This window comes from Rutidosis leptorrhynchoides, chromosome 10 (assembly GCF_046630445.1).
Source record: "Rutidosis leptorrhynchoides isolate AG116_Rl617_1_P2 chromosome 10, CSIRO_AGI_Rlap_v1, whole genome shotgun sequence".
Classification (NCBI taxonomy): Eukaryota; Viridiplantae; Streptophyta; class Magnoliopsida; order Asterales; family Asteraceae; genus Rutidosis; species Rutidosis leptorrhynchoides.
The window spans coordinates 56,812,657-56,884,745 of NC_092342.1; the positions used below are offsets into that span (position 1 = coordinate 56,812,657).

The 72,089-nt window shown below is 34.8% G+C and overlaps 1 protein-coding gene across 1 annotated transcript; it reads left to right on the top strand.

Moving 5' to 3' along the window:
- The first annotated feature begins 19,154 nt into the window (after nt 1–19,154).
- LOC139871594 (E3 ubiquitin-protein ligase UPL1-like) lies at nt 19,155–34,937 on the top strand. The gene is made up of 17 exons (XM_071859301.1): nt 19,155–19,277; nt 19,401–19,530; nt 21,074–21,169; nt 21,274–21,477; nt 21,939–28,350; nt 29,034–30,037; nt 30,113–30,403; nt 30,642–30,846; nt 30,959–31,221; nt 31,315–31,592; nt 31,722–32,787; nt 32,924–33,070; nt 33,172–33,252; nt 33,379–33,604; nt 33,707–33,846; nt 34,300–34,406; nt 34,570–34,937. The coding sequence occupies exons 2-17, from the start codon at nt 19,432–19,434 to the stop codon at nt 34,670–34,672; spliced, it is 10,722 nt and encodes a 3,573-aa protein (XP_071715402.1). The 5' UTR covers nt 19,155–19,277; nt 19,401–19,431; the 3' UTR covers nt 34,673–34,937.
- The last annotated feature ends 37,152 nt before the right edge of the window (nt 34,938–72,089 follow it).

The following is a 72,089-nucleotide window of genomic DNA, read 5'->3' on the forward strand; positions in this document are numbered from 1 at the left end:
AAAACCTATTTTCAATGCGTTCATTACCATTGAACGTAAAATCCTAGGAATTCACCTGGAATTCATTAGGTCACCTGAACTAAATCGGATGTTAACCGTAAGAACGGTGGTTGCATAGCATGGTCAAAGACAGGACCTTGTGCCAGACCGAAAAATCATAAGGGTGAGCTTTACTATTGCTCCTACCAAGGATAGTAATTGCGTCCGACACGTTATAGACCATAATTAAAAGCATGTCAGGGGACAGTGCCTTAACAGTTGCTTGTTCAACGCTTTCCTTTACAACCAGACGGTAGTTTACCGAAAGGTAATATACGGGACAAGTAAACTGGACGTGTTGCTTTCCAAATACAAGGTTAGCAAGTGGGTGACACAAAACCGCAAGTTTTGAGCTAAAATTTTCAAATCTGAAACCCACCAAACCCACAAAAATATTTTGCAAACACCGGTAAAGGGTTATTCCGGAAAACTTATCTAGGGTAAAAACTAGATTTAATTTTCAAAAGATCAAATGTTTTCATAAAGATCCAATTTCCTTAATGGATCTAAATTTTTATAGTCATGTGGGACTGTAAACCATATCGTTACTACCATTGTTTATACCGCCGTATAGAAATCACTGATGTACAAAGTGTGAAGAATAAAGAAGTGATTCTAGTATTTCAAGACAATATTGCTTGAGGACAAGCAACGCTCAAGTGTGGGAATATTTGATAATGCTAAAAACGAACATATATTTCATAGCATTATTCCTCAAGAAAGACAAGCTTTTAGTTGCAATTGTTCTATTTACAAGTGATATTCGTTTAAATAATAAAAGGTGAAGACAAAAGACAGATTCGACGAATTGAAGACACAAACGACCAAAAAGCTCAAAAGTACAAAATACAATCAAAGAGGTTCCAATTATTGATAAGAAACGTCTCGAAATTACAAGAGTACAAGATTCAAAACACAAAGTACAAAATATAAAATTGTACGCAAGGACGTTCGAAAATCCGGAACCGGGACATGAGTCAACTCTCAACGCTCGACGCAAGGGACTAAAAATTACAAGTTAACCATGTATATAAATATAATATAATATATAATTAATTATATTAATTATATATATATATATTATATTTATAAATAAATCGTCGGCAAGAAAGACTCCAAAAGGATGTGAGCTGTATTTTCAATCTCCGCGACTCGCGGAGTTTGAAGGCAAAAATGCCGCGAGTCGCGGAGCCCCAATTTCTGAAACTGCCTATAAAGCTCGCGCATTCTGATCGTAAAAATCTATCTTTTTTTCCTTCTTCTCTCAATATGTACGTAATATATATTTATAATTTATATTTTAATTTTAATTTTAAATCCTAATAATAAGGGTATGTTAGCGAATATTGTAAAGGTGTAAGTCGAAATTCTGTCCGTGTAACGCTACGCTATTTTTAATCATTGTAAGTTATGTCCAACCTTTTTAATTTAATGTCTCGTAGCTAAGTTATTATTATGCTTATTTAATCCGAAGTAATCATGATGTTGGGCTAATTACTAAAATTGGGTAATTGGGCTTTGTACCATAATTGGAGTTTGGACAAAAGAACGACACTTGTGGAAATTAGACTATGGGCTATTAATGGGCTTTATATTTGTTTAACTAAATGATAGTTTGTTAATGTTAATATAAAGATTTACAATTGGGCATCCCTATAAATTACCATATACACTCGATCGGACACGATGGGCGGGGTATTTATATGTACGAATAATCGTTCATTTAACCGGACACGGGAATGGATTAATAGCCACTAGAATAATTAAAACAGGGGTGAAATTATGTACAAGGATACTTGGTATAATTGATAACAAAATTTTAAAACCTTGGGTTACACTCAGTCGACATCCTGGTGTAATTATTAAACAAAGTATTAAAATCTTGTTACAGTTTAAGTCCACAATTAGTTGGAATATTTAACAGCGGGAATAAGGATAATTTGACGAGGATACTCGCACTTTATATTTATGACTGATGGACTGTTATGGACAAAAACCAGACGGACATATTAAATAATCCAGGACAAAGGACAATTAACCCATGGGCATAAAACTTAAATCAACACGTCAAACATCATGATTACGGAAGTTTAAATAAGCATAATTCTTTTATTTCATATTTAATTTCCTTTATTTTATATTTAATTGCACTTCTAATTATCGCATTTTTATTGTTATTGTATTTAATTGCACTTTTAATTATCGTACTTTTTAATTATCGCAAGTTTAATTTATCGCACTTTTATTATTCGCAATTTCATTATCGTTATTTACTTTACACTTTAAATTAAGTCTTGTATTTATTTATTATTTTACATTTGGTTTTAACTGCGACTAAAGTTTTAAAATCGACAAACCGGTCATTAAACGGTAAAAACCCCCTTTATAATAATAATATTACTTATATATATATATATATATATATTTGTATTTTTATAAAAGTAAATTAATATAGCGTTAAGCTTTGTTTAAAAAGATTCCCTGTGAAACGAACCGGACTTACTAAAAACTACACTACTGTACGATTAGGTACACTGCCTATAAGTGTTGTAGCAAGGTTTAAGTATATCCATTCTCTAAATAAATAAATATCTTGTGTAAAATTGTATCGTATTTAATAGTATTTCGTAGTAAAAATATAGCTATTTTATATACACCTCGCACGACATCAATAATACTTCCTAAGTATTTAATCTTGCCAATACTTAGATGCTTCGCAATGCTAAATTTGCCTAAGGATCGTTATGGCGGACTTAGAAGATTCATAATGTATAAGTATATACGCATACAGATTGTTTCGCAAAAGTACACATTTATTATGTGCACAATAATAAAAGTTGGAAATTGCAAAGGACACATCCGTGTTATGAATATTGATAATAAAGTGCTATATAAATAAAAGAAGTTGCAACTACGGACTGTGAAAAAAGTGAATAATATTAAGCTCGTACGCAACGCGGATTCTTACAGCAAACGCAATTTGTAATTGCGAAAATGCATTCAAAAACAAATTAGTCAAGGCAAAACTAAAGTTCTAATGCTTTAATATCTACAAATGAAACGCCTTCCCGCTGACTGAGCTCCTCAAGCACAGGTATGCTAATCTTCTCAACCTCCTTCTTCGCCCTCTCGAGTATTTCGCGGGCATCATCGGTGGCGCATATTTCTTTCTCCATGTCAGAAGGAAGAGGTTGCGAAAGATCGCCGAGTTTGCATAATAAATCATACCACTCGCAGCGAGTGGCAAGCTTTGCTGCTTGAGCATATGTTTGAAATTTTTCAGTGACTGGCTCGGAGTCCATCACTTTATCCGCGAATGTTGGGAGATACTTGACTAGCTGTGCGAACTCATGTTCCGCAACTTCTGCCCTTCTTTTAAGTTTGGCGTTCTCTTCCATTACCTTTTCAAGACGCGTTTCAGCCTTTCGCGCCCTTCTCTCTTGTGCATTGGCAGTTTTCACTGCTTTATCATACTCGTCTGACATCTCAGTGAAGCGCTCCATGCTGTCGACTGTCAGATAAATTGCATTGTAGCAATTATGTAGTCATTGTCTGGCAGCCTCGGGATAAGACAATTTGTGATATTGCTCCCTTGTTTCTTCAGGAACAAATTTATAAAGCCTTTGGTATAGTCTAAAGGCCCGATTTGCTGCGGCAGTTTCTTCCACATCGGCTTCTCCTTCCTCTTCCTGGTTGGACGCTTCTGTGTCAGATGGAAGAGATAAATCTTCATTCCCGGGTTCATTAAGAACATTTGTAGGGATTCTTCCTCTAATGTTGTAAAGCGGTGTAGCTTCAGCGGATGACCCTGGAAGAATAGCTATAAACAGATAAGCAAATATAGCAAGTTTATGCTAAAACAAACAATGTGTAATCAAATAAATACTGCGAAATAGCATTTGCTTACTTGCTTCTTGTTCAGAATGAGTGCGTAGACGTTTCTTGCGTGGAGTGGGAGTAGTTTCCGCAACCTTACGCTTGCCGTGGTCCTCGCCTCCAGCAATATAACATGTATTGATGATCGGTTCATCAATAAGAATAATATTGCCGTCGCTGTTCTTTAGGCGACGGGCAGGGCTAATCCTGCTTATATCAGCGGACCTCATGATAAGGTCAAGTGGAACCACTGTAAAAATAAAAGCGCATAGTGTTATGCAAAGCGAAAATATTGCGAAAAATGTAAGTGTATTATGTTAATATACTGCGATAAATTTCAGCGGCATACCATTTTTTGATTGGTCAACCAAAAGCGCATCATGGTCGCTCCACGGCCATTGAATTGACACTCTGCCAATGTACAGTGGTACATTCGAGTAAGGTCGTAGAAATATGCCAGCGTTTTTTAGTGTCTTGAGAGTGTCATTCTCAAGATCATCGAGTACAGGCCTCTCATTGAGCTCAGGGTTAAGCTCTGTACACCAAGCTTTAGGAATAGCACTGTCCAAATAGGCAGTGTCGTTGATGTAAAAGAACGAACTGCGCCAATTGCCTATTGAGTCCTTGGGTGAAGTCATTACGCCAAGTTTACTGCGGAAAGAAAACCACCCAACATCGTATAGCACTAGGCTATTGCACATACGAAAAACATTCAGCAGTAGTGGTTGGCCGGTGGCATTGCAGTACATCTCGAACAGCACAATTTTGTTAATTGCGTTAGGATGCAACTGTGCCATGGCGATATTATAGTATTCGCAGACACTGCGAAAAAAGCGGGTAAGTGGAAATCGAAGGTTGTCTTGAGAAATGGCAGCCTCGTAAACAGAAATCATCCCTTTAGGGGGAGTATCGGCTCGCTGTTCTGCCACAGGCGCGGTAGGAACAAATTGAGCAAGTGGCGGATACCATTCCTGTAGGGTTTGAAGTTTTGTTTCCGTCATATAGGAAACATAACCTCCGGGGGTATGCATAGATGAAGATGACGCCATTTGCAATAAAGAAAATAAATTGAATAATAAGAAAAGCTAAATCGGAGGTTGAATTGATGAAATTGAAGGTTCGATTGGCTAATTGCAAAGTACGATTGTGATTCGACGAATTTGGTTACAGATGAAATTGAAAGAGAAAGAGTAAAGTTTTTATGCGGATTATTGTGTTATTTATAATTGGGATTAGGGCGAGCAAGTTGAAAAGATAATCATTGCATTTAAATGGCTGAAATTACCGCAACGTGGTAAAACATGTAAACGGTAATTTTCTAGCCGTTACAGCGTGTTGATTTGACAGATTGGCGAAAGTTACCGTTGTAATTACGCGTTGAGCTTAATTAAAACAACGGTAATAAATGCGCGGTAAGAAATATTAAAGTATTGTTTGCGAACTATTTTAAGAAGCATTTCGTTATTTTTAAAGTTTATCATGATGCATTAGCTTCGCGAAAATGCATCATAATAAACTGGGGGGACTTGATCATATACATGGCATTGTATATGTATATTTTATTTGCTAAAAGCCAAAGGCAGAACTACGCGAATTATAAGGCAAAGCTATACAAAATTCGCTGAAAATAAGTGCAGCGGTTATGTTTTCGCATTAATGCAAGACCGCGGTTTAATCCGCTGAGTTTCCGCGGATAGTTAAGTAACTCGCAGACCACGGATATTTCGATTCCTATAAATAGGGAGCTTGGCCTCTCATTTATGGGTTGTTGATTCTCTGCCATTTTGCCTAAGCCTTTGTAATTTCCACTTGTGATCTTGCCCAAGGGATTTTTACACCGCGCAAAGGTGAATTAAGATAATTAACAATCAAGACCGGATCGGGGTGGTTGATCACTTGATAGTTAAAGTGAAAGACGATCATCGGGGCCCAAAATAATCATCAAACATTCAATCCTCCATTACAATCTTATTGCGCTCAATCCGTAATTAAGTAACATCATTAATTAAAGATTGATCACAATTGTTTTATGTGGATCAACTATAGCAATTTTCTTTCAATATCGTGAAAGTCTGAAGCGGCCGTACCTAAACTCGCCAACGCACTTACGTTGTCACCTATTATGGAGTGTAAGATATAAATTATAGAATAAAGAAACATACTTTCCCTTGAGCTGGACCATTTCCTCTACCACCTTTGCCTTCTTTTGACTTCAATGTCGTCTTAGACAAACTATAAATAAAGATAGATATAAATAAACATAAACATATACAAAATAAAGGAACATCTCAAAGAGGTTGATATCACCAAAAGTATAGCATATAACTTCCAGAATCATATAATTAAATTAAATACATTACAATTGTTATAGCCCTAATCGAGGCCTACCAATTTAAGGTCTGATTTTCATGATCAAGATTTGGCAATTTTATTGAGTGGAGAGAGTAGTCAGATGGTTTAAGTAACTTGAAAAGAGCTGTTGTCAATGGGTTAAGTTAAAATTTGGTTTATCGCTAATGGGTCAACTCAAAGCTACTATTAAAACGACGATTAAAATGCAAGTTTACCTATAGGCTGCCTATGAAGTACCTAACTGGCAGTAAACAACTAAAACTGAGTCAGTAAACAATACTTCTATAAAAAAAAAACACATGACACAATTTCATGTAGTACTTGTTAAAAAGGACTGTTTCATCTGAAATTTGTTAATCAAGATGAAACGATTAGTAATAGAATTATTACTTTAATACTCACAAAAAAAATGTGTTCATATGGTCACTGAAAGTTTCAAACTTGTTTTGACCCACTTACCAACTCTCCCATCATTTACTAAAAATGCATGAATTACATCATAACTGAGATTGTTAACTTTAGCAAGAGTCTTAGATGCTTCGCAGCAACTCGAGCTGTTTCCCGAAGCATTTTTTTAAGAGCATTCGTCTCAAACTATACTACTTCTCTTACATATTGCAAATACCAGTTGATATGTAGTTCTCTTATGAATTGTCTCATATATTAATAAGCTTAAGTATTTAAGTATTTGCATCAAAACAATCAAAAAAGGAAATACCTCATCAACACATATAAAGAAGAGAGGATTATACATTTATAGAGCTGCGGTACCGACGGCAATAAAAGGTTGTTGTAGGTGATCCACCAGGCGCAATTTATAGCCCGTAGTTTAGGTAAAGTGGGTAACGCGATGACAAGATTTTTGGTCTATCTTCAATACCAAAAACACCATTATTCCCAATAACAGCACAACTATTGGAGCAGTAAATAAAATTAGTTCAATGAATTCTTCAACAATCCAACTCCTAAGCAAAACCCTCATCTTCATATTCACAATCTTCATTGTTCGATCATTTCGTCTTTATAATCATCGGCTACAAAACAATTATAAATAAACGATTAACTCAATGAAACAAATAATCAGTCAATTCAAAATATCAATTTATATCCAACGAAGACTAAGCCATTAGTTATAATATAACACTTTTACCAACGAACATTACTTACAGTTGCACAAATATATATAAAGCAAAACCATCTCTAAATGAAGAATTACATTACCTTTATAAACTATTACAGAAATCATTAATATGAAAATATAAGCCACGAATTAATTGAACGAAATAACAGTTGGAGCCTCAAAACTGAAGATAATATTACGCATTATTGAGCCGAACTACCGAAAAGAGCATAAATTTAAAATAAATGAAGAAAACTTGCCTTTTAGAATAGATTGATTTGGACGTGTAACAACTTGTGATTGTAAGTGTTGACTGCTAACTCATTTAACCTGCATAAGTCGAAGTCCAGTTCAAAATCTGACCATATGTTGCAAAGATATATATGTAGTATCCAAATCTGCACACAGGGCCATACGCTTAAATGAATAATATCAGTGATTTCGTACTATAAACTAATTCGGTGTAAACTAATTCGATATAAAACTAATTCAGCTTTAAACTAAACTCAATGATCTATATCATTGTAACAAAAACCCGAGTTTAAAAATTAATCAATCTACAACCACTAATAAAACCTTTAGGATTGTAAGTTCTTATAAACTGTTGTTTGACAATCAAAAAAGGATCTATATCATTCTAACAGTTGATATGTAGTTAAAAACAGCCTCGTATATTAATAAGTTTAGGTATTTAAGTATTTGTATCAAAACAATCAAAAAAGGAAGAAAAAAAATGTTTGTTATCTAAGAAAATAGCAAACATTTGTTATGTTAGTAAATAGCAACAAAATTCTCACATAAGCAACTATGTACTTATTAATTATATAAACTATAACATAACATTAAATAAAATAAAATAAGGTAGGGAGAAGAACCTTGTCATCACACGAGATTGAAGCTTCATCTGATGTAATAGCAACTATGCAACAAAATTATCATATAAGCAACTATGCAATAGGTTGTTATCTTATAAAAACGGTTATACCTTGATAGTTTTCCAATTTTATCAAACACTAGTCGATTTGATGTAGCTTCTTCTGTGCAAAACATAAAAAAATGATTCATCTGCCCAAAACATAAAAAATGAATAAGTTATAATATGATATGCTAACAACTCATAAACCAAAAGAATACACTTACGTTCTATTGCTTAATATACTTAAATCTCACTAATTATAGTGGCAAAGGGTAGTCGTATCCACTACTGCAGTCATTGACTCACATGTCCATTAGTAACAACCTATAGAACTAATGTGTATTCAGGTTAAAATAACGACGTCTTAACAAAATTCATTACTAACAACATATATGTCAGAGTGTCTCATATCTTATTCTTGTTCATGTCCTTACTGGAGTTGATGCTACCTTCTTGTTCATTTCATTTAACAAAACAAACAGATGATAATCATGCACCATACTCGTATCGATCTAACAGCCTACTCGCCCGACCATAGGGGTAACTTAGGTGATAGTTATAGCTTTAACAAAAACAATTCTATAACTTTGAACTACAACTTTAAAAATTGAAGATGATAGAAAAAGAAAACTTACAAATGGAACTAACCACCCGTCTACAGATGTTTCAAACCGAACAAACGCCAAGAAAAAAACATGAAAAAGCCTCATTCTCACAACTTCACTGGATATTTGGATTAACGCCTCAGATACTATTTCTCATCTTGATAAAGTCTGATATTTATCTCTTGCAATAAGAAGTACTCGTATATGAACTGAAGACCCCAGCCCTCCAATATATTACGAAATAAATGCGTTGTATATTATTCAATCTCTAATGAAACCGAAAAATACAATCAATCAAAAGAGAATAAAAGCGGGTTTATAGAAACAAATCAATAACTTACGGAATCGATGGCAGATACAAAAGCGCAGACTGTTAATGGAACCCTAATATAGCACAGCCCAGCACCAGTAGTTTGACATGGTATTTTAACCTCTCTGTTCAATCAAGCCTATGACACGTCTATGAGCAGATGTACAGCTGCAACTCATGACGATATTGATGAATTATGTTTCGATAAATCACATTATAAAAAAAAAACTTAATATAGATTGGCAAATATCTCTATAGAACTGTTTGCATAAAAATCATAATCATCATCTAGGATATCCTTGGACTATTTATGTTTTATACATGAGAATTTGATTATCAGTGTCTTCAAACTATATTAAAATGTGATGAACATAAAGTTCAAGCTGAGAGTTACCAAAGTGGCTAAATAAGATGACCATGTTCATCCCCTATCCCCTTTTAGTTAAACATGTATCTTATTGTACCCCTTCAAACCTGTTAGATTGACCTATAAGATGTATCGCAACACAGAACAGTAGTTATAGTAATTATATTATGAAAACATCCACATCCTTACAATCTACACTAATATAAAGGAGCTACAGGAAACTTAACTCCATTTACACATTACAATAAAATGACTTGACGGTTGATAAGTGGACCAAAAGGGTTAACTTGCTTTCCACTCTATAAACTGCATAGAGTTGTAGTTAGGTGTTATTACTATAATACAAACCATGACAATAGCAAATTCCAGTGGCAATATATTACTGAATAATATTACTAAGGTTGATCAAATTATTTAAAGTAAAGAACAAAAAAATTTCAATGATTAATAGCCCAAATTATATCTCAGATTACTAAATGTTTTGCTGAATTTAATTTTTTGTTAATTTAGCATAATAAAAACGAAATTAAGTTATTCAGCAAACTTTAAAAAGTCAATAGATTTAAAAAGAAAAAAACAAATTTGAATCTCCATCATCGTCGACAGGTTAAGAACCATGAGTGTTTATTAATGTTTAGATTTAGAAATCATAGAAACGTTTAAAACATACCTCAACTGAGTCGTTCGGTTCTGAAATCGTCAGTGACGGAGAAAGAATTTATGAAGAAGCCTCAATCACCGGCAACATAATTCCGATCGAATCACCGGAAAATCTTCGAACAATTGTAATCACTTCGAGGGTTTTGGATTCCTGATTCATCAAATGATAATGATTCGATCTAACTGCATTTTTTCTGATCTCATCAGATCCATCGCTCCTTCGTTCATCATTCCGATCGATCGATCGCTTCCTTTAACTGCAATTGATTAACCGTCCGGCATGGAGATATTATACAAAATTTATACCAGTAGTTGCGCAAAATCGTAAGGGATAATTTGGTAGTAGCGGCGTAGTCGATTACGGTAGCCATCGGCCATATTCTCCGGCGAAAAGGCCGAGTGTGTTAGAAATTAGAAGAGAGAGGGGTGTTGATTCATGAACGGTTTTGTAGGTTTCTTAATTTAATCAATTTTGTTTTTTGTTTAATATTAGTGGACGGTTGTGTGGATTGATGAATGAGATTGGACCAATTGTCCAGGTGGCAGTATTTCTAGTGCTTTAAGGAAGGACCAGTGTGAAAAAGAAAGCTACAAGTGGACATGAGAATATGAGTTGTGTGTCAGAGTGACAACTCAGATTTATATTTCATGCTTTGTAAAATGTAGAGATGTTCAACAAAACACCTTAACATAAATTTACTTATCAAACTCCATTAAATCCTGAACACACCCACCCTAATATTTCGTTAATCAATAACTCACAAAATTAAAGCATTATAAGCAAAACAAAGTTACATAATGGAAGAACCTAATAAACGTTGACAAAGTACATATGAATGATAATGATAATTTAAAAGTGATATAGTGTCGAACATATATTAAAGCATTATAACCAAATTTTTTTTTTGTTGTTTCAAGCTCGATGAAAAATCTATACCAAATGTTTTTTTTTTGTTTTTTCTAGCTCGATGAAGTTTGTAGGCGGTAGTCATGTCTAACAGCTAAAAATTTTAAATTGATAAAAATCGATAAATCAATCAAGAATAATTTAAATAAAATCAACTAGCATACTAAAAAATGATAAAAATCAATAAAACTGTTATAAAAGTAAATAATTGGATGATAATTTTATTATTATTATAGATATTGCATAGTATATTTTTTTTGAGTAATTGTAGGTGTGTTGAGTTAGAGTTTATTGTATGTATTTTTTGGTTAACAAAAACACTCTCTCTCTCTAGATTCCAAATGCCACCAAACTCTCATTGTACATTTTTCTATAAATAAAAAACCAATTACTCATACCTTTTGTTCAACCTTTATTTTCTCCGTTTTACAGTATCTCTATCTCTATATACCTTCTACAGTCAAGAACCACTAAAGGTAGTTATAAGCCTACTGAATTATAACACGTTATCAGCACGATTATCTCAACATTTATACTAAATATGGTTGGCTCTGCCACCTAACTAATATATGGTCGGTTATACCACCTAAATGATATATGGTCGACACTGTCGCCTAATTTACATTTATGTTATCTAACATTTATTTATGTATACTAACATTTACAGTTATGTTCACTAACATTTATATTTATGTTATTTAAGTTATATATGGTCGGTTATACCACCTGAATTATATTTTCTGTAATCTAACTCTTATTAACTTCACTAACATTTATATTTATGTTAATAAGACCTCATGATTGTACGCAACACGTCATTTGACAACACGGTACTTTATGTATGCAACACGTCATTTGACAACACGGTACCATGGGTCGAGATTAATTCCGATCAATACGAATACGATGGGGTCTTTATATGTTATCTAACATTTATGATTACTTATGCAATTAATCATTATTTATTTCATGCATACTAATGTTTATTCTTAAATTTATAATCTTAAAAGTTAAAATAGAAAAAGTAGTTTGTATTTTTATTAAAAGTAAATCTTAAAAGTTAAAATAAAAAAAGTAGTTTGTATTTTTATTAAAAGTAAATCTTAAAAGTTAAAATAGAAAAAATAGTTTGTATTTTTATTAAAAGTAAATCTTAAAAGTTAAAATAAAAAAAGTAGTTTGTATTTTTATTAAAAGTAAATCTTAAAAGTTAAAATAAGAAAAATAGTTTGTATTTTTATTAAAAGTAAATCTTAAAGGTTAAAATAAGAAAAATATATTATAATAATATATATTATAACTTAATATATATTATAATAATATCATTAATAATATAATATAATATGAACCTATATTCCCTTATGATTTTATTATTTGTAATCATACCATTATTCCTTTGTTTACTACTTATGAATCTAAACTAATTCTAATTGCATGTTGTTATTTATCTACGAAAAAAAATATATTATGATTATGATTATGATTATGATTTATGTTGTTCATCTTTCTGAAAATAGAAAATGTCAAACTTATCAAAGCTTGAGTTTGATGCCTTAGACGTATCGGGAACAAACTACACATCATGGGTTATGGACGTAGAAATAAATCTTGGATCATTGGGTATTCTAGAAACTTTAAAAGAAAATAATACTTCTTCCGATCAAGATAAATTAAAATCAATTGCTTTTATTCGCAAACATATTGATACCACCTTAAAACATATGTTTCTCACTATCAAAGATCCACATGTTTTATGAGAAAGTATCAAGAGTAGATTCGATAATCAAAAGGAAATATTACTTCCAGCTGCGAGGGAAGAATGGAGAAATCTAAGGTTCCAAGATTTCAAAAAGGTAAGTGAATACAGCTCGGCCATGTTCAAGATCCGTTCAAAGCTTCAATTCTGTGGTCAAGAAATAAGTGATGCTGATATGATGGAGAAAACTTTCTCCACAATGCATTCTGCAAATATAACTGTGCAAGAAAATTTAAGATTGCAGAATTATAAAACTTTTTCCAAACTTCAAACTTATCTCTTAGTTGCAGAAGTTAATAAAGAATTACTGATGAAAAATCAAGAATCTCGTCCTACCGGTGCGCTAGCATTTCCTGAAGCTAATGCTATTAACAATAATAATAATAATAATAATAATAATAAAAGAAGAAATGCACATGGACGAGGGTGTGGAAGAGGTCGTAGCCATACTGGCCAAAACCATCATCATGGAAATTACCATAACAATAATAAAAATCATAACTATGTTCGAAACCACCCTTATGGTAATGGTCGTGGTGGTGGTCGTGGTCGTGGTGGTCGTGGTCGTGGACAAAGAAATAATAATCCACAAAATTATAAAATCCAAACACCATACAATCCCACAAATCACAATGTTGAAGAAGGCTCTTCAAAGAATGTTGAAGATTCTTGTTACCGATGTGGTAAAATTGGCCACTGGTCTAAAAACTGCCGAACAAATCAGCATTCTGTTAATCGGTATCAAGAATCCCTAAAGGAAAAAGGAAAAGAAGCAAATCTTGTGGATGACCTTGATACAAAAATCACTGAGCCAACTTGTGACTACTTTAATGAATAAATTTCTAATATCTATATATATATATATAGATATCCTATTATATGTTCTCGTTAAATAAATGGTTGTAGATTTTCAATCTACACCATATCTAGTTTACTACATATTTCCTTATTATGTGCTATCGTTTGTAACATGTTTTGAATGTAATATATTGATGAATTATATACTCATTATTTGTTTCTCATATTTTTTTTGAAGTTCATGATGTATACTGCTGGAGTAAAAAATCAGTCAAATGGTGGAGATATTTGTATTGCAGACAGTGGTGCCACTCACACCATACTCAAATCTAAAAAATATTTCACAGACTTGAAAGCAACGGAAGGAACTATACATACTATATCAGGTCCTGTGGACTTAATAAAAGGAATGGGAAAGGCAAAATTCATGTTACCAAATGGTACGAATTTTCTGATAAATAATGCCTTATTTTCTCCCATGTCAAAGAGAAATTTGTTAAGTTTCTCTGACATATACCAAAATGGATATGATTATCAGTCAGTGACAACAGAAAATGAAAAATATTTAAGTATCACTGATAAGAATTGTGTAATTGAAAAACTACCAAGACTTCATTCTGGTTTACATTATACACATATAAATGTACCTGAAGTAAATGTGGTAGTTAAAGAAAAATTATGTGATCCTGTAATGATCAGTTTGTGGCATGAGAGATTAGGTCACCCAGGATCAACAATGATGAAAAGAATAATACAAAATACACATGGACATCCATTGGCGGATCAAAGGATCCTTCATGATGCACTTATCCCATGTACATCATGCTCACTTGGAAAGTTGATAATAAGACCATCACCTCTTAAGGTTGAAAAAGAATCACCAATGTTTCTTGAAAGAATTCAAGGTGATATATGTGGACCAATTCATCCACCATGTGGACCATTTAGATATTTTATGGTTCTAATAGACGCATCTAGTAGATGGTCTCATGTTTGTCTATTATCAAGTCGAAATATGGCATTTGCAAAATTTCTTGCTCAAATTATTAAATTGAGAGCACATTTCCCTGATTATACTATTAAAAGGGTGAGACTAGATAATGCCGGTGAGTTTACGTCTCAAGCATTTAATAACTTTTGCATGTCTATTGGGATTATTGTTGAACATCCCGTTGCCCATGTGATACACAAAATGGTTTAGCTGAATCATTAATTAAACGATTGCAGCTAATAGCTAGACCATTGATAATGCGAACAAAACTCCCAGTATCTGTATGGGGCCATGCAATTTTGCATGCTGCATCATTAATTCGCATTAGACCAAGCGCAAGTCATACATATTCTCCTTTGCAACTTGCTTTTGGTCATCAGCCAAATATTTCCCACCTTAGAACATTTGGTTGTGCGGTTTATGTCCCTATCGCACCACCACAACGCACTAAAATGGGTCCTCAAAGAAGGATGGGAATATATGTTGGATATGAAACATCTTCAATAATAAGATATATTGAACCCATGACGGGTGATGTTTTTACAGCACGTTTTGCTGATTGTCACTTTAATGAAACATTATTCCCTAGATTAGGGGGAGAAATAAAAAATAAAGAAAATGATGTTTCATGGTGTGAACCTCAATTAATGTATCTTGATCCTCGCACAAAAGAATGCGAGATCGAAGTTTAAAAAATAATGCATATGCAAGAACTTGCAAATAAATTGCCTGATGCATTTACAGATACAAAAAGAGTGACTAAATCATATATACCAGCAGCAAATGCTCCAGCTCGAATTGAAATTCCAAAAACTGGCAATAATGTTATTCTTGAGTCTTTGCCACGCCAGAAACGTGGGAGACCAATTGGTTCCAAAGATAAAAATCCTCGAAAAAGAAAATCAGCTGATAATGAGGTAAAAGAAAGTGTTCAAGAAGAACTACAAATCAATACTCCTTCTGCAGAGGAGATTGATGATGTCAATACGGAATTTTCAATCAATTACGCACATTCAAAAATATTATGGAACCGAAATGAAATGAAAAATCTTGATGAGATATTTTCATATAATGTTGCATATGACATCATGAATGATGATGATGATCCAGAACCAAAATCTGTCATGGAATGTCAAAATAGACATGATTGGGATCATTGGAAAGGAGCAATACGAGCTGAATTTGAATCACTCAATAAAAGAAAAGTTTTCGGATCTATCATTCTCACACCTAAAGATGTGAAACCTGTGGGATATAGATGGGTTTTTGTGCGAAAAAGAAATGAGAAAAATGAAGTTACAAGGTATAAAGCTAGACTTGTAGCTCAAGGTTTTTCTCAAAGACCGGAAATTGATTATGAGGAAACTTATTCTCCTGTTATGGATGCAATTACTTTTAGATACTTAATCAGCCTGACAGTTTCTGAAAATTTAGAAATGCACCTCATGGATGTTGTGACTGCTTATCTTTATGGATCACTTGATAGTGATATATATATGAAGATACCTGAAGGATTTAAGGTATCAGAAGCAACCAATGCAAAACCCAAAGAAATGTACTCAATCAAGTTACAAAGGTCTTTATATGGGTTGAAACAATCGGGTCGCATGTGGTATAAACGATTAAGTGATTACTTGATAAGCAAAGGGTATACCAATAATCTTATTTGCCCATGTGTTTTCATTAAGAAAACAACATCCGGATATGTGATCATAGCTGTTTATGTTGATGATCTTAATATCATAGGTACAAATAAAGAGATCCATGAAGCCATTCAACTTCTAAAGAAAGAATTTGAAATGAAAGATCTCGGAAAAACCAAGTATTGCCTTGGTTTACAAATTGAACATATGCCTAATGGTTTACTTGTACATCAAACAACATATACTGAAAATATTTTAAAACGTTTTAATATGGACAAGGCAAAACCATTAAGTACTCCTATGGTTGTTAGATCACTTAATGTTGACACTGATCCATTTCGTCCCTGTGAAGATCATGAAGATATCCTGGGACCAGAAGTACCATATCTTAGTGCAATTGGAGCTCTTATGTATCTTACAAATTGTACAAGACCTGACATTTCTTTTGCAGTTAATTTGTTGGCAAGGTTCAGCTCAGCTCCTACCAAAAGACACTGGAATGGGATCAAACACATATTTCGATACCTTCGAGGAACTACTGATTTAGGATTATTTTATTCTAACGAATCAAAACAAGATTTGGTTGGTTATGCAGATGCAGGTTATTTATCTGATCCACATAAAGCTAAATCTCAAAATGGATATGTATTCCTAAATGGAGGTACCGCAATATCATGGCGTTCTCAAAAACAAACACTTGTTGCAACATCATCAAATCATGCCGAAGTAATTGCATTACATGAAGCCAGTCGGGAATGTTTTTGGTTGAGATCAATGACACAACTCATTACTGATTCTTGTGGACTAGAACGCAATAAAAGTTCAACAACTATCTATGAAGATAATGTAGCTTGCATAACACAGATGAAAGAAGGGTATATCAAAAGTGACCGAACAAAACACATACCCCCTAGATTCTTCTCATACACTCAAAATCTCATTAAGGACAACCAGATTGAAATGAGATATGTTCAGTCCAACAAAAACTCTGCTGACCTTTTCACCAAAGCACTTCCAACTGCTATTTTCAGAACACACGTTCATAATATTGGCATGAGGCATGTTCAGAAGATGTAACAACTCAGGCGTTGCCTACTTGAGGGGGAGTCAACTCTATGCTGCACTCTTTTTCCCTTAGCTAAAGTTTTATCCCAAAGGGTTTTCTTTAGCAAGGTTTTTAACGAGGCAGTACTAGTTATTCACTAATAAAATTATCATCCAAGGGGGAGTGTTATAAAAGTAAATAATTGGATGATAATTTTATTATTATTATAGATATTGCATAGTATATTTTTTTTGAGTAATTGTAGGTGTGTTGAGTTAGAGTTTATTGTATGTATTTTTTGGTTAACAAAAACACTCTCTCTCTAGATTCCAAATGCCACCAAACTCTCATTGTACATTTTTCTATAAATAAAAAACCAATTACTCATACCTTTTGTTCAACCTTTGTTTTCTCCGTTTTACAGTATCTCTATCTCTATATACCTTCTATAGTCAAGAACCACTAAAGGTAGTTATAAGCCTACTGAATTATAACAAAAACCCTATAATAACCGATCCACACTATATTTTTTTGGTTCCTATTCAATATGAATCAATGTATATCTTTCCACAAACTTAAATTACAACGAACATATGTGAACAAATAAATTAAATTGAATTGAATTGATTGAATTGAATTGAACTAGTGTTCGAACCCTCGCTTCACGCCGGGAGTACGGTTTTTAATGTATTTTATTGGGTTTAATTTGTAAAATTTTTTTTGGCTAACGATGATGTTGTTGAAGCGCAACTCGAGTCGAACTAAAAGGTATAACCCGTGAAAGATTTAAATGTTATTTAAAATTAACAATATATGTGCATCTCCGCATTTCGCTATGGACTTGTCGACTTTAAAAAATTTAACGGAGAATTAACGTGTATGAAAAGTACCCCAAATATTTAGCGTTTTTTAAAAAGCGCCAATTTTGCGTATAGCTAGTGACATTATGTTCATAAAATTATTTCGAGTTTAACGATGGTGACGGGAAAATTTAACTCGTTGCGAGTGCGAAGATATGACCCGTTGAATATTTAGGTGGAGTTTGTTTAAGATTTTTTATGAGAATGGTTAGTTTACACTTTACCCCCTGTTTGATGGGTGTATTTGATTTTTTTGGATAAAGTGGAGTGGTTTGTGGTTGAATTTGTAAAAAAAAAAAGCAAAAAGTTGAAAATACTCATGGGTACTGTTCGTTTCCTCTTTGTCCTTTAGAGGTAATAATAAAATAATAATAATAATAATAATAATAATAATAATAATAATAATAATAATAATAATAATAATAATAATAATAATAATAATAATAATAATAAAATAATAATAATAATAATAATAATAATAATAATAATAATAATAATAATAATAAAATAATAAAATAATAATAATAATAATAATAATAATATATAATATAATATAATATATAATATATAATATATAATATATAATATAATATATAATATAATATAATATATAATATAATATAATATATAATATAATATAATATAATATAATATAATATAATATAATATAATATAATATAATATAATATAATATAATATAATATAATATAATTAGGGTTCTTAATTATTAAGTACAATAATCGCACCAATTTTAAGTAAAGGGACTAGTTTTGTTACTTACTAGTTTTACTCACACCATACGGCATACGGACCGGAGTGCAAAAACCGCCTTCATTTTCCCCAATCCAGAGTAGAAAACAAAACAGGCTGACTAATTTTTGTTTATAAAAAGCAGCTCTCTTCTTCAATTTCAGGGTTAACCCCAAAACACACACACAAAAGAACACTTCTTTTTCATTCACACACACATATAAAACCCTAATTATTTTACTTTCATGTTTATGAATCTTTTGTTTTTCTCTGCACCACCAGGTATATATCTATATCTATATCTATATATCTATGTCTTCTTATTGTTTCTGTCGTTGATTTAATCGATTAAAAATCTTCGATTTATTTAATTATTTAATATTTAATTGTTTTTTGTTACTGCAGTTTAAAAGGAGTGTAGAGTTTGTGGAATATTATGGCCGGAACCCTAAGATCGAGCTTGCCGTCGAGGTTACGGCAGCTGTTATCCGGTGAAGGACACATCGGTCCTAATGTTAAGCTTGATTCTGAAACTGTAAGTGGCTATTGAGGTTTTGTGTGTGTATTTGGTGCTTTATAGATTTGAATTAGGGCTTAAATTGAAGTCGTTGATTAATTGATTAATGTGTAGTTACAAGTTAGGGTATTATGTGCCTTTTATTTTGTGCTTACAGCAATACAGCAATTGTAAATGTTTATGTATGCGTTTGAGTGTTAGTGAATCAATAGATTTTAGTGTTTCTAGTTTGAATTAGGGCTTAAATTGAAGTTGTTGATTAATTGTTTTGTAAAAGTTCAAGGCTTTTTGAGTAATAATATACATAATTATAAGGATTTTAGTTGTACGTAGATGTCTTGTTGGGAGGTACCGCATTTTAATGTGCTTCAAGTAAGTTTATAGCTTGTATGTGCTTTTCTTGTTTCTTTTTTATGCAATTGGATACTTGAAAGTTTAAACGGTTGTTATGTAGCATTCTTTATAATGTATGTCTTGTTCGGGGGTACCATATTGTAATGTGTCTAAAGTAAGTTTTTAGCTTGTATGTTCTTTTCTTATACCTTCTTCTGTAGTTTGATGCTTAAAAGTTTTGACCGGTTCTTTTGTACCATTCTTTGTATTGTATCTTTCTAAAGAGGGTTACTTTTGTTACACTTATGTTAATGTAATTTTATTACTTATTTTTGGTATATTCACCGTACCGTTGTGTAGCACAGTTACCAAATGGGGGCCAGAATGAAATGTAATGTGCATATAGAAAATGTTGATTTTAAGAGTGTGTTATGCAAATATTGGTATCTCAATTGACATGTGTTTTATCAGTTCAGAACTATATAATTAGAAAGTGGGAAGTGATCACTTTTTTCGTTCATTCTTTTATACATATAGGTAAAGGTAATAGGTGGATCATAATGGGGTACTTAATGAATATAAGAATATATACATATCAGGATCATGTTCAATTGTTGCAATGCTCAAATTGTATTTTTCAGTGAAGGTTTGTCAAATTGACACCTAGAGAAAGTTCAATATTTGGTGTAGACACAATGTTGGTAGAAAATATCAAAAGAATGATACATTTATTATATAATTAGGCACATGATAGAGCATATATTATAACTGAAAGGTGTGTGGCATTATAAGTCGGGTACTAGTCGGATGGGTACACAACTTTAACTAGTATATGACCTATTTTGACCTAATAAATTTGTTTTTGAATTATAAAATATAGCTTGCCTAGTCGGGGAGTAGTTGGCCTAGTAGAAGGACTTTTATAACCATGATCAATATATCTTGTGATAACGTTTTAGCCACATTATGTTCTTTTATCTGATAATGGCGTGATATAACCTATTTATGCTTGTATCACAATTGACATTACTTGAACTTTATGTAAGTTTGTTTCTAGTAAGGGTAAAGTCATGATTTATAATATAGTGAATTGGTTAAGGAAAGCTATAAATATTGGTAAAAGTTGAGTGATATAGAGAAAAAGCATGAGCCCTTGTTTTAACGCATAAAAAGTGGATCTTAGAAGAATTACTAATTTGCTTTTGTTTTTCTCTAATTTTTTTTGCAGCCCCCAAAAGTGAAGGCCTTCATTGACAAGGTGATTCAATGCCCATTACAAGACTTAGCAATTCCTCTGTCAGGCTTTCATTGGGAGTACAACAAGGTGACAAGATCATACTCTACATCTTTTTTTGACTTATATTACTATACATATAAAATATAAATATAGATAACCTAATTTACTTAACTTTTGCCTTCGTTTTTCAGGGAAATTTTCATCATTGGAGGCCGCTGTTTTTGCATTTTGATACCTACTTCAAGACATACTTGTCTAGCAGGAAGGATCTTCTTTTAGTAGATACCTTAGAAGATGATACTCCTTTTCCTAAACAATCTGTTCTCCAGATATTGCGTGTGATGCAAATCGTTTTAGAGAATTGTCACAACAAAAGTTCCTTTGATGGTTTAGAGGTATGATGAGTAATTGTTAAATTTTTTCTTGAATGATCAGTAGAAGCGGTTAATTTTACATACTATTATATGAATGCGCTGTGAGGTTATGTTTGATCATTAAAGGGTGAAATAAGGCAGGTTAGTGAAAAAGAGCTGGTCCATGGGCCAAATTTGTCAAACTACTTGAAAGATAAAACTTTTTTTAATGCATACAATCTTCTAATGTGTTTTATCCAAATTAGGTTAGATTATTATTGCAATAGTACTCTTTATCTATATATGATTAGTGCACTAATTAACTATTAGCTATTTAACTATATAATATTTGTTTGAAATGAAAATATCTGTGGGTCAACCCAACACAACCAGTTCTGTTGTGCGTAGGTATCAAAAAAGGACCTGCCTATATGTGTGACATTTACTAAACCTGCTCCTGTTGTATATACATATTAACTGAAGTTAATTTTTTTTCTTTCCAGCATTTCAAGCTCTTGCTTGCATCAACAGACCCTGAGATTCTCATTGCAACGTTGGAGACTCTTTCAGCGTTAGTGAAAATAAGTCCCTCGAAACTTCACGCAAGTGGAAAATTAGTAGGATGCGGTTCAATAAACAATTGCCTTTTGTCATTAGCACAGGGATGGGGTAGCAAAGAAGAGGGTTTGGGCTTGTATTCATGTGTTATGTTAAACGAAAGAACCCAAGATGAAGGTCTAAGCTTATTCCCACCTGATGTACAAACAGAAGCCGACAATTCTCAAAACCGTGTTGGTTCTACCCTCTATTTTGAGTTGCACGGTACAAATCCCCAAAGCACAAGTGTTATACAGATTCCTGATCTACACTTGCATACGGAGGATGATTTGACTTTGATGAAGTCATTGGTTGACCAGTATAGTGTACCTCCTGAGCATAGGTTCTCGTTGCTGACAAGAATTCGATATGCTCACGCCTTTCGATCATCTAGAATTTGCAGGATGTATAGCAAGATCTGCTTACTTTCTTTCATTGTTCTTGTTCAATCAAGTGATGCTCATGATGAACTCGTGTCTTTTTTTGCTAATGAGCCAGAATACACTAATGAGTTAATCAGACTAGTGAAATCTGAAGAGATACCTGGAACAATTCGTACTCTTGCAATGCATGCTCTTGGATCTCAACTAGCTGCATATTCATCGTCACATGAGAGGGCAAGGGTTTTAAGTGGGTCAAGCATTAGCTTTGCTGGTGGAAATCGCATGATACTTCTCAATGTTTTGCAAAGGGCAATTTCGTCTTTAAACAGCTCCAGCGACCCATCGTCTGTTGCATTTGTTGAAGCACTTCTCCAATTCTATTTACTTCATGTCATATCTACATCAAGTTCTGGGAGTGTAATACGGGGATCAGGAATGGTTCCTACTTTTTTACCCCTTTTAGAAGATTCTGATTCTTCACACATGCATCTTGTATGCTTAGCTGTGAAGACACTGCAAAAGCTCATGGACTACAGCAATTCAGCTGTAACTCTTTTTAAGGACTTGGGAGGAGTTGACCTTTTGACTAACAGACTGCAGATAGAAGTGGTCAGGGTGATTGGTTCAGATATAGGAGATGACAGCTCAATGAGCATCGGGGAGTCTTCAAACTCAAACCCTAATGTTGATCGGCTTTATTCCCAGAAACGGCTCATTAGGGTTCTGTTGAAGGCACTTGGTTCTGCTACTTATGCTCCAGCTAATTCGACCCGTCCCCAGGGGGCCCACGATGCTTCTTTGCCCACCACACTAATTATGATCTTTGAAAATATGAATAAATTTGGAGGGGACATATATTCAGCTGCTGTTACTGTTATGAGTGAAATGATACATAAAGATCCCACTTGTTATGCTTCATTAGATGAATTGGGTCTTCCTGACGCTTTTCTAGCATCGGTTAAAGCGGGGGTTCTTCCATCTTCAAAGGCTCTTACGTGTGTTCCTAATGGTATTGGTGCTATTTGTCTCAATACAAAGGGATTGGAAACAGTTAAAGAAACTTCAGCATTAAGTTTTCTGTTCGATGTTTTCACTGATAAGAAATATGTAATACCGATGAATGATGGAATAGTGCCGTTGGCGAATGCTGTTGAGGAGCTTTTACGTCATGTAGCTTCATTAAGAGGTACTGGTGTAGATTTGATTGTTAAGATTGTTAAGGAAATTGCTTCAATAGAGGACGGTAAGGGTAAAATGGGAAAAGTTGTAGATGGTAGTGCTATGGAGATGGATACTGAAGATAAAGAAAATGTAGGCCCGTGCCTAGTTGCTAGTACAGAATCAGGTTCAGAAGGAATCGGTGATGACCAGTATATTCAATTATGCATCTTTCATGTGATGGTGTTAGTTCACCGAACAATGGAGAATGCTGAAACGTGTCGAATGTTTGTTGAAAAGGAAGGAATTGAAGCTTTGTTGAAGCTTTTGTTAAGACCAAGTATAACTCAGTCATCAGAAGGGATGTCTATTGCTTTGCATAGCACCATGGTTTTCAAAAGCTTTACTCAACATCACTCAGCTCCTTTAGCACGCGCCTTTTGCTCTGCTCTTCGGGGTTATCTGCAGTCAACTAAGGGTGGGTTTGATACTCTTTCAGGCTCGTTTCTTCTAGACCCAAAAGCTACCCCAAATTCTGGGCTCTTTTCTTCACTTTTTCTTGTGGAATTCCTTTTGTTTCTTGCTGCCTCGAAAGACAATCGTTGGGTTACTGCATTGCTGCAAGAATTTGGTAATGATAGCAAGGATGTTTTGGTTTCTATTGGAGACACTCATCGTCAAATTCTATGGCAGATTGCATTACTTGAAGATGCTAAGTTTCAAACTGAGGAAGACAATGGTGGTTCTGGTTCAGGTTCTGGTTCTACTGACGAGTCCCGCCAATTGGAGCCTAGTTCATCAGAATCTGAGGATCAAAGATTAAATTCGTTTAGGCAGTTTCTTGATCCGCTAATGAGAAGAAGGATGTCAGGATGGAGTTTTGAATCACAGTTTTTTGATCTAGTTACTTTATATCGTGATCTCACTAATACATCTGGTCTTCCACAGCATCTTGGCGGTGGCGGTAGCCACCGATCACTGCCACCTGGCACATCAGAGGGTGTTAGCGGTGGTACTTCTTCAGAAACAGATAAACAAAGGTCATACTATTCATCTTGTTGTGATATGATGAGGTCACTCTCTTCACATATTACACACTTGTTTCAAGAGCTAGGCAAAGCGATGTTGCTTCCATCTAGAAGAAGAGATGACGTGGTAACGGTTACTCCCGCTTCTAAATCAGTCGCGTCCACTTTTGCTGACATCACATTGGCTCATATGAAGTTTGAAGGTGATGTAAGCGTATCTGGATCTGCTCCATCATGGTCACCCAAGTGTCGGTATTTGGGAAAGGTTATAGATTTTATCGATGGGATTCTACTAGAAAAACCTGACACCTGCAACCCTGTTTTGTTAAATTGTTTATACGGTCGTGGTGTCATTCATTTAGTTTTGACCACCTTTGAAGCTACTAGCGATCTGTTATTTACAGTCAACAGGATTCCTGCATCTCCAATGGAGACGGATGAACGAGATCCAAAAGCCGAGTCAGCAGAAATTGTGCGTTCGTGGATAGATGGGCCGTTAGCCAGCTACGGTAAACTTATGGATCATCTAGTGACATCATCTTTTATTTTGTCCCTGTTCACAAAACATTTTCTTACACAACCACTTATTACCGGTGACACCGTGTTTCCACGTGATGCTGAGGTTTTTGTCAAGGTTCTTCAATCTATGATTTTGAAAGTGGTGCTTCCCGTTTGGACTCACCCGCAGTTCACAGACTGTAGTGACGATTTCATTGCTGTTGTAATATCTATAATTCGTCATGTTTTTTCTGGTGTTGAAGTGAGAAATGTAACCGGTTCTGGATCAAGGCCCATTGGGCCACCTCCAAATGAAACGACTATATCCACAATTGTAGAAATGGGGTTTACTAGAGCTCGGGCTGAGGAGGCGTTAAGACAAGTGGGAACAAATAGTGTTGAATTAGCAATGGAGTGGCTGTTTTCACATCCAGAGGAAGTTCAAGAAGAAGATGATGAACTTGCTCGTGCACTTGCAATGTCTCTTGGTAATTCTGGAACCGATGCGAATGATGATACGGTGACAACAGAAAGTAGTGAACCAATTGAAGAGGAAACCGTGCAGTTACCACCTGTTGATGACTTGTTGTCTACGTGTAAGAAGCTTCTAGAAATGAAAAATTCTTTAACTTTTCCAGTTCGGGATCTTCTATCAATGATATGTTCTCAAGATGATGGTCGATACAGATCAGATGTTATAATGTTCATCCTTGAACAAGTGAAGCTTTGCAGTTCTGATTCTTATGGTGGAAAAGATAATATGCTATCCTCTCTCTTTCACGTTCTTGCATTGATTCTTAACGAGGATAAAGATGCACGAGACGTTGCATCCAAAAATGGCTTGGTCAAAGTTGCAGCAGATCTCTTATCAAATTGGAACTCTAGTGAACGTGATAGTGGGACATTGCTTGTTCCCAAATGGGTGACATCAGCTTTTCTTGCTGTTGATCGGCTTTCTCAGGTTGACCAAAAGTTAAATCCTGATATTTTGGAGCTGTTAAAGAAAGATGATGTCAGCGACCATAATAATTCCTTAATAATAGATGAGGAAAAGCAAACGAATTTGGGATTATCATCAAAACTTATTGATGTTGCAGACCAAAAGAGATTTATTGAAATATGTTGTGGCTTTTTGATTAAACCACTACCTGCTGAAACAGTCCATGCTATTCTACAGCTATGTTCAACACTTACAAGAACTCATTCTGTTGCTGTTAGTTTTCTAGAAGCTGGTGGTTTGCCTTCACTGCTATCTTTGCCTACAAGTAGCCTATTTGTTGGGTTCGATAACGTTGCAGCCACGATTATTCGTCATATTCTAGAAGATCCACAAACTCTCCAACAAGCAATGGAAAGTGAAATTAAGCATAGTGTTGTTGCAGGTGGCAGTAGACAAGCAAATGGAAGGCTCACACCTCGTAACTTTCTGTTGAATATGAGTTCTGTTCTTTCTCGAGATCCCGTGATCTTTATGCGGGCTGCAAAAGCAGTGTGCCAAATTGAAATGCATGGCGACAGACCGTTTATCGTCTTGCTAAAAGATCGCGAAAAAGATAAATCTAAAGACAAGGAGGAAAAAGATAAACCGCATGCTACAACTGATGGTAAGCTCAGCATAGGTAATAACACCAAACTTTCTGATGCAAATACCAAGAATGCTAAGGTTCACCGTAAGCCGCCTTCAAGTTTTACCACTGTAATCGAGCTGCTTTTGGAGTCTGTAATTACTTTTGTACCCCCGTCAGAAGAGAAGGAAGGGACGAGCTCTTCGGTAACAGATATGGAAGTTGATGTTAATTTGGGCAAGGGTAAAGGGAAAGCTATCGCATCAGCATCTGAAGAGAATGAAGAAAATGGTCAGGAATCATCTGCATTATTGGCTAAAGTTGTATTCATTTTGAAGCTGTTAAAGGAGATTCTGTTGATGTATGGTTCGTCTGTTCATGTTCTGCTACGAAAAGATGCTGAGCTTAGTGGAATATTCCATCACATTCTTTGTAATTTTCTTCCTCATTTAAGAAGCTCTAAACGTGAAAAGAAGGATGCTGACTGGAGGCACAAACTAGCAGGTCGGGCTAGCCAGTTCTTGGTGGCTTCATGTGTGCGTTCTTCAGAGGCAAGAAGGAGAATTTTTGGAGAAATCAATAACGCATTTACTGATTTTGTTGATAATTCTGAGGTTAATCGGCCACCTGGAAATGATATTCAAGCTTTTGTTGATCTACTTGGGGATGTAATGGCTGCTCGTTCGCCTACAGGCGCCTCGATTTCTGGAGAAGCTTCAGTTACCTTTATAGATGTCGGATTGGTTAAGTCGCTTACAAGAACCCTGCAAATGTTGGACTTGGATCATGCCGACTCGCTAAAGATTGTACCAGGTCTTGTAAAGGTTCTGGAATTGGTGACTAAGGAACATGTTCATGCTGCTGAGGCTAACTCTGCAAAAGCTGATAGTTTAACAAAACCTTTTGATCATGTTGACCAAGGAAGAACTGAGAATACTGGTGATGTATCTAGGTCAACCGAAACCGCATCTTTACCTAATGCAAATTCTGCACCTACCGAAGCTGGTATCGAGTCTTTTAGCACTGTACAGACGTATGGTGGATCTGAGGCTGTTACAGATGATATGGAGCATGATCAGGATATTGATGGAGGTTCTAATCCGCCTAGTGAAGATGATTATATGCACGAAACTTCTGAGGAAACACGTGGTATCGAAAACGGTCTTGGTTCAGTTGGAATAAGATTTGAAATCCAACCTGATACTCATGAGAGCCTTGATGAAGATGATGAGGATATGTCAGGTGATGGAGGAGATGATGTTGATGAAGATGATGATGGGGATGATGATGGAAATAATGATCTGGAAGAAGATGAAGTTCATCATATGCCACATCCTGACACTGATCAAGATGATCATGAAATTGAAGACGAGTTTGATGAGGATATGATCGAAGAAGAAGAAGATGAAGATGACGAGGATGATGATGGTGGAGTTATATTAAGACTGGGTGAGGGAATGAATGGGATAAATGTGTTGGATCATATAGAGGTATTTGGTAGAGACCAAAGTTTTAATAATGATACTCTTCATGTGATGCCCGTTGAAGTCTTCGGTTCCAGACGACAAGGTCGCACTACATCTATCTATAATCTTTTGGGGAGATCAGGTGACAGTTCTGCTTCGACTCAGCATCCACTTCTAATGGAGCCTTCTTCCTCGCGCGCAATTTCTTCTCGACCAACAGGTACATCTATCATACATATTATAAACCTTTTCTTTATTCAGTTAATTTTTTTAGCTATATCTCTGCTGCATTGTTGTGGTTGGCATGTTTGTATATCTGTCTCTAGATGTGGTAAAAATTGTAGCTGGAAGGTTGGTTAATAGGTCACAATCGTTTGCCCGAAAAATCCTAGTTTTTTGATATGGTTGAAAACAGGGATGGCCGGGGTGGGTTGACCCAAAGCTTCATTTGTAAGTTTTCAATTTCTTTAATGAAAGATATACTTGAGAAATATGGTTACAAACTTTATCTATTAAAAATCTTACTCTTTGAATAGTATGATTTCATTGGTTTTTTTGAATAACCATCACTAAGAGCCTATTGGTTGGGGTCCTGAAATCTTGCAAGAGGTGCCGGGGTTAAATTTTATGGTGGCTGGCTAAGGGTTTGGATACGGTTACAACTTAATCTGGTAAGGCCACGCACACATGAGGAAAGATACTTGTTCTCCCGGATAAAACCCGAATAGGGAAAACCTTATCACTTTTTGAATAAAAATCACCGTGTCAACTTTAGTCTGTATTTTCTACTATTTTGTATAACATCTTGTTTACCCGTTAAAAGCCAACTCAGATTGGCTTCTGTGTTATATATCGACTTCCTCATCTGTCATTATTGACTTCTTTGTTGTATTGTCCTCCCAGATAATTCTCGTGAGGGTCACATTGAAAGAAATTTGGAATCATCATCGTCACGATTGAATTCAATTTTCCGGTCTTTGAGAAATGGTCGTCATGGACAGCAAGGAAACAGGCTTAACATGTGGACTGATGATGCACAAAGTGGTGGATCTAATACATCAAGCATTCCTTTAGGTCTTGAAGATCTGTTGGTTTCTCATCTGAGCCCTCCAATCACCGAAAAAAACTCCGATCAAGAAAAAATGGAGGGTCAATCGAATAACGAGCTTGGTCAATCCCAAGAATCAGCTGGAATGGTACCTGAAACCACTGCTGACAACAATGGTCCTGATGTTCAAATTGCCTCGCGAGATTCTGGAAGCAATAATGCGGATGCACCCATTGGTCAACCTCTATCTGTTGATATGCAGTTTGACCAAAATGATAGTGTTTCCCGGGATGCTGAAGCTGTTAGCCAAGAAAGTAGCGAAAGTGGGGCCACATTAGGTGAAAGCCTTAGAAGCCTTGATGTTGAAATTGGAAGTGCTGATGGTCATGATGATGCGAGCGAGAGGCAAGGTGCAAGGAGAGTAAACGTACCACTCAACACTGCATCATTAACAGCGAGAGATGCATCTCTTCATAGTGTAACCGAGGTTTCAGAGAATCCTAGTCAAGAGCCAGACCAAAGTGACCCTGGTCAGGATGCTAACCGTGATGGTCCAGCCGGCACCGGTTCCGCACCAATTGACCCAGCTTTTCTGGATGCTCTTCCTGAGGAGTTACGGGCTGAGGTGCTTTCGGGTAGACAGGGCCCTCCGGCTCAGCCTGCTGCCAACACTGAACCACAAAATGATGGAGACATAGACCCCGAGTTTCTAGCTGCACTCCCCCCTGACATCCGGGCTGAAGTTCTAGCACAACAGCAGGCTCAAGGGGCCCACCGGGCACAAGAATTGGAAGGTCAACCTGTGGAAATGGATACCGTATCAATAATTGCTACGTTCCCAACTGAATTACGGGAAGAGGTATAATTCTAATATCTTATACAGTAATTCTTTTTTACTGATGTTGCATGAGTAAATTGTGTACATATATTTCAGGTTCTTTTAACATCCTCTGATGCGGTTCTTGCTAATCTTACACCTGCTCTTGTTGCGGAGGCAAATATGTTGCGGGAACGGTTTGCTCGTAGGTACAATCGGAACCTTTTTGGTATGTTTCCTAGGAGTAGGCGGGGTGAATCTTCTAGAAGAGGCGAAGGAATTGGATCTAGCATTGGTGGGATTGTTACTCGTAGGTCAAGTGGAAGTAAGCCTGTTGAAACCGATGGAGTTCCTTTGGTAGACAAAGAAGATCTCAAAGCCATGGTTCGGTTGCTTCGTATTGTCCAGGTGATAATTTGTCATATTGGATGTTATAGATGGCCATTTTGACCCGTTTACCTAGATATGGGTTGATTTGAGTAATATTTTATACTATTTAACAGCTCAAAAGGATTGAGCTATATGATTTAACTAGCATGGATATGGTTCACACACATTTTATGCCAATCCGTAATACTTCTAAAATTGCTTTATTATTAAATCCATTTGTTCACTAATAATGATGTTTTGTGTTTTATTTGTACAGCCGTTATACAAACCTCATCTCCAGAGACTGCTGTTGAATTTATGTGCTCATTTTGAAACGCGTTCATCTGTAGTGAAAATATTAATGGATCTGCTGATGCTTGACACAAGAAAACCTGAGGCTACTTTGAGTACTTCTGAACCATCATACAGACTTTATGCTTGCCAGAGCCATGTCATGTATTCTCGTCCTCAATGTTTTGATGGTGAGAATCCTAGTATTAATGTGATTGTAAATGTTATTGTCTGCATATCAATTCTGTTAGAGCTAAATTAATAATTTATTTATTCATTTATTTTTTATTTATTTTATGTTAGGTGTACCTCCATTGGTCTCACGGCGTGTTCTAGAAACTTTGACATATTTGGCTAGGAACCATACATTTGTTGCAAAACTTCTGCTCCAGTTTAGGTTTTCTCCGGTGGAGTCGGAGAGTCTTAATCAGTCTCGTGGAAAAGCCATTATGGTTATTCAAGATAACGAAACTGGAAAACAACAAGAAGATTTATTAGCCATAACAATGCTCTTAAGTCTCTTAAACCAGCCACTTTATTTGAGAAGTATTGCACATCTAGAGCAGGTAGAATTCAAAAGTATCTTCTATATTTTTATCCATCTGTCTTCAAAAAGTGGCAACTTTTCGATATTTATGCTTGCTTTTTGCGCATTTCAGCTGCTGAACTTGTTAGACGTGATCATTGATAATGCTGAAAGCAAGCAAACTCCTGATGAACGTGGGGTATCTGTTACCGAAGAATCTCCTGCTGAAATGTCCGCTTCAGATGCTAATGTTGGTAGCACCGATGGTTCGGATACCAAATTAGTCAAAGCAGATAATGCCTCTAAACCCTCATCTTCTGGCGCTAATGATGAATGCGACTCACGCACCATTTTACTGAACTTGCCACAGACAGAACTACGTCTTCTCTGTTCACTGCTTGCACGTGAAAGGTATGTAATAGTTGTTTCAGTTGACCTTTCTAATCTTGCATATATATGTCTCAGTCTTTGTATGTAAACGTTTTAATGCAAACTTACACCTATATAATGTTTTTTTCTTTAATATCTACATTCTTGTAGTTTGTCGGATAATGCATATGCTCTTGTGGCCGAAGTATTAAAGAAATTGGTGACCATCGCACCCCGTCACTGTCATTTATTCATTACAGAGCTAGCTGGCGCTATGAAGAACCTTACAACGTCAGCCATGGATGAATTGCATAGGTTTAGTGAAATCGACAAGGCACTTATTACTACCACTGCTTCAGATGGAGCAGCAATCTTAAGGGTTATACAAGCACTAAGCTTACTTGTTACCTCACTTAATCCCGAAAAAGAACAAACACTTCCCGAAAACGATCAATCAAATACCCTTGCTCTTGTTGGTGACATAAATTCCGCTTTAGAACCATTGTGGACAGAATTAAGTACGTGTATAAGCAAAATCGAGAACTATTCTGACATGTCACCTGATGTATCTGATTCGTCAAGGCCATCTGGTGCAATGCCTCCACTGCCAGCTGGCACTCAGAACATCTTACCGTACATAGAATCTTTCTTCGTTATGTGTGAGAAGTTGCACCCGGCGAATCTAGGAGGAACACAAGAGTTTGGTGCTAACGTTGATGACGCCACTACTTCTGGGCCCACAGGAAAAATTGATGAAAAACACGTAGTGTTTGTGAAGTTTTCAGAAAAGCATAGGAAATTACTCAATGCTTTTATACGACAAAACCCTGGATTGCTTGAAAAGTCGTTCTCTCTTATGCTTAAGGTCCCACGGTTTATTGATTTTGACAACAAGCGGTCTCATTTTAGATCTAAAATTAAGCATCAACATGATCATCATCATAGTCCTTTGAGGATCTCTGTAAGACGAGCATATATACTTGAAGATTCGTATAATCAATTGAGAATGAGATCCACTCAAGATTTAAAGGGTAGGTTGACCGTTCATTTCCAAGGGGAAGAAGGTATTGATGCAGGTGGACTTACAAGGGAATGGTATCAGCTTTTATCAAGGGTTATTTTTGATAAAGGAGCTCTGCTTTTTACAACTGTTGGCAACGATTCGACATTTCAGCCAAATCCGAATTCTGTTTATCAAACAGAACACCTTTCGTACTTCAAGTTTGTTGGAAGAGTGGTAAGTAGCTTCACTTTTTGTGAAGGTGGCAAAATGGATCCATTTATGAGTATATGGGCTGAGATTGCCACCTTCGCTTTGTATCCTGAGATCCAGAATTGTGTTATGTTCTAACTTGAGATTAATTGTAATATAGGTTGGGAAGGCACTATTTGATGGTCAGTTGCTTGACGTTCATTTCACAAGATCGTTTTACAAGCACATCCTTGGTGTAAAAGTGACGTACCATGATATTGAAGCGATCGACCCGGGTTATTTTAAGAACCTGAAGTGGATGCTTGAGGTATGTTCAAGTGATACCTGAATAGTTTCTGGTGAAGTTAATGTAGTTATTTTGATTACTGTTTGAGCTAATTTCATTGTCTGTTTGTAACTCTTTTGCAGAATGATATCAGTGATATTCTCGATCTAACATTTAGTATTGATGCTGATGAAGAGAAAATGATATTATGTGAACGATCAGAGGTATAGATTATATATTTCAACTCTCAGTTTTGTAACTAATTGTACTCATGATGTTTGAATGCTACATTTAAATTAAAAAAATTTAAATTAAAAAAATTTAAATTATGATTATTACAATCTATCTAGGTTACCGACTATGAACTGATTCCCGGTGGAAGAAATATTCGAGTGACAGAGGAAAACAAACATAAATACGTGGATCTAATTGCTGAACATCGGTTAACGACTGCCATACGCCCTCAAATAAACGCTTTCTTGGAAGGGTTTAATGAATTGGTTTCACGTGATTTAATATCTATCTTTCATGACAAGGAATTAGAATTGTTGATCAGTGGACTTCCAGATATCGACTGTGAGTTTTGACAACATTTTTCTCATTCTCATTGAAAGTGTTGTTATTTTTCTTTTTTCTCAAATTTAAATTTAATTAATGTGCATATATATGTAATTTCAGTGGATGACATGAAAGCGAATACAGAGTACTCCGGTTATAGTCCTGCATCTCCTGTTATCCAGTGGTTCTGGGAGGTTGCTCAAGGCTTCAGCAAAGAAGATAAAGCTCGGTTGTTGCAATTTGTTACCGGTACCTCAAAGGTAACTTGTTTTATGTCAAAATTATTTCCTCTTACATAATCTGGCATATAAATAAATATAAAATTCAGTCTTATGACCACTGTTGTAAAAACGCTTATTACTCCCGATTAATCCCTGATCACTCCTTTTAAAGAACAAACCTATTCAATTCTTCAAAACCGTTTAATTAATCTGTCAACGTCGGTAATAGGTCAAAATTGGATTTATTGGTCAAAGTCAAAATTGGTCAACATTTTAATTGAATTTAAACTTAGAATTATAGAGTTTTTGAATAAATGAACGATCATGTTTATGTTTTACAATTATGTTAAAGTTGATGTGTAAGTTATTTTTTTCTATATTTACACATTTTTGAAATTTTTATTTAAAATGTATAAAATGTCCAATCCGATTCATCCAAGTAGGGATTTTTTGCTACCTTGCTTATGACTGGTTATGTACATTTTATTGCAGGTGCCATTAGAAGGATTCAGCGCTTTGCAAGGCATCTCTGGATCTCAAAAGTTTCAGATTCACAAAGCGTACGGAAGACCCGACCATCTGCCCTCAGCTCACACATGGTAATGTTTCAGTTCCGACTGTTGACTATGTTGAATACCTCAAGTTTACATTGACCATACTTTATAAAACTTATGATAATAAATTTATATTTTATTTTATGGTAAGGACTACATCATATATTAATATTAATATAAATTTAATTTTAATTGTTTCTGGATGCAGTTTCAATCAGTTAGATTTACCAGAGTATCCTTCAAAGGAGAATCTGGAGGAGAGACTGCTGCTTGCAATTCATGAAGCTAATGAAGGCTTTGGTTTTGGTTAAAAGAAACATGAAGGTATCGAGTGTAGATAAATATTTATCATGTCGAAAACCAAACCTTGATCCGTTACAAGAAGATTTCAGCAGAGATACATGTGTTGATATACTGTACAGTTTCAGTTTGTCAAAATTGAACTTTGAAGTTTTCCTTTTTTTCTTTCTTTCTAAATTAATTTAGAAGTTGGATTCCTTTCATGCAATTGTACATTGGAACAGTTTATTGACTGTTTTACTTATTATTGCATATTAGTAATTTAAGAGATATATTTGGATCATTTCCAATTGTTTTTTCCAAATTGATTTTCATGATTATTCTCAATACCGTAGACCCATTGGAACTAAAACATGGAGATGCACTTTTTTGTTGAGAAGATAAGTTCTACAAACCTAGCGGAAAGGTCTACGCAGCCTAATCTGTCACTTAAATTTGAAAATCGTCTTGAGATTGTGCGTTTGAAAAAATTCACTGTTAGAAAAATTATACTTCCTTTGTCTCATTTAAAGTGTTCACATTACAATTTTTATACGCCTCATTTCAAGTGTCCATTTTGTATTTCAACCAATTAGAAGCGGTTACCGTGGAGAGAAACAAATATTTTGTTTTCGTGTGATCTTTTAAACTGTGACACTTATCGTAGGGAGTATAAAATTACATCTCATTTTATTATTTTAGACATAACATCAAAGATAGTTTATGTGGTTGTAACAAAAATCATTGTTATTTCTTGTATTTTTTTTTTCCCATTACTAATAGTTCATGTGGTTTGCAATCATCGTAATCATAATCAATGCTCTCTGATTTTACCACAAATGACTGGTACATGACCTGATTAACGAGGAGATTCAGCGTTCGTTAGTGAGAGTGACTATTCTTGATTAAAATGCAAATCACAAGGATTATCAGTGATGAAAAAAAAGTACAATGAGTAGTAGTGATTTTTGTTATACACCTCATGAACTATCTTTGATGTTATATTATTATTTTAACTCCTCATCATTATACATGATATAGAAATTAGAAAGGTTAGTAAAGATATGCTTAAAAGTATTTATCATTTTTATGCAGGCTATATGCTGCTCCGTATATATGTATCATAGAATCTTGTCTTTTGGGATGTATACAATGATAGTGTTGATTTAATTAATTTTGTGAACTTTGTATTAAAGTCAACTAAAAATAAGTAGGGGTCACATGTAATTGCAAGCCTATAAAGAAAATTAGATTAAAAGTGAAGGTACATTAACCATTTGAACATTATGTATTAAGTATAGCTATAGGCAACTAAAAATAACGCCACATATTTTGTATGGACATCATGAACACCATGTGATTAACCCTTCAATTATTGAACCCCAAAGACCTAAATTTTTAATGATCATTGAGTTAAAATGCTTTTTACGAAGTCAAAATCACGTGTAAAAGCAAAGTAAAATTGGTTTAATGGTATTGAAGCGACCCCTTCAATCAAGAGGATGCAACTTGTTGTTTGCACTTATGCAACATCCTCGCAAGAATTATCAAAAGATCCTCAACAACAAAACACCAGCCACAATGCATGAGTTGAAACCAAATCTCCAATAGAGAAATCGTTGTCTACCTAGAAAAGAAAGAGACCAACAAGACAAAATCACGGTCGTAAGAATAAAATCCGGCAACTAACATACCGCCACTAACCACCGCCACCAAACCAAAGCAACCCACACCCACCACCAACAAGGTGGTGAAAACCACCAGAAACATCCAGTACGCATGATGGCTGATGCACCGCCGCCCCAACCGTTGGCAGAACTAGTAACACCACCGTTAGGGTAGTTACGCCGACGAAGGTGCCGAACAATGAAAAAACTTCGACGAGATATGGAAACCGGAGAACACTCGAAAACCGTCAAGACTTGAATACCATGCCATCATAAACAACCCAACCACGAGAACAACTGTATAAAATGGTTATGATCCCCGAAACCTTTAAATCTTGCCGAAAGAGGATCGGGTTGAGTGACTATCGTTCCGCTAAAATAACTTGTAACGACCCGACTTCGATATACCAAAAACACGCCTTAAAAAAAAAAATTTCTGAATCAACACATCTGGACGGCGTCTAGTTATCTGGACGGCGTCCAGCAAAGAAGGATTAGACGGCGTCCAGAAGATCTGGACGGCGTCCAAATGAACTGCCAGGTTCTGATCTGGATGTCCAACTTACTCGAGCGGAAAACCCGCTTCCCGACACTTTTAAACGAAACCCTTTTCACAACACGTTAACATAATTAAAACTAAGAAGTTTCCACCATAAAACCAAGTTTTACAACATCGGGCCCACATCGGCCGTTTTACGAGTTTCGTACAAAAATACAAGTTCGACTACAAGAGTTTAAATTCCAAACGACACCTAGAGCATGCTGTTTGGGGTTAAACTACCCACATATTGGCCAAACTTCAAAAGCTAAACATGTCCAAAAGCGTCCCCTATCCAAACAAAGCGGGATTACTAATCCAAATGAACGCTCTTACCCTTGTCCACGCCGGAGCCTATAAAAAGATAAACAACGAGAGGGTAAGCTAAAGCTTAGTGAATGCAATAATTATACATATACATATATAATATACCTACTTGCATACACTTACACACACCGTATAATCACTAGTAATAACAATTAGCATAGCAAAATCAATAGCATATTCACTGAAATAATATATTATGCTATACAACAGCACATACACAAACTATATGGTTAACCATAAGCGCGTCATGGTGCTACCGGCTCCGTGGTTCACACCATACGCAATGCTACGACGCTACCGGCTCTGTGGTTCACGTCACTACGCATTTGAGTCATACCTTTTATAGTGCTACCTGCTCCGTGGTTCACACTTCGGTGCTACCGGATCCGTGGTTCACACCTCATTTTATAGTGCTACCGGCTCCATGGTTCACACTTTGATGCTACCGGCTCCGTGGTTCACATCACAACTCGAGTCATACTCTTTTATAGTGCTACCGGCTCCGTAGTTCACACTTTAACGACTTGTGCTATAGTGCTACCGGCTCTGTGGTTCACACTACAACACACGTACCATGATGCCACCGGCTCCGTGGTTCACATCATAGCACACTCGCACATACTATGGCACTACCGGCTCCGTGGTTCGTACCATATCACACAAATAAATACACTATATACATACATGTATAATTACTCCACTCACCTTAACGCCTTCGGTGAATGTTTTATACTTCCGCAAGCTTCAAGGCAAAGTACCTAATACAATAAGTACTCAATCAACACACAAACTAGTTGGACTTATCACCAACAATTCTCTCATGTGCATTTAATGACTTAAATGCATTAAATGCCCCATTTTCACCAAAACCGTCTATTTAAAGTCAAGACCATCACATAACACTAAAAGCTAGTGACTAAGGTCCAACAACACTAACTAATACACCATTAGGGTATTTCATACCCATCTTTCCCAACTAGGTCAATTATTACCCATTTAACCATTTTAAAGTCACACACCCATTTCGGGTCATCCACTAACCCCATTAACACCCATTTGCTTAATAACTAGGTGTGCTAGTAATTAACTAACCAATTATGACTCATAAGTCCATTTAACATTTCCAAAACCCTAGGTTAGTCATCCTTGGGTCCTCATGACCCAATCTTACCCAAGAACACCTAAAATCACCAAATATGGGTTTTGTGTTCATCACTAACCCAAACCCTAATCCTTAAACAAATTAAAATAAGGAAATCAAGATTAGATCATACCACCACAATCACAACGAAGCTAGTGATTAGATGAACAACTTTAACACACGCGCTTTGGCCCGAAATCAACTTCTTCTTCCTCGATTTGAGCTTTCTCACACAAGAATCACACACTCTCTCTAGAATTGAAGTGGAAGGAGGAGGTAGTTGAAAGTGGAGTGAATGAGGCTCCTAGAACTGATCTTGTGGCCTTAGATTCGTCCAACAAGTTAAAAGACCAAACTACCCCCATTTAATATCTAAAAGAACACAGCTGGCCCTCCAGTTCAACTGGACAGCGTCCAGGATTCTGGACGGCGTCTAGCCCTTTACAATTGGACGGCGTCCCATAGATTTGGACGGCGTCCCAAACACCTGAGAAAACAGGATCTTACATAACTTTATTTATTAAATTTATTATTATTAGTTTTTAAAGAAAAGACTATCGGATTGAAAGGCAAAATCACTTTCATTCAGTGGGAGATTAACTCTTATCAAATCGGTACTCACAAGCATTCCTCTTCACTTCTTTACTCTATTTCGTGCTCCTGCAGGTATTATAAAACACTCGAAGCTTTTCGTCGTTCATTGTTCTGGGGTGGTATTGGGTCGGGTAAAAAACTTAATTGGATTAAATGGAACCAAGCTATTTTAACTTTTGATTAGGGTGACTTAAATATTGGTTCTTTGCTTGCTAATTTTTTTGCTTTACTTGGAGAATGGGCTTGGCGTTTTAAAATGGAAACAAATTCTCTTTAGATTAAAGTTATTATTAGTCTATATGGGAGAGAAGGCGGTATTGTTGTGTCTAATTACATGTATAAAGGCTGCAACACCACAATAAGTGTTGGGGGGAGAAGGTGGATTGTTGGGGGAGAATGTGGGTTAATGTAGGATTATGCTCAATGAATATACTAATCTTAACTAATAACAATAAGTGTTTTGATGATGACATATGCACATAAATAAAGGTGATGGTAGACATCTTGACATAAATATACAAGTTCACTAATTCACACTTACTCTAGCAAAATACCAAAACCAAAAAAAGCTTAAAAGGAAAATGTAAGCTACACGATTAGGTCTACGGTAGACCGCAGGTCAGACCGTGGAGCCTTGCACCCCGATTTGTGAAATCAGGAATGCACGGTCGACCTCACAGTCAACCATGGGTCGACCGTAAAAGGTTCTATCCCAACTCTCACCATTTTTAGTTCGACCACTTCGAGGCATATATAATTTATGAAACATGTTCAAACATGCTTAGAATAGTTGCCTCTTTCATACCCAAAGGAGTTTTGGTCACTAGAACACTAATCTTGATGTAAGCTACACGGTTAGGTCTACGGTAGACCGCAGGTCAGACCATGGTAATGTGCTCCCATTTCCATTTCAGAATTTCTAACGGTTGTAACATACCATACGGTTTTGATGTTCGGATTTAACTTGCAAACACGTGAGGCATTGTTCAACATACTTAACAACATCGCGTTTCATGCCCGGCCACCAATACTCTTTCTTCAAATCAAGATACATTTTTATCGCGCCCGGGTGAATGGAATACTTTGACTTATGTGCTTCATCAAGTAGCACTCGTCGGAAATCTCCCATTCTAGGAACCCACACTCATCCTTGAAAGGATAACAAACCATGCGGACCTAAAGTAATAGACTCCGTTTGTCCCACGATTCGTTCCTCATGCTTATTGTTAACAAAAGCTTCAATTTGAATCTCACCGAGCTTTACAAGAAAATCTTAGTAACAATCATGCGTAACGGTCCTACTCGTATCGCCGGATGTTGACTCTTCCGACTTAACGCATCCGCGACCACATTCGCCTTACCCGGATGATAAAGTATTTCACAATCATAGTCTTTCACCACATCCATCCATCTACGTTGATGATAATTCAAATCTCGTTGATCAAAAAGATGTTTTAAGCTCTTGTGATCAGAATAAATCGTACACTTGACACCATACAAGTAATGGCGCCAAATTTTCAACGCATGAACAACCACCGCCAACTCAAGATCATGAGTCGGATATCTCGTTTCGTGTTCCTTTAGTTGTGGAGGGGCACACGCGATGACTTTACCTCTTTGCATTAGAACACAACCGATCCCATTTAAAGAAGCATCATAATAAACCGTCATGTCTTCCACACCTTCCGGCAACACTAAAACCGGAGCTTGACATAACTTCTCTTTCAACAATTGGAAAGCAATTTCTTGCTCGTTTTCCCAATTAAATCTCGCGTTCTTCCTCGTTACCTTTGTCAATGGAGAAGCGATTTTAGAAAAGTCTTGGATAAACCGACGGTAATAACCGGCCAATCCGAGGAAACTTCGGATTTTCGTTGGCGTAGTCGGTCGTCCCCAACTCTTCACCGTCTCAATCTTCCCCGGATCTACTTGAATACCATCCTTGTTCACAATATGACCAAGGATTTGAACTTCCCTTAGCCAAAATTCACATTTGGAGAATTTTGCATACAAATTCTCCTTCCGCAACGTCTTCAACACACCACGCAAATGATGTTCATGTTCCTTCATACTCTTTGAATAGACAAGTATGTCGTCAATGAACACAATCACTGACTTGTTCAACATAGGTTGGCACGCTCGGTTCATAAGATCCATGAATGCCGCCGGTGCATTTGTAAGACCGAAAGGCATAACTACAAACTCAAAATGCCCATAACGCGTTCGAAAGGCCGTTTTCTCAATATCTTCCTCACGGACCCGCATTTGATGATAGCCGGACCGTAAGTCAATTTTAGAAAAATGAGTCGCGCCTTGGAGTTGATCAAACAAATTGTCAATCCGAGGCAATGGATAACGATTCTTGATCGTCACTTTATTCAACTCCCGATAATCGATGCACATTTGCATACTACCATCTTTCTTCTTCACGAATAAAACCGGAGCGCCCCATGGTGAAGCACTCGGTCGAATAAAACCCTTTTCAAGCAACTCTTGGGATTGATTTAACAACTATTGCATCTCTGTTGGTGCTAAACGATAAGGAGTTTTAGCAATGGGAGTAGCCCCCGGAACCAACTCAATGCAAAATTCAACTTGTCTTTCCGCTGGAACACCCGGTAATTCATCCGGAAAAACGTCTTCAAATTCACTAACCACCGAAATTTCACGAATGGATGGTGGCTCTTCGCGAGTATCAACTACATGAGCAAGAAAAGCCATGCCACCACTAACAAGAAAACGACGTGCCCGTGCATAAGTGCATAATGGCCCAAGTCTTCTCCGTCTCTCGCCATGAATAATTAACTCTCCCCCACTTGGGGTCTTCACGCGAATAGATTTCTCATGGCATGCAATATCGGCTCTATAACGATCAAGCCAATCCATACCAACGACAATATCAAATTCACTCAAGGTTATCGGGATAAGATCAATTTTAAACGTTTCGAAACCAAACACAATATCACAATCATTACAAACATCAACCCCTAGCACCGTCTTACCATCCGCTATTTCAACTTCTATCGGATGACTTAACTTAGCTAGCGGTTTATCAAGCTTAGACACAAATCTTGGAGAAACAAACGATAAATTAGCACCGCTATCAAATTGGATCCTTTCCGGATTAGAGTTAACCATGAAAGTACCTGAAACAACTTTGAAATGTCCCGTTCTTATTGATTAAAAACGTTCCATATTAATTGATTTCGTTGCGAGGTTTTGACCTCTATATGAGACGTTTTTCAAAGACTGCATTCATTTTACACAAACCATAACCTTTATTTCATCAATAAAGGTTTAAAAAGCTTTACGTAGATTATCAAATAATGATAATCTAAAATATCCTGTTTACACGCGACCATTACATAATGGTTTACAATACAAATATGTTACAACGAAATAAGTTTCTTGAATGCAGTTTTTACACAATATCATACAAACATGGACTCCAAATCTCGTCCTTATTTAAGTATGCGACAGCGGAAGCTCTTATTAATCACCTGAGAATAAACATGCTTAAAACGTCAACAAAAATGTTGGTGAGTTATAGGTTTAACCTATATATTATCAAATCATAATAATAGACCACAAGATTTCATATTTCAATACACATCCCATACATAGAGATAAAAATCATTCATATGGTGAACACCTGGTAACCGACATTAACAAGATGCATATATATAAGAATATCCCCATCATTCCAGGACACCCTTCGGATATGATATAAATTTCGAAGTACTAAAGCATCCGGTACTTTGGATGGGGTTTGTTAGGCCCAATAGATCTATCTTTAGGATTCGCGTCAATTAGGGTGTCTGTTCCCTAATTCTTAGATTACCAGACTTAATAAAAAGGGGTATATTCGATTTCGATAATTCAACCATAGAATGTAGTTTCACGTACTTGTGTCTATTTTGTAAATCATTTATAAAACCTGCATGTATTCTCATCCCAAAAATATTAGATTTTAAAAGTGGGACTATAACTCACTTTCACAGATTTTTTTACTTCGTCGGGAAGTAAGACTTGGCCACTGGTTGATTCACGAACCTATAACAATATATACATATATATCAAAGTATGTTCAAAATATATTTACAACACTTTTAATATATTTTGATGTTTTAAGTTTATTAAGTCAGCTGTCCTCGTTAGTAACCTACAACTAGTTGTCCACAGTTAGATGTACAGAAATAAATCGATAAATATTATCTTGAATCAATCCACGACCCAGTGTATACGTATCTCAGTATTGATCACAACTCAAACTATATATATTTTGGAATCAACCTCAACCCTGTATAGCTAACTCCAACATTCACATATAGAGTGTCTATGGTTGTTCCGAAATATATATAGATGTGTCGACATGATAGGTCGAAACATTGTATACGTGTCTATGGTATCTCAAGATTACATAATATACAATACAAGTTGATTAAGTTATGGTTGGAATAGATTTGTTACCAATTTTCACGTAGCTAAAATGAGAAAAATTATCCAATCTTGTTTTACCCATAACTTCTTCATTTTAAATCCGTTTTGAGTGAATCAAATTGCTATGATTTCATATTGAACTCTATTTTATGAATCTAAACAGAAAAAGTATAGGTTTATAGTCGGAAAAATAAGTTACAAGTCGTTTTTGTAAAGGTAGTCATTTCAGTCGAAAGAACGACGTCTAGATGACCATTTTAGAAAACATACTTCCACTTTGAGTTTAACCATAATTTTTGGATATAGTTTCATGTTCATAATAAAAATCATTTTCTCAGAATAACAACTTTTAAATCAAAGTTTATCATAGTTTTTAATTAACTAACCCAAAACAGCCCGCGGTGTTACTACAACGGCGTAAATCCGGTTTTACGGTGTTTTTCGTGTTTCCAGGTTTTAAATCATTAAGTTAGCATATCATATAGATATAGAACATGTGTTTAGTTGATTTTAAAAGTCAAGTTAGAAGGATTAACTTTTGTTTGCGAACAAGTTTAGAATTAACTAAACTATGTTCTAGTGATTACAAGTTTAAACCTTCGAATAAGATAGCTTTATATGTATGAATCGAATGATGTTATGAAAATCATTACTACCTTAAGTTCCTTGGATAAACCTACTGGAAAAGAGAAAAATGGATCTAGCTTCAACGGATCCTTGGATGGCTCGAAGTTCTTGAAACAGAATCATGACACGAAAACAAGTTCAAGTAAGATCATCACTTGAAATAAGATTGTTATTGAAAGGACCCGTTCATATACATTATAAAAGATTCACAATAGTTGATTACATCGCGAGGTATTTGACCTCTATATGATACGTTTTACAAACATTGCATTCGTTTTTAAAAGACAAACTTTCTTTACATCAAAAATTGACGGCATGCATACCATTTCATATTACATCCAACTATAATTAACTTAATATTAATCTTGATGAACTCAACGACTCGAATGCAACGTCTTTCAAAGTATGTCATGAATGACTCCAGGTAATATCCTTAAAATGAGCTAATGCACAGCGGAAGATTTCTTTAATACCTGAGAATAAACATGCTTTAAAGTGTCAACCAAAAGGTTGGTGAGTTCATTAGTTTATCATAATCCATCATTTCCGTAATAGTAATAGACCACAAGATTTCAGTTTCTATAAATATCCGTACACTCGCAAGTGTATAAAAGTATTCTATAAGTTGTAGGCACCCGGTAACAAGCCTTAACTTTCATGTTTTACCCTCTGAAGTACACCAGATCAGGTGTGTTTAAAATAACCTCGAAGTACTAAAGCATCCCATAGTCAGGATGGGGTTTGTCAGACCCAATAGATCTATCTTTAGGATTCGCGCCTACTGTACATAGACAAGTAGTTTAATGTTACCAAGCTAAGGGTATATTTCTGGTTTAAACCCACATAGAATTAGTTTTAGTACTTGTGCCTATTTCGTAAAACATTTATAAATCAGCGCATGTATTCTCAGCCCAAAAATATATATAAAAAGGGAGCAAATGAAACTCACAATACTGTATTTCGTAGCAATTATGTATATGACGGCACTGAACAAGTGCAGGGTTTGTCTCGGATTCACGAACCTATATTAAGTATATATATTTATATGTTGGTCAATATCTGTCTAACAATTTAGGTCAAGTCGTAGTGTATCACAATCCTAATGCTCGAGACCGACATGCAAAAGTCAACAAAAGTCAACTTGACCCAAAATGACTTTCAAAATCTATACATGTTTATTATATAACTTATATATAGTAGTTTTATATATTTAAATATATTTATCAGATCTTATTATACTAAATAATACAAGTCATTTATTAATAAATAAAAATTTATATTAAAATTCATATATGATAAAAATATACTTTTATATATCTCAAGTAATAAAATTTATAAAATTCACTTAATATCATAAAAATATAGTGGTATGTATTATTAATGTAATTACATTACGTGTGGTAAAAATATCTTTGTACGCATATTTATTTGATAAAATAATATTGATAATAATAATAATGATAAAAATAATAAAATGACAGTTTCAATAAAAATATTAATTTTTAGTAATAAAGATAATTTTAGTAATAACATCAACTGATAACAGTTATAATAATCGTTTTAATAATAATATTAAAATTAATGATAATTCAATTGACCATATCTTTTAATCCGTTCATCGAAACCACACGATTCCTAAATGAAAAGTTATTAATTTTTTTCTTCAGCTTTTCAACGACATGCATATCATATAACTTATCTCAGTAGCATATGTATCAAATTCGTGATTTATCATAAACTATTTAACGACGAAACTAAGCATACAAACATGCATAATCATATATACTCGAGCACTAGTCAGGGATACACTATTAATATATAAAAGATAAGATATGAATGCTCACGTATTAATATTGTGATTCAATATTGCAGGAAAGTACGTAGACGCAACGAAAATGATAAACGTTAGGTTGACCTCACGAGCAATACCCTCGATCAATACCCATAACCTTCATAGCTATAACCCATAATTTCCTTAGCTATATCCCATTTGAAAACTTATTTTGAAATCGTCTGAATATAACTCCGTCGTAGTATTTTATGTATACTAATAATATCTTGAAATAGTACTAAGTAAATATATATATATATGTAATTCGATTGAGAGAGTTTAGAGAAATATATTTTCAAGTTTCTATGAAATAATGAAACCTATTGCATTCTATTTATAATAGATTTTTAAATTATTAAAGTGAATTATTAAAGTATGAATTATTAAAGTGAATTATTAAAGTATGAATTATTAAAGTGAATTATTAAAGTATGAATTATTAAAGTGAATTATTAAAGTGAATTATTAAAGTATGAATTATTAAAGTGAATTATTAAAGTATGAATTATTAAAGTTAAAGTAAAGTAAAAGTAAAGTAAAGGTAAAGTTAAAGTATAGTAAAAGTATAAAACTATGTACGTATAATACGCGTATAAAAATATATAATATTAATTTAAATCGTTATATATATTTAATAAAATAAAATATAAATATCGTTATCTTTATCATACTGGTTAAGTAATGAGTTGTCAAAAAGAATAGATTTCTTAAATCACAGTGGACCTTATAACATAGGCCCGTAATCATATCATAATGTATATGATAATTCAATCATTTGATATTATCTCTTAATTCTGTCGATAAATATATCGAAACAAATATGTTCATGTAAAGTATCATATATCTAATACTTTGTTAATGTTTTCAGTTAATATTATATATTATATATACATATCTATATACACATAATTGTTCGTGAATCGTCGAACACGGTCAAAGGGTAATTGATCACATGAATGTAGTTCCAAACTTTTTAAGATTCAACATTACAAATTCTGCTTATAGTGTCGGAAACATATAAAGGTTAAGTTTAAATTTGGTCGGAAATTTCCAGGTCGTCACAGTACCTACCCGTTAAAGAAATTTCGTCCTGAAATTTGATCGAGGTCGTCATGGCTAACTATAAAAATGTTTTCATGATGAATATGAGTTGATAAATAGAGTTTTATCATCATTGAGTAATATAGATAAAATAATTTGATTACGCGAAGAGTATAAGTGAAGTTATCGCAAGAGAGTGAAATGAGTAAACGTATATTCGTTTTAACCGATGACGTAGTTATGATTGATTTTTGGAATTCATGGGATTTAAAGAAAATCTTTGCAATAAGATTTGGTTCTTCGGCGATTAAGGAAATCAGGATCTTCTTTGATTAAATGCGATAATCTGTCTCGATTTCTCTGTCTGATATTTTACTATAATTCCACCCCCTTCGTTTCATTATTTCCACATCTCACACCTTCTAGTCTTTCTCCCCAATTCATACTTTAAAGCATTCGTTAATATGCTTCATCCAGTATTGATTCTTGATATACTCTTAACTTTCATATATGTTATTCTTCTTTTTCATCTACCACCGGAGGAAGTTATTTTCTTCTACCATTACCTTGGGGTTATTGTGTTTTTCATTCTCCCGTGTCTTTATATTGCTATACGCATTGATATACACGGTTTATAATTTCGGGGTTGTTATCGGGCTTTATATTCTCCATTATATTTCGGAGCTTCATGCTTTCGTTTTCTCTTTCCGACCTTAAGTCAAGCGGATAATGGTCCAGAATTCGTAGATATGAATTTTTGGATGAACATAGTTAATGTTCCAAGAAGAAAATCGTAATGGCACGATCTTGATTTGGCAAATTACCAGAATATCCGAAAATATAGAGCTATCAAGATGATATGTTCTTAATATGTTTGGAAATTGGGTAGAATGTAAGAGTCGTGTAAACAGTACATGATGACGGTATGTTCTGTGAATCATCACGTTCCATTAGAAACTCAGCATGATTTACTGTAATATAATCACGTTGATCAAGTGTCATTATATTATACTAACTCATGCTTCAGTTCCCAACACTACTTCAAAAACATTCCTATTTTAAATTCAAAATTTTTTTTATTTAGAATTTAGAAACTAACACAGTTTCTTTTTATGTTGTAACGCAGATATTGCGAAGAGATAAAAGATTTCAGATAAGAATAGTTGTGAAAATATCTTCAGGAATATCGAAGATATTATAATAAAAGATACGATAATATGGATGATGAAGAAGATTTGTCTGTGAAGGTTTAGAATAAGAAGTAAGTTGTTTGCTAACGATTTCAGTAGACACTGAATCATTTGGATCCTTTGAAGGCAGGTTTAGTCTTTGTGATTTGTCCACAGCCTCCTTCATGGTCTGCTCAATCCGTTTTCCAGTTTCAAACCTTCTCTTTTTCTCAGCTTTACCACCATACTATTCTTTATCATCAAACTTTTGACTGTTAAAGTCGTTTACAGTTTTTGCTGCTTCATCAGCATTTTTCCAATTTCGAAGAACTAGTTCATGGTTTGGGATGTTTTTCAGAAAATTCACATTCGAAGTATGTAAGTCTAGGAGATAGACGTTATATGTATAACTTTTGACGTAAAATTGTCGCGAAATTCAAAATACTGATTGCTAATTCCCAGTAGTTGGTGTGACAATTATTGTTACAGGATGTAGGTGAGTACATGATGGGGTTTTAATGAATAAGTATAGTGGCTTTTCGGAGAGGCTTAAGTCGAAGGTTAATGAAGTTGTTGATAAGTTTACTGCTAATGTGGCGAGACATGAAAGGTTCCCCGGTAACAATGATGAAGGGGTAATTGTTATAATAAGGTTTATTCGTATAAACAAATGAAGGTGATTTGCTGGAGCTGTGACAAAACTGTCTATTTTGGAAAGAGATTGAAAAATTATATTTGGTAATAAATATCAAAGGATCTGACATGGATACGTGTTAAACTATAACTTTGGTTTCGAGAGCTTTTCAGATGCATGACAGTGGGTAATATGTGGTTGGATCATCATCTCGCATGTCTTTAGGAATTTCGAAGTGTTTGAACACATACTGTAATTGTTAATATACATATGATGTTCTAAGATTTTGAATGATACAAATATTTTTGTGAGTTCCATGAATAGAAATGAGGTTCTAGGACAGTTTTGAAGTCAAAGTATAGTTTTGAAAGATGTAGGAATCTAAGAGTGACGATTTCGGTTATATCTTGAATCGAATTCTGAGATTTCAAAATCAGAATATGTAATTAGATTTTGAATGAGTATGGTTGTTTTGATTTTTATAAAAGAATGTATATTGTTGTGAAAGTAGGGAGTATAATGGATGATTTGCTGAATCAGATTCGAAGAATGTAACATATTAATTGTGAATTTATATATCTCTCGGGTATTACCTACCCGTTAAAAAAAATTCACAATTAATATTTTGTACAAAAGAATTTTATTACAGTCTTTATGGAAATATATATGTGTATATTTCTTTAGATGTAATATTGATTTAATTAGTTAATATTAAATTAAACTCATTTGATTTATGGTTAAGGCGAGGATAGATAATTTCTAAACTTTAGAAATTACATAATCTCCGTAGAATGTTTCCCCAATGAAGTTATGAATAAATACTTCATCGTTGTGGTATTCCTTGGTATCTACATGGCGTATGACGTCGATGCTCGTGGGACAGATTGTGAAGTTGAGGTTTGCGATGCGGTTGTTGTTGGTGGTGGTAATGGTACTGTTGATGTTGTTGATGGTGGTACTGGTTATGCTGTTGGTGCTGCTGCTGGTGTTTGTAACCTTTGCACCATATTCTCCAAAGCCACTACCCGAGCGCGAAGCTCGTTGACTTCTTCTATTACACCGGGTTAATTGTCGGTTCAGACGAGCGGATAAATAAGATCTAGAATTTGGTGTAGTATACAATCATGACGAGATACTCTGAAAATGAGAGAGAAAATGGTGTTTCGAATAGGTTCGCCGGTAAGTGCTTCAGGTTCTTCGCCAAGAGGGCAATGTGGTGGATGGAAGGGATTACCTTCTTCTTGTCTCCAGTGATTAAGGAGGCTACGAACCCATCCCCAATTCATCCAGAATAGATGATGACTAATTGGTTGATCCATTCCGGTCACACCGCTTTCGGAACTTGAGTGGGATTCCATTTCGAAATCCGAGGGACTTGAACTAATGACGAATTCCATTTCGTACGATTGAATAAAGAATTTTTCGATATGAAATGATTTTTCGGCTATCGGGTGGTATTCTAATTATATAGAGCAAAAGGTTTCGTAGATTACGGAGGAATTTACGGAATATGTCAGGCAAAGTTTACAGTAACAGATACGCTAAGATATGAATTAGCAGATACGCTAAGATATGAATTTTGTCTATACACTATTCATGCAATCAATGCAATAAGATGTGTCTAGACTAAGAATGATAAGCAGATAATTTCTGACAAAAATGATGAGCAAAACTTTTGACATGCAGACACGGTCGAAGTCCAGACTCACTAATGCATCCTAATGACTATCAGTTAGACACACTAATGCAGACCTGGTTCGCTAAGACCACTGCTCTGATACCAACTGAAAGGACCCGTTCATATACATTATAAACGATTCACAATAGTTGATTACATCGCGAGGTATTTGACCTCTATATGATACGTTTTACAAACATTGCATTCGTTTTTAAAAGACAAACTTTCTTTACATCAAAAATTGACGGCATGCATACCATTTCATATTACATCCAACTATAATTAACTTAATATTAATCTTGATGAACTCAACGACTCGAATGCAACGTCTTTCAAAGTATGTCATGAATGACTCCAGGTAATATCCTTAAAATGAGCTAATGCACAGCGGAAGATTTCTTTAATACCTGAGAATAAACATGCTTTAAAGTGTCAACCAAAAGGTTGGTGAGTTCATTAGTTTATCATAATCCATCATTTCCGTAATAGTAATAGACCACAAGATTTCAGTTTCTATAAATATCCGTACACTCGCAAGTGTATAAAAGTATTCTATAAGTTGTAGGCACCCGGTAACAAGCCTTAACGTTCATGTTTTACCCTCTGAAGTACACCAGATCAGGTGTGTTTAAAATAACCTCGAAGTACTAAAGCATCCCATAGTCAGGATGGGGTTTGTCAGACCCAATAGATCTATCTTTAGGATTCGCGCCTACTGTACATAGACAAGTAGTTTAATGTTACCAAGCTAAGGGTATATTTCTGGTTTAAACCCACATAGAATTAGTTTTAGTACTTGTGCCTATTTCGTAAAACATTTATAAATCAGCGCATGTATTCTCAGCCCAAAAATATATATAAAAAGGGAGCAAATGAAACTCACAATACTGTATTTCGTAGCAATTATGTATATGACGGCACTGAACAAGTGCAGGGTTTGTCTCGGATTCACGAACCTATATTAAGTATATATATTTATATGTTGGTCAATATCTGTCTAACAATTTAGGTCAAGTCGTAGTGTATCACAATCCTAATGCTCGAGACCGACATGCAAAAGTCAACAAAAGTCAAGTTGACCCAAAATGACTTTCAAAATCTATACATGTTTATTATATAACTTATATATAGTAGTTTTATATATTTAAATATATTTATCAGATCTTATTATACTAAATAATACAAGCCATTTATTAATAAATAAAAATTTATATTAAAATTCATATATGATAAAAATATACTTTTATATATCTCAAGTAATAAAATTTATAAAATTCACTTAATATCATAAAAATATAGTGGTATGTATTATTAATGTAATTACATTACGTGTGGTAAAAATATCTTTGTACGCATATTTATTTGATAAAATAATATTGATAATAATAATAATAATAAAAATAATAAAATGACAGTTTCAATAAAAATATTAATTTTTAGTAATAAAGATAATTTTAGTAATAACATCAACTGATAACAGTTATAATAATCGTTTTAATAATAATATTAAAATTAATGATAATTCAATTGACCATATCTTTTAATCCGTTCATCGAAACCACACGATTTCTAAATGAAAAGTTATTAATTTTTTTCTTCAGCTTTTCAACGACATGCATATCATATAACTTATCTCAGTAGCATATGTATCAAATTCGTGATTTATCATAAACTATTTAACGACGAAACTAAGCATACAAACATGCATAATCATATAGACTCGAGCACTAGTCAGGGATACACTATTAATATATAAAAGATAAGATATGAATGCTCACGTATCAATATTGTGATTCAATATTGCAGGAAAGTACGTAGACGCAACGAAAATGATAAACGTTAGGTTGACCTCACGAGCAATACCCTCGATCAATACCCATAACCTTCATAGCTATAACCCATAATTTCCTTAGCTATATCCCATTTGAAAACTTATTTTGAAATCGTCTGAATATAACTCCGTCGTAGTATTTTATGTATACTAATAATATCTTGAAATAGTACTAAGTAAATATATATATATATGTAATTCGATTGAGAGAGTTTAGAGAAATATATTTTCAAGTTTCTATGAAATAATGAAACCTATTACATTCTATTTATAATAGATTTTTGAATTATTAAAGTGAATTATTAAAGTATGAATTATTAAAGTAAATTATTAAAGTATGAATTATTAAAGTGAATTATTAAAGTATGAATTATTAAAGTGAATTATTAAAGTATGAATTATTAAAGTGAATTATTAAAGTATGAATTATTAAAGTGAATTATTAAAGTATGAATTATTAAAGTGAATTATTAAAGTATGAATTATTAAAGTTAAAGTAAAGTAAAAGTAAAGTAAAGGTAAAGTTAAAGTATAGTAAAAGTATAAAACTATGTACGTATAATACGCGTATAAAAATATATAATATTAATTTAAATCGTTATATATATTTAATAAAATAAAATATAAATATCGTTATTTTTATCATACTGGTTAAGTAATAAGTTGTCAAAAAGAATAGATTTCTTAAATCACAGTGGACCTTATAACATAGGCCCGTAATCATATCATAATGTATATGATAATTCAATCATTTGATATTATCTCTTAATTCTGTCGATAAATATATCGAAACAAATATGTTCATGTAAAGTATCATATATCTAATACTTTGTTAATGTTTTCAGTTAATATTATATATTATATATACATATCTATATACACATAATTGTTCGTGAATCGTCGAACACGGTCAAAGGGTAATTGATCACATGAATGTAGTTCCAAACTTTTTAAGATTCAACATTACAAATTCTGCTTATCGTGTCGGAAACATATAAAGGTTAAGTTTAAATTTGGTCAGAAATTTCCAGGTCGTCACAGTTATAGTTATAGAAATTGAATCAAAGTTTGAATATGATTATTACCTTGTATTAGAATGATAACCTACTGTAAGAAATAAAGATTTCTTGAGGTTGGATGATCACCTTACAAGATTGGAAGTGAGCTAGCAAACTTGAAAGTATTCTTGATTTTATGTAACTAGAACTTGTAGAATTTATGAAGAACACTTAGAACTTGAAGATGGAACTTGAGAGAGATCAATTAGATGAAGAAAATTGAAGAATGAAAGTGTTTATAGGTGTTTTTTGTCGTTGGTGTATGGATTAGATATAAAGGATATGTAATTTTGTTTTCATGTAAATAAGTCATGAATGATTACTCATATTTTTGTAATTTTATGAGATATTTCATGCTAGTTGCCAAATGATGGTTCCCACATGTGTTAGGTGACTCACATGGGCTGCTAAGAGTTGATCATTGGAGTGTATATACCAATAGTACATACATCTAAAAGCTGTGTATTATACGAGTACGAATACGGGTGCATACGAGTAGAATTGTTGATGAAACTGAACGAGGATGTAATTGTAAGCATTTTTGTTAAGTAGAAGTATTTTGATAAGTGTATTGAAGTCTTCCAAAAGTGTATAAATACATATTAAAACACTACATGTATATACATTTTAACTGAGTCGTTAAGTCATCGTTAGTCGTTACATGTAAGTGTTGTGTTGAAACCTTTAGGTTAACGATCTTGTTAAATGTTGTTAACCCAATGTTTATAATATCAAATGAGATTTTAAATTATTATATTATCATGATATTATCATGTATGAATATCTCTTAATATGATATATATACATTAAATGTCTTTACAACGATAATCGTTACATATATGTCTCGTTTAAAAATCATTAAGTTAGTAGTCTTGTTTTTACATATGTAGTTCATTGTTAATATACTTAATGATATGTTTACTTATCATAGTATCATGTTAACTATATATATATATATATATATATCCATATATATGTCATCATATAGTTTTTACAAGTTTTAACATTCGTGAATCACCGGTCAACTTGGGTGGTCAATTGTCTATATGAAACATATTTCAATTAATCAAGTCTTAACAAGTTTGATTGCTTAACATGTTGGAAAAATTTAATCATGTAAATATCAATCTCAATTAATATATATAAACATGGAAAAGTTCGGGTCACTACAGTACCTACCCGTTAAATAAATTTCGTCCCGAAATTTTAAGCTGTTGAAGGTGTTGACGAATCTTCTGGAAATAGATGCGGGTATTTCTTCTTCATCTGATCTTCACGCTCCCAGGTGAACTCGGGTCCTCTACGAGCATTCCATCGAACCTTAACAATTGGTATCTTGTTTTGCTTAAGTCTTTTAACCTCACGATCCATTATTTCGACGGGTTCTTCGATGAATTGGAGTTTTTCGTTGATTTGGATTTCATCTAACAGAATAGTGAGATCTTCTTTAGCAAAACATTTCTTCAAATTCGAGACGTGGAAAGTGTTATGTACAGCCGCGAGTTGTTGAGGTAACTCAAGTCGGTAAGCTACTGGTCCGACACGATCAATAATCTTGAATGGTCCAATATACCTTGGATTTAATTTCCCTCGTTTACCAAATCGAACAACGCCTTTCCAAGGTGCAACTTTAAGCATGACCATCTCTCCAATTTCAAATTCTATATCTTTTCTTTTAATGTCAGCGTAGCTCTTTTGTCGACTTTGGGCAGTTTTTAACCGTTGTTGAATTTGGATGATCTTCTCGGTAGTTTCTTGTATAATCTCCGGACCCGTAATCTGTCTATCCCCCACTTCACTCCAACAAATCGGAGACCTGCACTTTCTACCATAAAGTGCTTCAAACGGCGCCATCTCAATGCTTGAATGGTAGCTGTTGTTGTAGGAAAATTCTGCTAACGGTAGATGTCGATCCCAACTGTTTCCAAAATCAATAACACATGCTCGTAGCATGTCTTCAAGCGTTTGTATCGTCCTTTCGCTCTGCCCATCAGTTTGTGGATGATAGGCAGTACTCATGTCTAGACGAGTTCCTAATGCTTGCTGTAATGTCTGCCAGAATCTTGAAATAAATCTACCATCCCTATCAGAGATAATAGAGATTGGTATTCCATGTCTGGAGATGACTTCCTTCAAATACAGTCATGCTAACTTCTCCATCTTGTCATCTTCTCTTATTGGCAGGAAGTGTGCTGATTTGGTGAGACGATCAACTATTACCCAAATAGTATCAAAACCACTTGCAGTCCTTGGCAATTTAGTGATGAAATCCATGGTAATGTTTTCCCATTTCCATTCTGGGATTTCGGGTTGTTGAAGTAGACCTGATGGTTTCTGATGCTCAGCTTTGACCTTAGAACACGTCAAACACTCTCCTACGTATTTAGCAACATCGGCTTTCATACCCGGCCACCAAAAATGTTTCTTGAGATCCTTGTACATCTTCCCCGTTCCAGGATGTATTGAGTATCTGGTTTTATGAGCTTCTCTAAGTACCATTTCTCTCATATCTCCAAATTTTGGTACCCAAATCCTTTCAGCCCTATACCGGGTTCCGTCTTCCCGAATATTAAGATGCTTCTCCGATCCTTTGGGTATTTCATCCTTTAAATTTCCCTCTTTTAAAACTCCTTGTTGCGCCTCCTTTATTTGAGCAGTAAGATTATTATGAATCATTATATTCATAGATTTTACTCGAATGGGTTCTCTGTCCTTCCTGCTCAAGGCATCGGCTACCACATTTGCCTTCCCCGGGTTGTAACGAATCTCAAAGTCATAATCATTCAATAATTCAATCCACCTACGCTGCCTCATATTCAGTTGTTTCTGATTAAATATGTGTTGAAGACTTTTGTGGTCGGTATATATAATAATTTTGACCCCATATAAGTAGTGCCTCCAAGTCTTTAATGCAAAAACAACCGCGCCTAATTCCAAATCATGCGTCGTATAATTTTGTTCTTGAATCTTCAATTGTCTAGACGCATAAGCAATCACCTTCGTTCGTTGCATTAATACACAACCGAGACCTTGCTTTGATGCGTCACAATAAATCACAAAATCATCATTCCCTTCAGGCAATGACAATATAGGTGCCGTAGTTAGCTTTTTCTTCAATAACTGAAACGCTTTCTCTTGTTCATCATTCCATTAAAATTTCTTCCCTTTATGCGTTAATGCAGTCAAGGGTTTTGCTATTCTGGAAAAGTCTTGGATGAACCTTCTGTAGTAACCAGCTAGTCCTAAAAACTGGCGTATGTGTTTCGGAGTTTTCGGGGTTTCCCACTTTTCAACAGTTTCTATCTTTGCCGGATCCACCTTAATACCTTCTTTGTTCACTATGTGACCGAGGAATTGAACTTCTTCCAACCAAAATGCACACTTTGAAAACTTAGCGTACAATTCTTCCTTCCTCAATACTTCTAACACCTTTCTCAAATGTTCACCGTGTTCTTGGTCATTCTTTGAGTAAATAAGTATGTCATCAATGAAAACAATGACAAACTTGTCAAGGTATGGTCCACACACTCGGTTCATAAGGTCCATGAACACAGCTGGTGCATTAGTTAAACCAAACGGCATGACCATAAACTCGTAATGACCGTAACGTGTTCTGAAAGCAGTCTTTGGAATATCATCTTCTTTCACCCGCATTTGATGATACCCGGAACGTAAGTCAATCTTTGAATAAACAGACGAGCCTTGTAGTTGATCAAATAAGTCGTCGATTCTCGGTAGTGGGTAGCGGTTCTTGATGGTAAGTTTGTTCAACTCTCAGTAGTCGATACACAACCTGAATGTACCATCTTTCTTCTTGACAAACAAAACAGGAGCTCCCCACGGTGATGTGCTTGGTCGAATGAAACCACGCTCTAAAAGTTCTTGTAATTGGCTTTGCAGTTCTTTCATCTCGCTGGGTGCGAGTCTGTAAGGAGCACGAGCTATTGGTGCAGCTCCTGGTACAAGATCTATTTGAAATTCAACGGATCGATGTGGGGGTAATCCCGGTAATTCTTTCGGAAATACATCGGGAAATTCTTTTGCAATGGGAACATCATTGATGCTCTTTTCTTCAGTTTGTACTTTCTCAACGTGTGCTAGAACAGCATAGCAACCTTTTCTTATTAGTTTTTGTGCCTTCAAATTACTAATAATATGTAGCTTCGTGTTGCCCTTTTCTCCGTACACCATTAAGGGTTTTCCTTTTTCTCGTATAATGCGAATTGCATTTTTGTAACAAACGATCTCTGCTTTCACTTCTTTCAACCAGTCAATACCGATTATCACATCAAAACTCCCTAACTCTACTGGTATCAAATCAATCTTAAATGTTTCGCTAACCAGTTTAATTTCTCGATTCCGACATATATTATCTGCTGAAATTAATTTACCATTTGCTAATTCGAGTAAAAATTTACTATCCAAAGGCGTCAATGGACAACTTAATTTAGCACAAAAATCTCTACTCATATAGCTTCTATCCGCACCCGAATCAAATAAAACGTAAGCAGATTTATTGTCAATAAGAAACGTACCCGTAACAAGTTCCGAGTCTTCCTGTGCCTCTGCCGTATTAATATTGAAAACTCTTCCGCGGCCTTGTCCATTCGTGTTCTCCTGGTTCGGGCAATTTCTAATAATGTGGCCCGGTTTTCCACATTTATAACAAACTACATTGGCATAACTTGCTCCGACACTACTTGCTCTGCCATTACTCATTTCGACACCATTTGTTCCTTTCGTTCTATTAACCCCTGGTCCGTAGACCTCACACTTCGCCGCGCTATGACCATTTCTTTTACACTTGTTGCAAAATTTGGTGCAGAACCCCGAGTGATACTTTTCACACCTTTGGCATAGCTGCTTCTGATTGTTGTTGTTATTGCGGTTATTATTGTTGTTGGGATGATTGTTGTAGTTGCTGTTGTTGTTGTTGTTGTTGGGCCGTTTGTTGTAGTTGCGATTGATGTTGCGATTGTTGGGATAATTGTTGCGATTATTGTTGTAATTGCTGTTGTTGTTGTATTGGTGATTCTTATCACCGTTTTCCTCCCACTTTCTTTTGACTTGCTTCACATTGGCCTCTTCAGCAGTCTGTTCTTTAATTCTTTCTTCAATCTGGTTCACTAGTTTGTGAGCCATTCTACATGCCTGTTGTATGGAGGCGGGCTCGTGTGAACTTATATCTTCTTGGATTCTTTCCGGTAATCCTTTCACAAACGCGTCGATCTTCTCTTCCTCATCTTCGAATGCTCCCGGACACAATAGGCACAATTCTGTGAATCGTCTTTCGTACGTGGTAATATCAAATCCTTGGGTTCGTAACCCTCTAAGTTCTGTCTTGAGCTTATTGACCTCGGTTCTGGGACGGTACTTCTCGTTCATCAAGTGCTTGAATGGTGACCACGGTAGTGCGTACACATCATCTTATCCTACTTGCTCTAGATAGGTATTCCACCATGTTAACGCAGAACCTGTGAAGGTATGTGTAGCGTACTTCACTTTGTCCTCTTCAGTACACTTACTTATGGCAAACACCAATTCGACCTTCTCGGTCCACCGTTTCAATCCGATCGGTCCTTCGGTTCCATCAAATTCCAAAGGTTTGCAGGCAGTGAATTCTTTGTAGGTGCATCCTACACGATTTCCTGTACTGCCAGATCCAAGGTTATTGTTGGTATGTAGTGCAGCCTGTACTGCGGCTATGTTTGAAGCTAGAAAAGTACGGAATTCCTCTTCATTCATATTCACGGTGTGTCGAGTAGTCGGTGCCATTTCCTTCAAAATAGTCAAATGGAACAAGTTAATCATACAGAATATTAAGAGTAGTTAATAGTATTTCGTAGCATAATATGAACTCATTTATAAAAGCTTTTTCTTCATATTAGCGTTTTATAAGTTTAAATTCGGGTAGTACCTACCCGTTAAGTTCATACTTAGTAGCTAATATACAATTCAACTACTACAATTCTATATGAAAAACTGATTGTAATAATATTTCGCGTTCAAACTTTTATACAATATTTTACAAACTTACAATACCGCTTATTTTACATAAAGCATGAAATATAGCACACAATAACTTTGATACAAGATAGTTGTGAAGATAATTCTAGCTAGTACACAAGTCGTTCAGCAAAGGCAATAAAGACACGTAATTCATACGTCCAGAAACAAGTCATGCATTCTGGTTTTACTAGGACTACTTCCCATCCTTGGTCTTGTGGAACATAACCGTTATGGCCGTTGATAAGACAGCGTGTTGTAACGTCATCAAAGGGACGAGGGTTACGTAATGACCAACAGTCTCGTAATAACCTAAAAACCTCATTTCTTACCCCAATTACCGACTCCGTCACTTGTGGGAACGTTTTGTTTAATAGTTGTAGCCCGATGTTCTTGTTCTCACTTTGGTGAGAAGCGAACATTACTAACCCGTAAGCATAACATGCTTCTTTATGTTGCATGTTAGCCGCTTTTTCTAAATCACGAAGTCCTATATTCGGATATACTGAGTCAAAATAATTTCTTAACCCGTTGCGTAAAATAGCATTTGGGTTCCCCGCAAATATATGCGTCAAAGTAAACACATCGTAACTTATGGATTTCCCAATGTGATATCCCCCATCTTCCGAACGAAAGCCTTTTATAAACCAAGGCATTCTTGGAACGTTCTTCGAATGTCTTACAAACTGATCTCGCCTTAAATAGTTGTGCCGAGGAATTCTGACCGACTCTAGACAAGATTTCATCAATCATGTCTCCGGGTAGGTCTCTTAAAATATTGAGTTGTCTATCCATTTTGTGTTTTTATACTGTAAAATAGACAAGAGTTAGATTCATAAAAAAAATACTTATTAATACAAGCAATTTTTACATATATCATAAAGCATAAGCACACTATATTACATATATTACACCACACGAATATAACTATCTTATTCCGACTCGCTCGTTTCTTCTTGTTCGGTTTTGGTTCGTTTTGCCAAGTTTCTAGGGATATATGATGTTCCCCTAATACGAGCCGTCGTTATCCACATTGGTTTAGAAAAACCTGGTGGTTTAGAGGTTCCCGGTTCATTGTTACAACTTAAGGGCTTCGGGGGTTGACGATACATATAAAGTTCATCGGGGTTGGAATTAGATTTCTCTATTTTTATGCCCTTTCCCTTATTATTTTCTTTTGCCTTTTTAAATTCAGTTGGGGAAATTTCTATAACATCATCGGAATTCTCGTTGGAATCCGATTCATCGGAGAATTGGTAATCCTCCCAATATTTTGCTTCCTTGGCGGAAACACCATTGACCATAATTAACCTTGGTCGGTTGGTTGAGGATTCTCTTTTACTTAACCGTTTTATTATTTCCCCCACCGGTTCTATTTCTTCTTCCGGTTCCGATTCTTCTTCCGGTTCCGATTCTTCTTCCGGTTCCGACTCTTCTTCCGGTTCCTCTTCGGGAACTTGTGAATCAGTCCACGAATCATTCCAATTTACATTTGACTCTTCATTATTATTAGGTGAGTCAATGGGACTTGTTCTAGAGGTAGACATCTATCACATAATATCAAACACGATAAGAGATTAATATATCACATAATATTCATATGTTAAAAATATATAGTTTCCAACAAAAATGTTAACCAATCATTTTTAAAGAAAACACGGTCGAAGTCCAGACTCACTAATGCATCCTAACAAACTCGATAAGACACACTAATGCAAATTTTCTGGTTCTCTAAGACCAACGCTCGGATACCAACTGAAATGTCCCGTTCTTATTGATTAAAAACGTTCCATATTAATTGATTTCGTTGCGAGGTTTTGACCTCTATATGAGACGTTTTTCAAAGACTGCATTCATTTTACAACAAACCATAACCTTTATTTCATCAATAAAGGTTTAAAAAGCTTTACGTAGATTATCAAATAATGATAATCTAAAATATCCTGTTTACACGCGACCATTACATAATGGTTTACAATACAAATATGTTACAACGAAATAAGTTTCTTGAATGCAGTTTTTACACAATATCATACAAACATGGACTCCAAATCTCGTCCTTATTTAAGTATGCGACAGCGGAAGCTCTTAATAATCACCTGAGAATAAACATGCTTAAAACGTCAACAAAAATGTTGGTGAGTTATAGGTTTAACCTATATATTATCAAATCATAATAATAGACCACAAGATTTCATATTTCAATACACATCCCATACATAGAGATAAAAATCATTCATATGGTGAACACCTGGTAACCGACATTAACAAGATGCATATATATAAGGATATCCCCATCATTCCGGGACACCCTTCGGATATGATATAAATTTCGAAGTACTAAAGCATCCGGTACTTTGAATGGGGTTTGTTAGGCCCAATAGATCTATCTTTAGGATTCGCGTCAATTAGGGTGTCTGTTCCCTAATTCTTAGATTACCAGACTTAATAAAAAGGGGTATATTCGATTTCGATAATTCAACCATAGAATGTAGTTTCACGTACTTGTGTCTATTTTGTAAATCATTTATAAAACCTGCATGTATTCTCATCCCAAAAATATTAGATTTTAAAAGTGGGACTATAACTCACTTTCACAGATTTTTTTACTTCGTCGGGAAGTAAGACTTGGCCACTGGTTGATTCACGAACCTATAATAATATATACATATATATCAAAGTATGTTCAAAATATATTTACAACACTTTTAATATATTTTGATGTTTTAAGTTTATTAAGTCAGCTGTCCTCGTTAGTAACCTACAACTAGTTGTCCACAGTTAGATGTACAGAAATAAATCGATAAATATTATCTTGAATCAATCCACGACCCAGTGTATACGTATCTCAGTATTGATCACAACTCAAACTATATATATTTTGGAATCAACCTCAACCCTGTATAGCTAACTCCAACATTCACATATAGAGTGTCTATGGTTGTTCCGAAATATATATAGATGTGTCGACATGATAGGTCGAAACATTGTATACGTGTCTATGGTATCTCAAGATTACATAATATACAATACAAGTTGATTAAGTTATGGTTGGAATAGATTTGTTACCAATTTTCACGTAGCTAAAATGAGAAAAATTATCCAATCTTGTTTTACCCATAACTTCTTCATTTTAAATCCGTTTTGAGTGAATCAAATTGCTATGGTTTCATATTGAACTCTATTTTATGAATCTAAACAGAAAAAGTATAGGTTTATAGTCGGAAAAATAAGTTACAAGTCGTTTTTGTAAAGGTAGTCATTTCAGTCGAAAGAACGACGTCTAGATGACCATTTTAGAAAACATACTTCCACTTTGAGTTTAACCATAATTTTTGGATATAGTTTCATGTTCATAATAAAAATCATTTTCTCAGAATAACAACTTTTAAATCAAAGTTTATCATAGTTTTTAATTAACTAACCCAAAACAGCCCGCGGTGTTACTACAACGGCGTAAATCCGGTTTTACGGTGTTTTTCGTGTTTCCAGGTTTTAAATCATTAAGTTAGCATATCATATAGATATAGAACATGTGTTTAGTTGATTTTAAAAGTCAAGTTAGAAGGATTAACTTTTGTTTGCGAACAAGTTTAGAATTAACTAAACTATGTTCTAGTGATTACAAGTTTAAACCTTCGAATAAGATAGCTTTATATGTATGAATCGAATGATGTTATGAACATCATTACTACCTTAAGTTCCTTGGATAAAACTACTGGAAAAGATAAAAATGGATCTAGCTTCAACGGATCCTTGGATGGCTCGAAGTTCTTGAAGCAGAATCATGACACGAAAACAAGTTCAAGTAAGATCATCACTTGAAATAAGATTGTTATAGTTATAGAAATTGAATCAAAGTTTGAATATGATTATTACCTTGTATTAGAATGATAACCTACTGTAAGAAACAAAGATTTCTTGAGGTTGGATGATCACCTTACAAGATTGGAAGTGAGCTAGCAAACTTGAAAGTATTCTTGATTTTATGTAACTAGAACTTCTAGAATTTATGAAGAACACTTAGAACTTGAAGATGGAACTTGAGAGAGATCAATTAGATGAAGAAAATTGAAGAATGAAAGTGTTTGTAGGTGTTTTTGGTCGTTGGTGTATGGATTAGATATAAAGGATATGTAATTTTGTTTTCATGTAAATAAGTCATGAATGATTACTCATATTTTTGTAATTTTATGAGATATTTCATGCTAGTTGCCAAATGATGGTTCCCACATGTGTTAGGTGACTCACATGGGCTGATAAGAGCTGATCATTGGAGTGTATATACCAATAGTACATACATCTAAAAGCTGTGTATTGTACGAGTACGAATACGGGTGCATACGAGTAGAATTGTTGATGAAACTGAACGAGGATGTAATTGTAAGCATTTTTGTTAAGTATAAGTATTTTGATAAGTGTATTGAAGTCTTCCAAAAGTGTATAAATACATATTAAAACACTACATGTATATACATTTTAACTGAGTCGTTAAGTCATCGTTAGTCGTTACATGTAAGTGTTGTTTTGAAACCTTTAGGTTAACGATCTTGTTAAATGTTGTTAACCCAATGTTTATAATATCAAATGAGATTTTAAATTATTATATTATCATGATATTATCATGTATGAATATCTCTTAATATGATATATATACATTAAATGTCTTTACAACGATAATCGTTACATATATGTCTCGTTTAAAAATCATTAAGTTAGTAGTCTTGTTTTTACATATGTAGTTCATTGTTAATATACTTAATGATATGTGTACTTATCATAGTATCATGTTAACTATATATATATATATATCCATATATATGTCATCATATAGTTTTTACAAGTTTTAACGTTCGTGAATCACCGGTCAACTTGGGTGGTCAATTGTCTATATGAAACATATTTCAATTAATCAAGTCTTAACAAGTTTGATTGCTTAACATGTTGGAAACATTTAATCATGTAAATATCAATCTAAATTAATATATATAAACATGGAAAAGTTCGGGTCACTACAAACTTCGTTTGATTTCTTGGCCTCCTCATGGGTCATTAAGTAATTTCCTCCCCGAGCCGTACCCGCCGCCTTCTCTAACTTCTTAACATGATTGGTGTTCAAATCGGGACACTCCGGCCTTCGGTGCCCTTCCTTACCACAATTATAACAAGTGAGTTTAGTTGTAGAAGATGGCTTGGTGCAATCGCGAGCCATGTGTCCTTGTCGCCCACAATTATAACATTTGGGTCCAAAACCCCCGGACGTACCCTTCTTCACACTACCAAAACTCTCACTCGCACCCTTACTTTTCTTGTTCGAATGACTAGTAGCTTCAAACTTCCTCTTGCCAAAAGTAAAGCCACTCTTTCTCAAAGCGGGCGACTCAAAACCTTTGGCCATATCAAACAACTCATCAAAACTTTTCACCACGTTTACACTAATCTTATCTTGATAGTTGTTGTTCAAGATTCAATAGAAATCTTCCTTCAACATTTTATCATTCCCGACGTACTTCGGGCAAAATTGGGTCTTTGATAAGAAAGCGGATTTGAGAGTGTTTAAATCCATCGACCCTTGCCTCAAGGCACGCAACTCGCCCTTAAGTCTAGTAAGATCGGCCGAAGTTCGGTACTCGTTGAAAAACTCCGCCTTGAACTCTTTCCAAGTGAAATCCATACATTGTTCTTCACCATAAAGTTGGATCTTCGCGTCCCACCACAATTTAGCATCGCCCCGCAACATACTATACCCGTACCTTGTCTTCTTATCGAGAGGGCATTTACAAGTACGGAAAGCCCCCTCCATATCGGAGATCTAACGGGCACTCTTAAGAGGGTCTCGTTCACCATCAAAGGTGGGAGGTTGAGAATCCTTGAAATTTTTGTAGAAAAAGTCCCGTCTTCCCACATTATCTTCTTGTAGAACAAGCTTAACTTGTTCTTTAACCACATTGACTAGTTGCTCGCCAATCGTATCTAGAAACATCTTCTTAACATCTTCGAGGAACTTCGCTTTTTGACGTTTACAGATGGCCTCAACCTTGGCCGTGAACTTAACATCCTCACTCGTACCTCCATCATTGTTCTCGGGTCCGTTTCTCGTCTTCGTACTATAAAATGGAAATAGGTTAAACAACGAAACGAGAGGACAAGACACAAATATATACGTATACACCTCACCGCCCCATCTTGCTCAACAATCGTCGTACATCGCTCGTTTGACACGATTTGAACCCGTAACAATGGTAGCTAATCATTGTTATGCGAGCACGTCGCATTAACTTGCTAGTACAACGTCTATCTCGCTTGATGATCGCAAAACATAACACAAAACAATTAGCGCATAGTTAGTTCACCTAAACCTAGGTACTAACCAATTCCCAGTCCGACCCGTCTCCTACAAGTCCCGCATAAAGCGCATTCACAATAAAGTCTAAGTCTAGGCACCTATCTCAAGTCACCTAAATCCCTTAGACCATGCTCTAATACCACTTGTAACGACCCGACTTCGATATACCAAAAACACGCCTTAAAAAAAAAACTTTTCTGAATCAACACATCTGGACAGCGTCCAGTTATCTGGACGGCGTCCAGCAAAGAAGGATTGGACGGCGTCCAGAAGATCTAGACAGCGTCCAAATGAACTGCCAGGTTCTGATCTGGATGTCCAACTTACTCGAGCGAAAAACCCGCTTCCCGACACTTTGAAACGAAACCCTTTTCACAACACGTTAACATAATTAAAACTAAGAAGTTTCCACCATGAAACCAAGTTTTACAACATCGGGCCCACATCGGCCATTTTACGAGTTTCGTACAAAAATACAAGTTCGACCATAAGAGTTTAAATTCCAAACGACACCTAGAGCATGGTGTTTGGGGTTAAACTACCCACATATTGGCTAAACTTCAAAAGCTAAACATGTCCAAAAGTGTCCCCTATCCAAACAAAGCGGGATCACTAATCCAAACGAACGCCCTTACCCTTGTCCACGTCGGAGCCTATAAAAAGATAAACAACGAGAGGGTAAGCTAAAGCTTAGTGAATGCAATAATTATACATATACATATATAATATACCTACTTGCATACACTTACACACATCGTATAATCGCTAGTAATAACAATTAGCATACCAACTCTAAGTATAAGCTAATAACCTCCAAATATCGCAACTAGCATAATCAATAGCATATTCACCGAAATAATATATTATGCTATACAACAGCACATACACAAACTATATGGTTAACCATAAGCGCGTCATAGTGCTACCGGCTCCGCGGTTCACACCAAACGCAATGCTATGACGCTACCGGCTCCGTAGTTCACGTCACTACGCATTTGAGTCATACCCTTTTATAGTGATACCTACTCCGTGGTTCACACTTCGGTGCTACCGGCTCCGTGGTTCACACCTCATTTTATTGTGCTACCGGCTCCATGGTTCACACTTTGATGCTACCGGCTCCGTGGTTCACATCACAACTTGAGTCATACTCTTTTATAGTGCTACCGGCTCCGCGGTTCACACTTTAACGACTTGTGCTATAGTGCTACCGGCTCCGTGGTTCACACTACAACACACGTACCATGATGCTACCGGCTCCGTGATTCACATCATAGCACACTCGCACATTGATGTGTGCAGGGTAGTATACGAAATAGTTATTATTTTTACTACGAAATACGATACAATTTACACAATGTTTTATTTATTTATATAGATGGGATATACTTAAACCTTGCTACAACACTATAGGCAGTGTACCTAATCGTAGAGTAGTATAGTTTTTAGTAAGTCCGGTTCGTTCCACAGGGAGACGGCTTATTACGTACACTATATTTTTAAACAATTATATATATATATATATATATATATATATATATATATATATATATATATATATATATATATATATATATATATATATATAGTAGTATTATTATAAAAAGGGGGGGTTTTACCGTTTAATGACCGGTTTGTCGATTTTAAATAAAGCGTAAAAATAAATGACGATAATATAAATGACAGAATTTAAATTGCGATAAAGTAAATTGCAGTAATTAAAATGACAGTAAATAAAGGTACGATGAAATATGAAATAAAAGTATTATGCTTATTTAAACTTCCGTAATCATGATGTTGACTTTTGATTTTAATTTATTACCCTGGGTTAATTGTCCTCTGTCCGGGTTTATTTGATACCTATCTGGTTTTTGTCCATAATAGTCCATCGGTCATAATTATAAAATGCTCATCAAATTAACCTTATTCCCGAAGTCAAATATTCTAACTAATTAGGGATTCGAACTATAACAAGGTTTTAATACTTTGTTAATAATTAAACCAGGTTATCGACTGCGTGTAATCCAAGGTTTTAATACTTTGTTAACAATTACACCAATTATCCTTGTATGTAATCCACCCCTGTTTTAATGAGATATGAAAATTAATTTACCCACTTGATCAGAATGAATAATCAATTACCCAATCCAAATAATTAATTAAATGATCGTAAAAGATGTCGTATAAACGTCACTAAATAGAACATACATAATCATTTTAATAATTATTAGATTAACTAATTTGAAGATAGGTTCGACAGATTCTAATGAGTTGTCATTCGATTAGACAATACCCCCTATCTATTAATAGTCAATAGTCCAATGTCCACAAGTGTCGGTCTTTTGTCCAAACCTTAATTATGGTACAAAATCTAATAACCCCGTCTTAATATTTAGTCTAACATCACGATTACTTTGGCTTAAATAATCATAATAATAACTTAGTTACGAGACATTAAATTAAAAAGGAAGAACATAGCTTACAGTGATTATTTATCGCGTAGCGTTACACTGACAGAACTCCGACTTTAAAAGCCGTAAAAGATATCTTACAATAACCCAATTATTATTAATCTTAACATAAACTTAATATTATAAATATAAATATAAATTACAGAGGGAGAGATAGATATTATGTTGGTGTATTTCTCTCGTTCAGAATTCGTGCAATTTATAGACCTGGCCAACTTTCCTTAGCCATGCGATCGCATGAAATTAGTGCTTCCTGGCTCGCATGGCCGCCTGTGACAGCTAACATCTTTTGTTTTCTTCTTTGTCGACGTAATTTTTTAATATATATATATATATAAATATATAAATATATATATATAATTTATATTAATTATATATATATTATATTATATTCTTGTGCATAGTTGACTTGTAATTTTAGCTCCGTTGTCTCGTACGTTTACGCCCGGTTTATGTCTAGGTTCCGGATTTTTGAACGTCCTTTCGTACGCGTAGATATCTTGTACTTTGCGTTTCGCGATTTGTAATTTGCACAAAAAATTATTTTCCTTAACTCCCAAAATTCGCGCAAGTCTTTTAACTCACTTTTTAGGACGCTTTTGAGTGCACTATGGCTTTAAGGACCCTTTTCCAGTTTTAGTGGCACTTTTTCTTCAATTCTTTAATCTTCGTGCTTCGTCTTCGCGTTTATTTATTTAAACGATTACAACTTAAAAATAGAATAATTACAACTAAAAATATTACATATTGGAACGATATTGCGCCTAAATATATGTTCATTTAGAGCACTATCAAATATCCCCACACTTGAGCATTGCTTGTCCTCAAGCAATACAGAACTTGAAATAAAATCACACTTCACTCGAATCACTTTTTTTATTCTCACACTTTGTACATCAGTGATTTTGATACGGCGGTATGAACAATGATAGTAACGATGTGGTTTACAGTCCCACATGACTATGAAAATTTAGATCCTTAAGGAAATTGGATCTTTATGAAAACATTTGATCTTTTAAAAATTTCAAGCTAGATTTTACCGTAGACAAGTTTTCCGGAATAACCCTTCACCGGTGTTTGCAAAATGTTTTTGTGGGTTGTGTGGGTTTCAGATTTTAAAATTTTAGCTCAAAACTTATGGTTTTGTGTCACCCACTTGTTAACCTTGTATTAGGAAAGCACACGTCCAGTATACTTGCTCCGTATATTACCTTTTGGTAAACTACCGTCCGGTTGTAAAAGAAAGCGTTGAACAAGCAACTGTTAAGGCAATGTCTAATGACATGCATTTGTTCATGGTCCACAACGTGTCGGATGCAATTACTATCCTTTGTAGGAGAAATAGTAAAGATCACCCTATAATTTTTCGGTCTGGCACAAGGTCCTATCTTCGACCATGCTATGCAACCACCGTTCTTACGGTTGACACCCGATTTGGTTCAGGCGACCTAATGAATTCAAGGTGAATTCCTAGGATTTTACGTTCAATGGTAATGAACGCATTGAAAATGGGTTTTCAGAAAACAAATCAGTTTTAATTTTGATCAAAATATTTTCTCGTTCAAGCTCGAGTTTAGATATCATCGAATTCCATGAGTTTGTAATTCTCAATCTTTAAGATCAATCTCAAGGATTGAGTAATATCAGGCTTAAAAGCTGATTTTTACTCTTTAAGGAGATTATCCTTTCTGGGGCTCTGATTCATTAGTCTTATCAAGCTAATTTGCACGGCGCCCTCCCCATTTTACGAGACATATCCTCTCATGGTTAGGATAAGTCTGACCACTTGGCGACCCTGTTTGATGCTGAGGTCCGTGGATTTCCAGCTGATTTTCGAGAAAACTTTTTAAGGTTTTTCGTAGACTCTACAACTGGTCTGGACGACAACTTCCTGACCTAAATCAGGAAGCGCGTGTCTTTTTTAGAAGACTTTACTTCATTTTAATGATGGAATTGATTCATCGTGCAGATCCATCTTTCTTTCAAATATATTACAGTAAATTCGGTAAAACTGATTAAAATCGTCCAAAATAAAAGTACCTGTAATAATCTTGTACAAACATATGTGATATGTGTTTTAAATAACTTGGTAAATTCTTCCCACACTTAGCTTTTATTTATTTCTTTCTTTGCCTTTTTATTCTCCTCTATTCCATTTTAAATGAATTCAAGCATTTTGGGTTGTTTCTCAATTTATGTCCTTTCCGAGGTAACAATAATTTCGGTAATAAAACCTAGTTTTATCGTTCATAAATATGTATAAACATGATTTTGAATTCATTTAGTTGAAATTTTTTCAAATTTTCACAAAATTTGGCAATTAAACTAAGTGTAAACCCGAGAGAATTTATAACCCTTCTCCACACTTGAGATCATGCAATGCCCTCATTTGTATGAAATCAGACTATAATTATAAATTCATGAGGGTGATTAGTGTAGAAAAGTGATTAAAAATACCGAGTTTGCAACATATTATTTTATATCACATTTGATATTTTGCGTTTTGTCGTCAAAATTAGTAGCTTTTGCTGAACTTAATGTCAGTCTTTGAATGTGCACTGTTTTACCCTATTTTGTACATAAAATAAACTACAAACATATATATATATATATATATATATATATATATATATATATATATATATATATATATATATATATATATATATATATATATATATATATATATAAACTTTTATTTATTAAAACAATTTAAATGAATAATTTTTTAAAATTTTGTTTCCTTTTACTTTAGGTAGTTTCGGTATGTTTACTTAGTCCATCCCTCGACAAAATTTAAAATTTGTCATTTTTAAAGCGATTGTTTTAAAAGCAAATATTTTTGGATTTTTTAATTTTTTTGGTATACTTTAGATCTATAAAATTAAAAATAATGATAACAAAATTCTTCGCCCCGCCCTCGGGTAAAGCAATTTCGGTTCCATGACCTAGTCTTCAACTTACGATGAATTTTAGAAATCATTTTTTAAACTTAATGAAATAAAGTAATATTTGTTTTTTTTTTTAAAATCATACAAAACTTAAATTTAAAAAAAAACATACTAATTTCATATAAAACCTACAAAACAAAAAATTCAGAATGGGGGGAGAAAACTAGTTCTTTAGTGTCTGCTAGTGGAAAAGACCAATCGGATTCCATTATCAGAACTACAACTAACTCTATACAGCGTTTTCTTTTTAGAACATTTGAATCTCCCCACACTTAGGTAGCTGTGGTGTCGAAATATTGATTAACTTCATCGTCAATTTCTCTTGGACCATAATCAATTTACATATCTGTGACTTTTGCTTTAAGCCATTGGTCTGATTCCTGTGTAATATCCACAAATTCAACTAGTTTCGCCTTTTCTTTAGGCGACAATTTGGATACTAACCGTGTACATAACTTAAAGTTCCCCTTGGTTCTAGCATCGCGAATTCGTTTAATAAGTTTCTTCATTGAACTGTTAATAACGGAGTCATTTAATTTTGTATCAACAATGGGGTTCTTTGTTATCAGGTCATCATTAGGTGTTACTTCATCTTCCCCACACTTAGGCATTTTATTATTGCTAAGCACTACCGTTGAAGTTGGTAAAACAATATGCTTCTCATCGATCGTTTTTATCGGTTCAACGGTTTTGGTTGGTGGAGATTTAGACTTTCGAATCACAAAGGTGATCAATTTTTCATCATTACTAAGTGTCATTCTACCCTCTCTTACATCAAATAACACCCTGGTGGATGCTAAGAATGGTCGACCTAAAATTATAGGAATGTTTGGGTCCTCTTCTATGTCAATGACAATAAATTTGACTAGAAATATTAAATTACCCACTTGAACGGGTAGGTTATTAGCAATTCCAACTGGGTGCCTAATGGTTTGATCAAAGAGTCGAACACTCATCTCTGTTGGACTTAACTCACCTACTCCTAATCTCTTATATAATGAAAGAGGCATAACACTCACAATTGTACCTAAATCTGCTAGTGCATCATACATGACACAATCACTAAGTAGACAAGGAATAATAAATTCACCTGGATCAC

Coding starts and splice junctions, on each gene's coding strand:
- LOC139871594 (XM_071859301.1), top strand. CDS start 19,432: ATGGCCGGAACCCTAAGATCGAGCTTGCCGTCGAGGTTACGGCAGCTG. Junction 31,222..31,314: donor GTATTGCACATCTAGAGCAG/GTAGAATTCAAA, acceptor TGCGCATTTCAG/CTGCTGAACTTGTTAGACGT. Junction 33,253..33,378: donor TATTATGTGAACGATCAGAG/GTATAGATTATA, acceptor CAATCTATCTAG/GTTACCGACTATGAACTGAT.